Source organism: Akebia trifoliata, chromosome 14 (assembly GCF_017979445.1).
Source record: "Akebia trifoliata isolate Shusen 1 chromosome 14, ASM1797944v1, whole genome shotgun sequence".
Lineage (NCBI taxonomy): Eukaryota > Viridiplantae > Streptophyta > Magnoliopsida > Ranunculales > Lardizabalaceae > Akebia > Akebia trifoliata.
The window spans coordinates 26731424-26798873 of NC_141388.1; the positions used below are offsets into that span (position 1 = coordinate 26731424).

At 34.7% G+C, this 67450-nt stretch overlaps 2 protein-coding genes across 4 annotated transcripts; both read right to left on the reverse strand.

Annotated features, from left to right (window-relative positions):
- Positions 1-2455: 2455 nt before the first annotated feature.
- On the reverse strand, positions 2456-6096 carry LOC147386635 (large ribosomal subunit protein uL16-like). Its single transcript, XM_086423514.1, has 4 exons — positions 5937-6096; positions 4467-4968; positions 3488-3569; positions 2456-2791 (listed from the first exon to the last, which is right to left on the reverse strand). Exons 1-4 carry the CDS (start codon positions 5944-5946, stop codon positions 2723-2725), a joined length of 663 nt encoding a protein of 220 aa, XP_086279640.1. The 5' UTR covers positions 5947-6096; the 3' UTR covers positions 2456-2722.
- Positions 6097-36956: 30860 nt separating this feature from the next.
- Positions 36957-60537, reverse strand: LOC147386636 (Leucine-rich repeat protein kinase family protein). Of its 3 annotated transcripts, none has more exons than XM_086422226.1 (21): positions 60394-60537; positions 59923-60074; positions 58727-58877; positions 58194-58265; positions 57948-58019; positions 57561-57704; positions 57391-57462; positions 57183-57254; positions 51188-51259; positions 50843-50911; positions 50341-50409; positions 50088-50159; positions 49916-50002; positions 49736-49804; positions 48507-49015; positions 47219-47377; positions 45442-45725; positions 43465-43516; positions 42955-43205; positions 38064-38198; positions 36957-37402 (listed from the first exon to the last, which is right to left on the reverse strand). In XM_086422226.1, exons 2-21 carry the CDS (start codon positions 60020-60022, stop codon positions 37058-37060), a joined length of 2856 nt encoding a protein of 951 aa, XP_086278352.1. In that variant the 5' UTR covers positions 60023-60074; positions 60394-60537; the 3' UTR covers positions 36957-37057. The 3 variants fall into 3 exon arrangements, with proteins under 3 accessions (XP_086278352.1, XP_086278351.1, XP_086278350.1); XM_086422225.1 differs by having other exon boundaries at positions 60378-60513; XM_086422224.1 differs by lacking the exon at positions 60394-60537 and adding an exon at positions 60205-60370.
- Positions 60538-67450: the final 6913 nt, after the last annotated feature.

A 67450-nucleotide genomic window follows, 5' to 3' on the forward strand; every position in this document is an offset into this window, starting at 1 on the left:
TCTAAGATTTTTGAGAAGTGTTTTTTTGTTATTTTGAGACAATTTTTGGGCTTATATTAATCTTACTAAGATCTAGGTTTTTAGAGTTGCTTATGGGGTGGATGCAAGGTGCTAGCTGCTAACCTATTGCTTGCTTTCTTCTTATCTTGGTATTCTCTTTTGGGTAAGTTATCTATCCAAAAAACTAGAGAGAATGATAATGGATTTTTTGTGGAATAGTCAGGACGACTCTTTTGGATACCATCTTGTTCGGGAAATTTCTTAAGAGGTCCAGGAGGAACCTAGTAGCCTTTGGAGGAGTGCAATTCTATAACACTTTTAACAAGCCTCGTCTTGAGGCACGCTTTGTGGCATAAGCCACCTTTAATAACACTGGTTAGGATGGGGACCTCCACTATTTATTTCGATCTCAACAAAATTGTTTGTCTCAAAGTGGATTTGGGCAATATTGTTAAGTTGTAGGAAGACATTTGGAATGCGAGGTTACCCTTAAGAAGGTGCGTCCAACTATTTTCTGCCTTTCTAATAAGAAATGTTCTTCAGTTTAGTGTTGCTTGATGGAAAAAAATTTCTTCTTTTGATTTTGACCTTTATCCATTGAACCTTGCTTTTGAAAGAAGAAAATTGTTGTATTGTGTTATACATATCCATGTTATGTGGATGTGTTATATATATATGATGTAATGTAGATGTTGGATTGTGTATTATGCAAGTATTTTGTTTATCAGGAAAATTTTATATATCCATTTTTAAGAGGAGATGCTGTCAAAATTTCTATAGAATTATAAATATTTTAAAATTAATACAATTATTTTTTTTAATTTTTTATATAATTTTATTATATTTATATATATATCTAGTGTAATTATATATTTATAGGGGTATTTTGATAATTTTTAATGTATTCTGGGTGCACTATCAACCTTAAGGGTATTCTGGTCATTTTACCCTAATACAGCAGATTCTTGAAGCTGTATTAAACAGTAATTACCAGATTTTGACAGCAGATTCTGACAACACAACACTTTTAAAAAGCTCTATCAAGCAAGCTTTTCAGTGTTTCAGATTCTGACAGCAGATTCTAACAGCAGATTCTGACAGCAGAAGCTGACAGCAGATTCTGGCAGCTGAATCAATCAGGCCCTAAGGAACCGAACCTGTACTGCAATTTACTTTATTTTCTTACATCCTCCCCATATCACCTAAAATTTCAAATTGATAGCTTGCCCTTAGACCTTGGTCTTTTTAATAGACTGATGAAACATAACCGAATACCTTCAACTTTAACTTAGAAAACTTTTTCGTATTTGCTTCCCCAAAATCTACAATCTTCAAGTCATTTTTACCTAACTCACCGCTTCAACCTTTAAATGCCCTCATCTCTGTCTACCCTACAAATCAGGTAAGTGATGAACCAACCGAATTCGAACTGAGCAATCCCACAAGTCATGCTTGCGAGAGAGTTACTTGTTAAAGCTTCACATAGACAACACCTCCCCCCCCCCTTCCATATTTGGTGGGTATGTTGCAAAGAGTGGGATTCTTATCCTTGTTAAGTCTTGACATGAAATGGAGATGCAGCAGACACTGTAAGATATTTATTATTTTCCTAACAGAGCACAAAAAAACCACACCACGCAGCCCCAAAGAAATATTGGTTGCAAGAAATGAAACACTGGTTTTTTTGTTCACAAACGCCCATATTGGTAATTTAAAACAAGAATAATGCTCAAGTGACCTCAAGCTTGTACATCATATTGCACTTTCCTGATGTGAAAGTGTGTAGGAATCATAGATGCTCTCCATCAAGATACAAGTGAAAAAGCATATATGGTTCCTAAAGTGCGATATGAGGTTCAATCTTGACATCACTCCAGCACAACTCTTAAAACAATTCTATTCAACACCAATATACGTACCCCAACCAGCTACTCTAGTTCTTGCTCACATGCCTCATAATCAGTAGGTCTTGAAATTGACCCTCATTTGAGAATCTTGTACTGTTTGGATTGAGCGAAAGGGGGGAGAAGAGAAGAGAAGAGAAGGGAAACTCTATTTCACTCCACCGTGTTTGGATTGACAGGAGAGAACTTGGGACAACTTAGAAATTTGATAAATATCTTAAAAGAGATCTACGGACAGAGTTGGAATTATAAAATATTTTAAAAGTATTTCAATCCATTCCTCTCCACTTTTTCCACTCTTGGAGAGAGAAAACTCACTTTTCTTTTTCTCTCTTCTCTTCAATTCTTTTCTCTTCACTCCCCACTTAACAATCCAAACAATAGAAATGGAGAGACTCATTTATTTTCCCTTCTCTTCTCCTCTCCATTTCTCTAAATCGAAACACATCATTAAACTTGACAGGAACTGCAGCTTTAAGGGGGGGAAGCCATTGATATACAGGAAATTTCCCCATTGCAGCAGAGTTTTGTATGATTGCAACTCAACAATCTTCAAGATAAACCTTCTGTCAGGAAAGTAAGTCATAACAAGACATTCAACACAATATCCAAAATGTAAAGTAGCTCAATACAAAGGCATGGTTTAATAACATTCTAATAGAATAGACTAGCAAACAAAGGGGAGTTGAATCCTGCATCAAGGTATCAATTAGATATATAGTAGCATGCAATATCCAACTACAGTAAATACTCAAAGTTTCTTGTGAAAGGTAACCTATGTGCTGTCCCCCTTTCTTACTAACTAACACAAGGTGGTTCTAAGAAGTTGCTTCCAGAAATGCTCTTCCAGACTGGCGATTTGCCAAAGGTCCATGGCAACCAAGAAGCTGCACATTCCAAATCAAACCTCATAAGCTTCTATCATTTTATTTTTAAGCAACATTATAATAGAGAGCCGCTATTGGTACAGAACTTTTACTTATTACAACCCAATTTCTTAAATTATTTATCAAACCCATTTAAAGATTTAAAACACATCATTCAAATATTACAAAAGTTCGGCTCGAATTAGTATCTCAACATTACAAAACATTGAAACATTTGTTCAAACAGTAACAGTAGTTGTTTACAATTATGATTAGTCTCATATAAAATCCTAAGCTCAAAAAATATAAATCTAGCAAAAACACAAAAAGAGAGCTTTCTATTGATGCCCCAACTTTTACTTATTCTCAACCATTCATTTATTTTTAATTAGGATGTAATAAGCAAAAGTTGGGGTGCCAATAGTAGCTCTCTTATAATATCAGATCAGTGTACACATGTTAGTGAGGTCATCATCATCACCCATGCCTAATCCCAAATGTTTGGGATCAGCAACATTAATCCAATTATTACCCCAAAATACCCATAGAGAGAAACAATAGTGGACTCACCACCTTCTAGGACAAAGTAGATTCATGTAAGGTGTTCTTCAAATTTGTGCTTAGTGTTAACTATTAAGACGGAGACACTTAACTGGTTGTGTAGAGGATGAAAACTAGAAGAAAACTAAACAGAAAGCAAGAAAGCATAATACGAACCTTAGCATTGACACCATCGGGTAAAATCCGATTCTCTGCCTTCCATCTTATATAATCAGTGCGACTGAACTTGGTAAATCCCCTGAAATGGGCACATTTACAAGGAATCAAGGATCAGTGATTGAAATATGCAATTTTACTCCTTCATCAGTCCCAGGTAATTTAAAGTTAAAAAAATACACTAATTTCAATTAAACTTAATTTCCCTTTAAAAAAAAAGAAAAAGGAAATGGTAATCTAAAACATTGATAGTGTATAATAAATGGATGAGTAGTGTCAACAAACTTCTTTTAAGATTATCATAAGTACATTTTTTTTTACGGCTTTATTTATTGGAATTTGGAATGGGGACCACAACAGGCCATAAAGACAAACCACAAAATATGTGATAATGCAGCTCTTGGCACTATCTCTGTGCACAATACCAAATCAGATAGTTACAGATATCCAATTGGGTGAGTATTAACCAAATCTTTTTTTTCTTTTTGATTGGTAAGCCTGTCTGTAATGAGATCAGCAACTTAACGATGGCAAGAATTGAACCTGAGTCTATGGTATCATCACCCATAAACTTTACCAACTAAGCTAGCTGACACCTAAAAATTTTGGTGCTGACACCTAGTAAGCCTGTTTTTAATGAGATCAATAACTCAGTGAGGACGGGAATTAAACTGAAGCCGATGATATCATCACCCACAGACTTTACCAACTAAGCAAGCCGACACCTTGTTTAACCAAATCTTGATTCTCATACTTCATATGTTCATGTGTACCTGTAACGGCCTCCTAGTAAGACACACTAATTATAATAATCGACAAGAATGGAATTCTAAAATTCTAGATCATCTTTTATCTTTTTCTTTTTCTTTTAAAAAAAAAAATTCCAGAAATTTCTAGAGTCAGAGCTGTAGAAATTTCATTTTAAGGAACTATTTTTGAGGCAAAACATTCCCATGAAAATTTTTCTATGCTTCCATACCATTTCCTGCTGACAATAATCTTTTGGCGACCAGGGAACTTGAACTTGGCACGACGGAGGGCCTCCTGTGCATGAATGCTGTTGTTATCTTTGCAACGTACCGACAGAAGAACTTGACCAATGCTCACCCTCGCACAAGTACCCTGAGGTTTCCCGAATGCACCCCTCATTCCAGTTTGAAGCCTATCAGCTCCAGCACATGAAAGCATCTTATTGATACGAAGAACATGGAATGGGTGAACCCTAACTCTCAAATGGAATGCATCCTTCCCAGCAGACTTGGTCATGTACTTGTTGCAAGCAATCCGAGCAGCCTCAAGAGCTTCGCTCGAGACATTCTCCTTCTCCCAACTCACTAAGTGAACACAAAAGGGGAACTCATCGACTCCTCTCTTCTTCATCCCCACATCATAGATCCTAATCTTTGGATCAGGGACACCACGGCAATATCGTGATTTTGGGTATGGTTTGTTCTTAATCTGACGATAGCATCTTGCAGGTCCTAAAAATGTTAAGATCATCAATTGCATCAAATTACAAATATGTTATTGGATGAAGAAACCATAACAGGTTTTTTGAGAAAAATTCATATATTGTCACAAAATTACATCATTATATAGCCTTCAATACAATAGAGGAAAACCCAATAAAAAAATTAGCTTTTTAGTTTTTACCTACATTTCAATCCTATCTTGTTTCAATCCACAAGAGGAATATCTAAATTTCAAGAAGATTACAAAACGGATTGTGTATTTCATGTACAAATGTTGCAAACTTAAATAGAACAGGTGTGATCTTAATAAAAGATCCAATAAAAATAGAAATGTTCCAAAGTTTAATAGAACAGGTGTGATCTTAATAAAAGATCCAATAAAAATAGAAATGTTGCAAAGTTTAATATAAGAGATGTGATCTTAATAAAAGATCCAATAAAAAAAAGTTAAGATAGTTGGTTTCATTTGAAGGTTGAAAGTCTTACAATACGGAAATTGTATTATATAAAAAATTACATGTATTTGGGTAGAAAAGCTGTAGAACTGAATTAATCTCCAACAAACCCGAGTGTCATATTTATTTAAAAAAATCAAAATAAGGTTTCTTTCTAACAGGTTCATCTTTACAGAAACATTACTCAACAGTTATTACAAGATGGATCAATATCACATTATTAAACTAGAAAATTACAATTAAAATTACAGAAAGACTTTCATCAAATATACATCTCTCCTCCAAAACAGGTAATCTAAGATCCAAATACATATCAAGTTATCTCTTGAATCAGATCGAAAATTTCCAAGACTAACATCAAATCTCAGATCCGACGACTAAGTATTTAGGAACAAAATATACACCGATTTGCTAACAAAAAGCACCAAAATGAAGGTATATAAGTATCGATCGATTCAACACACACTAAACGTGAAAACTAAAAACAAAATAAATAGAAACAAAGGACCGAGAGCTGCTTACTTCTCCCCATTTGGTTGGTTAGGGTTTCAGACGAAGAGGATCGGCTAAAACGACAGTTTGGAGAAGCTCTTGCTATGATATAGACTACCTAAAATAGTATTAAAAAACCCTAAGGGCAGTGGGCAACGAGTTGATTTCCACATACCCCTCGAAACGTTTTAGTTAATATTTAAAATGCCTCTTATATTTTCTTTAAATTATGACATGCTTCGGTCATTTATTATAAACTTATAGAAAATGACCTAAATACCTTCATTTTCAACCTCTAGACAAAACAATCGCATAGGCGCCTTGGCCATCCCTCTTTTTTATTGCTTAAACATTTGTTTCTCAATTATTTTGTTCTATTGTGTGTTAGATCTTCAATGTGAGATTTGTGAATTTATTAAACATTGTCAAACCTCTTAAGTTGTCAGTGTAACAAAAGTAGTTCACATTTATGTGATTTTCATCATTTTATTACCTTTGTAGATAATTTTCTAGTGTTACTTAGGTTTACTTACTCAAAGGGAAAAGTAATATTTATTTTGTATTTAAATTCTTTCACAAAATAATTGAAACACAATTTGTGAAAAAATTAAAGTCTTTAGATCTAATAATGATGGAGAATACATCTAATGGTAAGGCTTCACTTTTTTATTGAGCATGCTATCATTTACCAAACCACATGTGTAAGTACTCCTCAGCAAAATAATGTGACTAAGTGAAAAAATTATCATTTATTAGAAGTTACCCGAGTTCTCTTATTTATTATGAATGTACCAAAAGTATTTTGGTCAGATGCTCTTTTAACTGTTACCTTTCTTATTAATCACATGCCTTTGCGTGTTTTGGGATTTAAAATTCTCATTGAGGTTTTGTCTTCACCAGATAATGTGTTTCTCATTCCTCCCAAAGTCTTTGGGTGTGTGTGTTTTGATCGTGTATCTCGATTCAACCACACCAAACTTAACCCTAAAGCCATCAAATGTGTCTTTCTTGAGTATCCTCCTAGTCAAAAGGGTTATAAATATTATCATCATCCCCTCTCGTAAATATTTTGTATCTATGGATGTAACATTTTTTGAGTCTACGTCCTTTTATTTCACTTGAAATACATCTTTCCAAGGGAAGAAAAATGAAAATAGAGATATGTTTTTTTCCCAAAAGTTGTTGTGTTATCTTCTTTCTCTTCCTCTCATAATGTTGATAGTGGTCATAACAGTGGTGATGATAGCCAGAGGGAAGGTTCCTATTATGTAATAGAAAAAATTACACGTCAGTAATAATAATGGTCAAGGGAAGATTCCTATTATGTAAGAGGAGAAATAATTACATGTGTATTCCAGACGTGACAAAGTCACTAATGAGAGTCCTAATGGGCTCGTCCAAGAATCCTCCCCAAATTCATTCGTCAAAGGTAATATTCCTACTCTTAAAATTTATAGTTCTAATATTTTCATTATAATTAGAAAAGATGTTCAATTATGTACTCGACATCCTATCTCCAACTTTGTTTCATATGATGTTTTGTTTTCCCTCTATCATGCTTTTACTATTGATTTGTCCTCAATATTTGTTCCTCGTAATGTTGTTGACATCCTGTCTCAACTAAGTTGGTAAAAAAAAAAAAATTGAAGAAAAAAATTTGTGACGACCCGACAAAGTCACCATGAAACTCGAGGAAAATCTTGAGAAGACACGTGAAATCAATTATTTGTAATATATTAAATTAATGAGGTTAATAAAACATGAAAATGATTGACAGTTAACTCGACTATATATCTTTGGAAGTTCACAAAAAATCAAGACGATTGGAGGTACATCGTAAGAATAAGAGACATTGAGAAATACAATTTTGAAGAATTAATAACATCACTGGATAAGTCTCAACAAGTTATTTATGATTGACTATCCGCATATCGAAATTAGATGATAAGAGAGCTTGAAAATGAATCCTGAAATTGAAGGAGGAGATCAATAAGGTCAAACGATTTTTGACCGAAGTCAAAATTCAGAAGTTTAAATGAGTTTTAACCTAGGATGGACCCCACTACTCAAGTTAAATCAAGATAATTCAGTTAGAACCAGGGTTTGTAACAAACCATGGTTAAATTGCTTAACTCCATTACCTTTGACTCTAGTTGATAAATGTTAGAAAATGTCTAATTAAATATTAATTTATATGGCAATTATCATGATTTTCAACCTAAAGTATTGTTTTTAATGAATAAATCTCCTAAAATAGGTTTCAATTTATTTTAATGACACCACAAAATTGCACAATACCCAAATCCCTAACCCAAACTCAAAATTCAAACCCAAACCTAAACCAAGTCAAGAATTCAATCACTACAAATGATTTTCAGAATAATTAAGTCATGTTGCATATTTTAACTTGACTTTTGAAGATTTAATTTCCTGTAATATATGTGTTTCAAATATTCGAGGAGACCAAATAAAATATGGGGACCTAAGAAGTAGATAGAGTCAAGATCTGAAGTCAACCATGAAATACTAGAGTCAAATGTGCAAAGTTGACCATGTGCCCACTTTACGATGTGCGATGAAGATAGTAAGGAACACGATGTAATTTCGCGTACGTTTCTAATCATGCAAAATCGTGGCAAAACAAAATCCTAACACTATCCAGTTTACCAAGAAGAATTTGAGCTTATAAATAGAGACTAATCTTTATTCTTGATATCTCTTTCTCTTTCAATCTCTCTAAAAATCTCTTCTACTTCTTTTTGATCGTTTCTAGGTTTTAGATTATTTTTCTGCAATTGAAAAATAATTTGTTCAAGTTTTATTTAGAGATCAATAAAGTTAAATATATCTTTATTTTTGTTGATTTCTAGAATAGGTCTTGGCTAATCTCTCAATCTATTTTTCTAAGCCAAGGTAATTATTTAATTTCAATTTATTTTTCTAAGTTCTTGATATTTTAATCATTTAAAATACATATATCTTCAAAAATCTTGTTTCTTAAGTATTCCTTAGATTCTTTATCCTCCAAATCAGATTTCTAATTAACTAGATAATTATTATTAAATCCATCCAAATCAAGAACCGTCGTTGGCTTCTTGATTTGAGTTATAAAAAGAACTTAAGAATAAATTGATTTAAAATAACAAATCTTTGGTAGATTTAGTTTCCTTAGATGCTTTTGAGTTCAAAAGTTTTCATAATTTTCAATTTAATCTAATTTTAATCATGTTTTCAATTCAACAACCCTTTTCCAAAAAAATTAGATAGAATATTAAATATTTTTCTAGGCTAATGATTTATTGTGAATCTTTCTTCCTAAGGTTATTTACACTATCAAGTTAAGGTATTTAATTTTATTTGTGCGATAACCCTAACGAGCTACAAACGACTTTACAAGATCATACAAATAAATCGTATCGTTGCCGGGGAGTACTAATCTTATGGAGAGTTTTATGCAGGAGATTTTTCCATTGGTTTATAGTGTAATGGTATGAAGTACCCACACCATGGTAAACAAAACCTTTTGCTCTTTGTCTTTGTACCAGAAACCAATAATTGTTCTTGGTATTGCAGCAAACAAATAAAAAAAGCCTAACAAAAGAATTACTTCAACAAAAACGTAAAATACTAATCTTGCGGTTTTGTTCAAAACTGTGACATTCAATCTCCTCAACCACAATAAGCTCATCCTAAGAAAAGAATTCCAACAAGGGTAGAAGGTTTTGCTCTATAACACCAGGTTACATCTTATTCTTGAGAAATGGAAACTAGATGGCCAGGCCCATACATAGTCCATTATGTGCATCAACATGATGCAATAAAAGTCCAAAACCCTAAGGACAAGTCAATTTTCAAAGTCAATGGACAAAGATTGAGACCATATCTAGAATAGTCCATTCTAAAGGGTGATGAAATACAAATTGAAGGTCTAGTTTATTAGGATTAAAATTGTCGTCGATATGGCTGAAGATGTTAAACTTAGCACTTTTAGGGGGAAACCCATAGGATTTTTTTGTTTTAATTTTAGGTTAGAGTATTTTTAGTTAATCAAGGGGTTTTATAGAAAATCATTTTCTTAAAGACCACTTTTGTTTTCTATTTTCTATCATGAAAATTTTATTTTCTTAGAAAACCAAAGGGTTTAAAATTTCTCAAAACCCCTTAACCCACACTTCACATCATCTTCTTTATTTTCAAACTCTATTTCCCTCCATCCACGCCTCTATTATCGGCTTTGCTTTTCTATAATCTTCCTGCCAAAATTAATAGAACCAAAACAAACACGATCATTGTCCGATCAACCTCCCCAACTCCCTAATCTTATCGTGATGCGGTAATCTCAAGCCCTTTATAGTCTAGATCTTCCAGATTTTTTTCATTTTTCCCTCCTCCTTGATTTAGAAACAATGTCGTTTACAACCCAAACTATTGTCCCTGAAATAAACTTTTGCATTGGATCTAGGGACATGGTTTGACGAAAAACTTTGTCCTCGAGGGTGGCACACACTGTTTTACACCGACCAAGAGAAGTACGTCAATTCTTTTATTTGGAAATTCTACTCCTCTATTGTCTTTGTCAATCCCAAAATTTCTTCCCTTACCCTAAATTCCTGAACATTTGAGTTCACCATTGATGCGTAATTAGTATCTCAAAACACTGATTTATCGACACTTTTCCTAAGCATTTATCTCAATTTACTTTTACTTTTCTAGATTAGATAAATAATCATGTTAAGCCTCGAAATATTATGTTGCATGTTCTTTCATGCTAATTAGTCTTAATTACTTAAAAATTAATGCATTTGTCTAATTATATGTCATTTGGTTTGTCTCCTTCACATTTGACTCAAGATCAAGGTCTAAGGACCATTTTAACTGTAGACACCCCAATTTGAACGAGTTCCATACTCGAAAGGGCCTAAAAATATCGATTTTCCAACTAAAATTGGCCAACGGGCCTAAAATGCCCAATTCACCAAAACATGGCATTTTGATCAATCCAAGGCCCCTAAGACCCTCTAAGGGTTTAATGAACCCACCCATAAGACTTGGGATACCCACCACCTTGCCTACCTTTCACCACTCCATACTTGAAATCGAATTACCCTAAGCCCACGAATCCTCCACTCACAAAAATACATTCCTCACCCCATTCAATTTAACATAAAAATCCCACATCACTTAAACCCTAAAAATACACCAACCATTAAATCCCATCCTAAAATGAACCTTAACCTATTCCAATAACCTAAAGCTTTCACAAAACCCCAAGCCCAACACACTAAAGCCCACAAGCCATTATCCATATCAAATCCACATTCATAATCCATAACCCATAACCCACAAACCACTACCCACATCAACCAATCACCATTTGATCATTAAAGGTGACACTTGTCATCACCCCAACTCACCTCCCTCATCCAACTATCTACTCCCATCACATTTCTTTAACAATCTATCTACTCACATCACCTCTATCTAAAAATCATCTCAACCCATACACTTCCCTAACCTACCATATTATCATTTCTCTAAACAAAACATCTATCCCCATCTCAACCCATACCCTTCTCTAACCTACACCCATCATTACTTACAAATTTATTTTTACAAACCAAACTCATACCCCTCATCTTCAATCTAATACTCATTCTCTCCAATCAACTCATCTAATCACCTCACCTCCCCCTCATTTTTTACACATGTCATCATCCCCTTAACTTTCTCAAAATCCAATCAACCAATTCCTTACATAATCCATTCTCCTAATCTAAACACCTCACCTCTTCAGCTTACTTAATACTCAACCCACAAACCACTCCATTACACTCTCATTCTCTCCACCACACATCACTCATCTCACCTCACCAAACACTCCACCCAAATGGATTGGGTAGGATCTAAATCATTTGAATCAAAAATCACCCATTTGCCCTTATTACACAACTACCTTCATTCCAACTCTAAATTTCATACCCCCACCTTCAAAACCCATGTCATTCTTGACTTTTCCATTGCATCACTCCATTATATCCCTAAAGTAACCTCCCAATACTTATAAATACCTCCCTCCCCTTCCAAAATGGGTACCCAAGTCTTACACACAAAAAATCATACACTGAACTCAACTCTCTACTCATCTCTTCTATACTCCCTCAATTTACATAAAAGGGAGTTACATTATCATAAATTACTAAGGACTTAAGAAGACATAGAAGAAGAAGAAGAAGGAATGAAGGAAATAAAGAAAAGCTAAGGCTTTAAGGTGGGTCAAAAGGAATACACCCCCTTCTCTCTCTACCCTCTCTATATCCCTCTTCTACTATCCCCTTCCTCTCTTTAATTTTTTGCTAAAAAACTTCTAAGATGTAATGCTCCCCCTCCCCTGTCTCTGATAAATCGGACCTCAGTTTGATTGAAAGCATAGGGGTTGTAACTACTTTCAAAATCAAATCTAATTAATCTTTCAAATTGTTTTGAGGCACTCAACATTCGAGTTCTTCTCGGCTCATGAGAATGGATCCGTAACCAAAGCTAACACTTTTCAAAATGTGTTATTCCCAAGGCTAAGGATTTATAAGGGTCATCTCCTTCAATAGGATGATCTTATAATCAAGTCAAAAATAAAGTCCTACTTATGGTACAAGTTATCGACACGTGACACTTTATTTTATTTTGCATTTTCATCCAAAAATAACCAAGTTGTGTTGAGATTACCACCATTTGGTGGGGAAAAAAGGATGCCTAACACCTTTCCTTTTCTCCAATTGAATCACTTACCCCAATCTTAAGGTTGATTGGTATCTTATCCAAATGAGAGTCACTAAACATCAAAAATGACAATTTCTTAAAAATGTGCATCAGGTGACTATTCACACCCTCTTACATAATGAATGGTAACGACTCCAAACCTTATTAGAAGTGGTATTTGTAATCGAGAATCACGCATCTACACTAACCTTCATCAAGAATTATCTAGAACTTTTGAGTTTTTACCATCTTATTCATTGATGATCAAGATTGGTTAGGCCCAACAAAAGGATAAAGACCATCAAGACCAAGGTTAGAATGAGGAATACATTCTTTTCATAAAGGTTTTAATGAAATTATTGAAAATTTAAAAAATTATGACTAATTTATCCCCAAGAATCCTATAAATAGGAAACATTTTAAGGTAAAGGGAAGAACTCATTTGATGATAAAAAATTATGCCTAAATCCCTTCCTAGTCTCTCAAGTCTCCTTATTCTCTCAAACCCTCTCCAAAATCCATAGAAGAACAAACCAAAAAGAAGAAGAAGAACGAAGGAAAAAATAAGACCATGGTGGGGCTAAACCCTCCAACCCCCCTTCTAATATCCCTATTCTCACTTTCCCCTTTATCTTTACTTTCAAGCACTTTTCTTATTTAGCTTACTTAATTGTTTCTTAATATAATTCTTTAAATTTCTAGTTTATAGGCTTGGGGAGAGAAAATAATCTCCCTTAGAGGTAATATCTCCTAATAAGTCTTCAATAAGTTATTGGAGAGCATTAGATTAGGTTGCTTTATATTATTTATTTTCATACAATTTAAATTCATAGTGCAGATGCTTTACTTGTAAGTTTCATAGAATAATAATTCTTTATTTTTTATCTTCTTTGATGGCAATAGAGTTAAAGAGTAAATCTTCTTAGGAGGTAATCTTCTCTTAAGAAGGTCATCTCATGCATACACCTTGCACACACTTACTTCAATTTTTAGAACCAACAAAATAAGTCAAAAATGGACAAAAATTTCATGCATAGTATTTGATTCCAATATGGTTTTGTTTAATCTATGAATATCACTAAAGGACCAAACTAACAAATATAATCTCCCAAAATAGCACATAAGCTAGTTTTGAAGCTTTGAGACCCTAAATAATAAAATCCATGTGGATTTCCATCAAAGTCCCAAGCTTACAAAAAAATTCAGCAAACACTTATTTCTAGTAGTGGCTTGCTCATTGTCTTAAATTACTCACTTTTCAAAATAAAACTATAGTTCTTTTGTTTCTTAACTTATCTCTATAACTCCCTCTTTTTTCAAAAATAAAAAAAAATGATTTTCTAATCTCAACTTTGGTCAATCAATGGTAACCATCTTAGGATGGGAAGGACAAGGTGCCTAACACTTTCCTTGTCCCTCAACCAAACCTCCTTAACTTAGTTATTTAGGTAGAAATTTTTCTCATTTCCTTTGGATGTGTGAATCACTACAAGGCAAGAAAATTAAAATTTCAAAATCTTTTTATGATGCTGAAAGCGCCTCGACCCAATTTCCACTAAATAGCAGATAGGGGTCTGATCCATAAATCGGGGATTTTTAAATAATAAGGAGTTGCTACCTAATTTAGGTCTAGGAACCATAGATAACTCCAAAATAGATCAAGTTGGTCCGTGAGTAAGAGAAATAGGTAAGGGGAAGATTACGGGTTGCAGAAGGTGTTAGGCATCGGACCCGTCTAATCGATTTGATCGATTTCTAATATGATCCAAACTATCCTACGATCAACAAGTAAAAAACTAAAGTCAAACTAGAGTCCCCTCATCATCAATTCATATCAAAGGTACTAGACAAATCTTACGATTAAAATTTTTCTCAAATAATTTTAGAACGGTCACCGAATCAATGAAAAATTCAAGTTTACATGAATCTCTAAATTCATGTAAACTATGATTTTTTAAAACTGATCTTTTTCATATGAATTCTTCGAATATCGCATAGTGAAATTCCATGATTGATAAGGCTTACGTGGCACCAAAAATTAGTGAATCGATTCGGTCACATTTTGAAAAATATGAGATCGATTTTTAATTACACGTGCACAAAAATCAGTGAGTCGATTCACATGTCCATTTCATAGAAATTTTCTATTTTAAACATCTAATGTATACAAAATCAGTGAGTTGACTCACATGTCCATTTCATAGAAAATTTCAATTTTTAACTTCCAATGTACACAAAATCAGTGAATTGACTCACGTGCCCATTTCATAGAAAATTTTGATTTTAAATTTCTAATGTATACAAAATCAGTTAGTTGACTCACATACCCATTTCTCATAGAAAATTTTAACTTTTAACTTCCAATGTACACAAAATCTGTGAGTTGACTCATGTGTCTATTTCATAAAAAAATTTGATTTTAAACTTCCAATGTATACAAAATCAGTGAGTTGACTCACGTGCCCATTTCATAAAAAAAAATTTATTTTAAACTTTCAATGCATACAAAATCAGTGAGTTGACTCAACAATTTTAATCAATGAAACTTAATTTTTTAAATCGTCACGTGCATCAAAATCAGTGAATTAACTCACGCATTTTTAATCAACAAAATTTAATTAATATTAACAATTAATGAGTTGAACACAAAATGAGTGAGTCAATCTGATAATGTTAACGATCAATGGGTTGATCTACTAATATCACTAAATTAACGAGTCAATCCGATAATATTAACAATCAATAAGTCGACTCTCTAATTTTGTATAAAAATTAACTTGATCGATTTATGAACATTAAAAATCAATGAATCGATCCACTAATACTTCGAAAACTCAAATATTGTTATTAGTGCCACGTATACCAAAAATCGACGAATCCATTCGGATGCATAAAAAAATGAAATCAATAAATAAAATAAAAAATTTACCTTCACCGAATAATTTTGGATGCTTGAAAAAAGACCTCGAAATAATGTGTGGGTAGTTGTTATGCCAACTACTACGGCTAATGATTGTAATGAATTGATTGTTATGGTGTAGATCCTTTAAGGTCCACTCGAGCTTGCAAGAACACAAAATAGAGAAGATGGTATGGTTGCTACGATAAAGGTGTTAACGTGATGAAGGTGGTGGTTACTACGATGAGGTTTAATGGTGTGCTGAAGTGATGATGACATGGTTGATACGATGAAGTTTAATAGTTGAAGATGAGTAAAATATTGGTTTTAATGGCGAAGAAAGGGACACAAAATGGATTGTTGTTGGCTGGGACGAAATTGGAAGAAGATGTGGTTGTTCAAAATGTTAATGGAGAAGAGGTTGATGCAGGGACATGAAGAAGGTGGGTTGTGTGTGTGTGCTTTAATCGAGATGGGTGTGGAAAGGCATGTTGTTTGGAGAGTTGCAGAGAGAGCTGAGGACAATAGAGAAGAAGATGTGGGAAGGTGGGCTGTTTGGAGAGTTGCAGAGAGGGCTGAGGACGATGGAGAAGAAGATGTGGGAAGGTGAGTTGTTTGGAGAGTTGCAAAAAGGTTGAGGACGATGAGAGAAGATGTGAGGAGGTGGGCTGTTTGGTCTTTAATAGAGAGAGACTGATCCCTAGCAAGGATGGTTGCTGGGGTTTTATGGAGAGAAGGTGAGTAGTGTAGTTGCTATAAAAAGTGGGGGGTAGTTGCTATCCAACGTGAACATGGGAGAGTGAGTGAGGGCAACGTGAGCTACTATTTTTTTGCCTTGAGAGAACGTGTGCAGTCTTAACATGGAGGAGAAGATTTCCTTTAAAATAAATTTTCCTTTTCTTTTTTTCGTTATCTTTCTTTTCTACACGTTTTATTTTTTCCTTTTTCTTCTCCTCTCTCTCATGTTTCTATTAAGAGAATAGAGGGGAATGATCTCATGATCCTCACCTTGTTAATGGTTTCTCATTGATGATTGGATTTTTAATTTTAAATCAATTGGTCGGTTGGAATTTGATTTGAATTGGACTTTAATTTCGCTTTGATTGGTCGATTTGATTTATTGGTTGATTGATTTTAAAATTTTAATTTGATTTTGCATTTTAATTGGTTGAGTAATTTTTTAAATGGAAATTAAATTTGATTTGGATTAAATTCGATTGTTTGGTTCAATTTTCAATTTGATCAGTTAATTATTTTAACTTGAGTTTGATTAATTTTACTTATTTCATTTTAATTTGATTTCGAATTTGATTTGATTGGCTTTCAATTTGAATTTTTAATTTGAATTTTGAATTTCAATTTGATTTTAAATTTTGAATTTCAATTGTTTGATTAAAATTTAATTTTAATTTGGTTTGATCGATTGAATTTTAATTTGATTTTGATTTTATTATTAATTTTAAATTTTGAATTTTAATTGGATCTTGATTTTTAATTTGACTTTAATTTTTCTTAGATTTTCAATTTGATTTTGATTTTATTTTATTTTTTATCTTGTTTCCCTAAGAATCAAGTTTCTAAGTCAAGGTTAGACATTGAGGGGCATTTTGGTCATTTTTGTGATTTCTCATAAATTTCTCTGTTTTCGTCGATTTGGATCCCGTTAGACTCAAAATCATATTCCGAGTGCGATGAAGTTATTTTCAAGATTTTTCGGAGGTCCAAAATTCATGAGGGGTATTTTCATCATTTTGTCGATTTTTGCGGATTTTTACGAATTTTAGTTTGATATTTCTTTTAGTCCCAATGTGATTATTTTTAAATTTCGAGGTCGTATTTTCCTAGCGTAGAGAGGTCTCTAAATTATCAAACTGTATAGTGAACCTAAAGCGTACGTGCTTGTTAAATTGGGTGTAGATTTAGCGATCCTATGCGTGCGTAAACTTTTATGTCGAGTTGTGACGAGTAAAGGGATGAAAAGACCAGAAACAGAAGGAATCAAGAACAATACTCGCAAGCCTTCGAGTTATTTGCGCTCATTATTAGGAATCTACAACAACCAAGTGACGAATTATTGAATTAGACAGATGCAAAAATGGGGTGTCTACAAATGCTCATTCACACTTTAATTGAATGGTGGTGACTCCTAAACCTGTGTAGATGAACTCAAACCTCCAAAGGTTTCGAAACTCACATATCTACATGATTGATGTTTTATGGTATTGAAAGCATGACTCTCAATTATAGTGTCTAGGTGTGTGTATACTTGTTTGATCTGACAATTAGTCACCCTAGTTCCTATGATTCCCTAATGATGAGCAGAGAAGAATTAAGAGATAAAAAAAGCTTGACTGAAGCCTCACCAAATCACTCTCGGATTCTTCCAATCTCATCATCGCAAATTCTTCACTATTTCTTTCATTTCCCAATATGCTCTACATAGAATTTACACACGCCTAGGTTCATTGCCACATTTTGACTACTTTAAAGACCATGTTATGCTAGAAAATTCGACTATGTGAAATATAGGTAATTAATCTTGTACCAAATGAAGCCTCTAGTCAAATTTCAAAAAACGAATAAAATACCCTTAACGTCTCAAAACACTCTACTATCCCAAACATATAAAATGACAAATCCAGATTAGACATAACATTTCGCCTACGCAAAATACCCTTAATGTCTCAAAACCCTCTACTATCCCAAACATATAAAATGACAAATCCAAATCAGACATAACATTTTGCCAAAATTCGCCTACGCAAAACAACTTTCATAGAAAAAAATAATATTTTTCTTTTAACAAATTTAAAAAATATATGAAATTTTAGACAAATAATTTGTTTTAATGAGTTTTAAAGCTTATAACCAATTTCTAAGCCTTAAACAATTTCAAACCAAATTAATTCTTAAAATCTTAATAATCTTAAAACTTAAAAAAATAAACATAAAAGTTAAAAAAAATATACAAAAATTAACTAAAAATATTTGGGAGGGGGGACCCAACATGGGTTGGCCCAATCCAATATGGGTAGGGTTCCACCAAATCCATGAAATTTTCTAGATGAAATACAAATGGGAAAAAAATTGAATAAATCAAATGAAATCCTAACAAATCTTGCCAGAAACTAACAAAATGGAAACCGTCTTATATGTGTCCCGCATGATTGAGTCCCACAAAATCAATTAATGAAATTTGATTAAGAAAATTTAACAAATAAAGTCCAAAGTTAGAAGAAAAAAAAAAAATTTATAAAAATTGAACGATTGATTCTTTCACGGCTGAATGTAGCAAAAACCTTCTAAACATATTCTACATAACCTTTTAAAATACAAACTGACAAAAAAAGACAAACAAAAAAAAAACATTTTAAGCCCCCATACCACACACATTAGAAAAAAAGAGGAAAATTTATAGGAGAACCTCAATTGATCTCTCCCATTAGAAACCATCCAATTTTAAGTATTTAAAAAAAAAAAAAAAAAAAAAACCCTCTCTCCTCTCTCTCAAGTTTCGTTTCTTGGATGTAGAGCTAGATTGGGTTATATGGAAATGAGTTGAGCCTGGTTAAGAAATCTCAACCTAAATTGAATTCAAGTTGAGCTTGGGGTAAGGCTCCAGGCAAGCCGAACCCAATGCTATATATTTAGTCATTGATGAATTTGATTTAATATGGGTTATTTAAATATTATTTAAATGATGCGTTTAAAGGTTGTATGCAAATTTATTTACTAGTGATTTTATTTTTTATATTGTATTTCTTTTTTAAGATATAAAATAAAATTTATAAGTTGATAAAAATGAAATGAAATTTTCTAAATGAGCCCAACCCACCCAAAATTACCTAATTTGGACTAACCCGAGATCAACCCGATTTTACAAGCTCGATCTCGGGTTTAGCTAGGGTTAATGAGCTCTAACCCGATGGTTAGGTTGAGGTTTCTACAACTTGGGTTGAGCCTAGGTTGACCCTCCAACCCACCTAGGTTGCAGCCCTACTTGGCAAGACGACTCTTGCCCCACTCTAGCCTACTGTAGGGGTGGAGCTAATAAGGAGCTGGTATGAGCAATTGCCACCATGGAACTTTGAGACACCCTTATATTTTCAACTAATTACATGCCCCCTTTCCCCCGGCGCCTTTCAATTTTTTGTTGATGACATTGCCTCTTGACCGGGCCTTCTCATATTCTAATTGGAAATGACCAAAGTATCATTGTCTTCAACTTCTAACCAAAAACCTCTGAATTTCTCACTAAAATCATTCATCTTCAAGTTCTTCAACTATACAATTAACCATAGTTTGCCCCCACTACAAGAAAATCCTGGCTTCACCCCTGTTGATTTGTGTAAAATTTTTGAGACTTTACACACCCCTAAAGGTATACATCAATAAGGGATTAAACATAGCAGTTTGATCAAGCACACTTGGATCATATTTCTATGCTCCTCTTCCTTTTATTTTTTTATTGATTCCTCCTTTTTTTAGTATTTTATTGGAAAGCATTTGAGGGTTCTTTGTCTAAGGTGTTTTGAGTAGTGAAAATTAGTTTCATGCTTTGTTGCAAAAACCCCCGTATGGCACTAACGAATTTAACATGTTACTTATTTTCTTTTAGAACAAATAAATGAAAAACCTTCAAATTTTGTAGTCATCATTAAGGATGCAATGAGAGTGTTCAAGCCGCACACACTCAATGTGAACTAACTTTGTTCATTATATGTTGTAGGTTGACTAAAATTGAGTTGAGAATATAGACCACTCAAGTTCTAAATCAATTCTCCCTAGTTAAGTGTGTAATAATTTTGATTAGGCATCTCTTCAAGTAGTATATGGATCGCACAAAACCTGGGTGGCCATAGAGTATGTGATCCATTTGGATTTAATCCTCTCAGGAGTTTAAGATTACATAACCTATGGACCCTTTGATGATCTCATTTTTTTATGAGCATATAATCGGGGTGGCTTAGCTTGTGACCAACTTGACTTTGATGCATGTCTGATATTTCAATCTGAACCAAGGTCAGCATAGTCCCATAGAAAGTGTTTGTGAGTCAGAAAACATCATTGTTAGCATTGCTTTGAGACGTACTCGTAGATTTGCATTAAATACAAGGATTTGATCACATGATCGAACCTTGTTTTTGTCTTATAATACCATGTTTATCCGACCTTTACTTTGACTTGCTCATCCTCGTCTCATTCAATTTCCTGACTATCCAGCCCGAGTGATCAGACTTCTCGACCGTCTGTGCAGCTCTCTGAATCGCAATGCCTAAGGTTAAAGTCGGAGTTGCCAGTCCAGGCAAAGCACGCGTCCTTATCTCAAGGCATGACAGAAGTGGACTCTACAATTGCCCACTTTTTGATAGCTCGATATACCGAGGTGACAAAAATATAGATCTTTGTCCTACCATCTATTTTATTGTGATTTGAATCTAATCCTTGAGTTTCCGTGACTTCTTAGCATTGCACTCATGCGTCTTAGTCTACCTTAACCTTTGCTTGTTATTGTAGGTTTTGTGATATTGCCTTTGTCATTCCCTTTTCCATCGCATCAGTATCTATTTTGAAATTAGCGCCATACATGCATCCAATATTTATTGGCCTCGAAATGTGTGCGTCACCTTTCACCCTTTTGTGTTTTAGAAGCGTCTCAGTTGTGCGCAATTATTGCTATCCTGTCTTTAATAATTTAAGGCTTATTTTTACTGTGAAGACGAAGAGTTTCTCATGATTCAAGATCCTTCTATCCTCTATAAAGCATCATCTTTGTCTTTGTTCTATTTTGTGTTCCTTCTAGTTTGTTGTTCTATTTTGTTGATGTTCATCCATGTTGGTACCTCATCTTTTTCTCATCCCCGTACTCTTGTTTCGTAGAAAATTTCATCCCTCTTAGGTTCGTCTTATTTATTTTTCTATGCTTTTCAAAGTTCATTTCTCCCTCCCTTGGCCTGAATTTCATTTCCACAAAAATGGCCCCAAAGAAGCACCAACCCCTAGTTAGACCTTTGATGAAAAATTTCAGGGTAGAGTACAACAATCTTACCAATATTGGGACATAATATTGTGTGGAGCCTCTGACTAACCGTCGTTTCAGGGATGGCACTACCATAGTGTTTCGGGGTCAATTTAGGGCTAGTCTATCAATGCCCCTTTCTCCTTTAATCCGAGAGGTTCTAAATTTTTACAAACGAGCTCTGGTTAGATGAGTGGAAATTGTTATCGTCCGATCAGGTTATCGAGCGGATGAACACCCATCTTGGGAAAGGTCACCAACTTGGCCTTCTATATATTCAAGCTCAATTCGAGCATAAATGGTGTCCTGAAAGGTTGGGATTTTTCTTCGTTTTTAAGAGGAAGGGGAGAGATCTCTTCATTCGGCTCCCAAATTCTGACAAGGAATGTTTTTTATACTCACTTGCCCTCACGGGATGATAAGAACATGCCCCCGAGTATGTTTTTCCTACCCTGAAGTTTAACTCTTTTAATCTCAAAGGTAGCTTTCCTGGTTCAAGGGGTCTTTTTTCCTTCGCTGGTTTTGCTCTGAGGTTTCTGACCTTCCTCTACTTGTTTTGCAGATGTCACCAAAGACAAAGATCCTCCTGAGTCGATGATCATCTAGTACCTTCTTCATGACCAAGTTGAATGTCGCAGAGTCACCAAGCCTTTTAATGACGATCCTATGGACGGGTTCGAGAGAAGGAGATACCACTCTCTGTGAGCATCAAATGTTGACCACCTCTAACGATCATCCTCTTGCGAATCCTCATTCTTCTTCTCTGACTCTATTAATATGCTTCTGAAATGGGCTCTATGTAGCTAAAACATTCGTTTGTCAAGGACCAGGGGAAAGGTCTATCCGTTTCTTCTTTTGCCAAAGTCCTACTCTAGAGGAAGAAGAAGTTGAAGAAGTTTATTGAATCAAATTCCGAACAAGAGAGGCAAATTTCTCCCGCCTTCCTTCCACCACACCCTCCACAAGAATTTCTTCGTTTGTTTGAACTCATCCTCAGACTGCCCCTAAGCAATCTCTTCCAACTTGTTGGGTGATACGCCTTGAACTTGGGAATCGGTATGTCAACGAGGGTGATTATGTTCTTCAAGACAACTGAGTGGCCAATGCTCTCTTTGAGACCTTGCACCTTCCCAAGGATAAGTGTGCAATCATATTTACCTTATCTAAGAGGCTTGAGGCCATGTAGGAGAATGGTCTCCGAGCTATGGTGACAATACGTAGACATTTTCTTTTAAGTTTTATTTTCTTTTTCTTTGTTTGTACCTACCTGCTATCTGCCATGTACGTTTGTTTGCCCTCAGCTTCAACATGTCCTGGTAGGGATTTCTCAGAATCGATCTTAGCTTGGTCGGGAAAAGGCGAAGATTGAAGAGGACTCTGAGAAGAAAGACGTTGCACTCACCGCATTGGAGCAGTAGCTCAAGGCTACTGAAGGGCATTTTAAGGCCTCTGAGGTTGCAAGGTAGACGGAAATCGAGAGTTCCAAGGCTTTAAAGGGAAAGATTGTTGGTTTTGAGACAAAACTTGCTAGAGCTAACGTGGAAAAGAAAAGAATCTTGGTGGAGCAACTCAAAGAGGTCAAGGCTGAGATTGTCGAAACATTGGCAGAGTGGAAACAGTCTAATAAGAGGCCAAAAGAGTGGATTGCCCAGCTTGAGTCTCTCCAAGACTCTTCTCGAACTCCTGCTCCTTCTACTACCGATGTGGATGTTGTTGTTAATCTTCCAATTCCTGACTCCCCCTTCACTGATTTGGACATTGTAGCTGACCTTCCTTCAACCGTCAATCTTCTAACCGATGTTTCTACAACTCCCAATCTATCGGTTGATGTTCTTTCTCTTTCATGATGTCGTAATCTCTCCCTTTTACTTTGTGGTGCCCAAAGGTGCTTTGAAAAACAACAACAATAACAATTTTTTTAAAGACTGAGATGGCCTGTGGGCAGTTTTCGGACGTGATGGTTGGGAAAAAACAATATTCCTATCCCTAGGTATGGCCAGGGTGGAAGGAAAACAATCTTTTCTTATTTTATTTTAGTTTTCCTTACCTTCGGAATTTCAGCCAAAGTAGGGTCGCCTATGTTTGTGTATGCATCAATTTTATCTATTTGCTGCCTTTGTTTTGCTTTGCCTATGTTTTTTTTTTTTTTGGGCAGGTACTTTGGAGCTTGATGGCCTTTTCTACAAATCATGACACAGCCCTTCGGTGATTCGTTTTTTTTTGTAAAAGAGGTTATCCGGTAGTATGATTTTTGTTGCTGTATTTTGTGAAGGAATTTTGAATATTCGGATACTTATGTAATGTCTAAATTTTTAAAGAGATGGACTTTTTATTTTTCCAAGTGTTATCTTCCTTTATTTTGATCCCTATACTTCTCAGTGAGTGCTTTGGAATTTTTTTGAGTACCTAACTTGAATTTTTTTATATTCTTAGTTTTTTTATGAGGACTTTGAGTAGTGATTTACTACATGGTCGGAATCTTTGGTGTATTACGACGTTACTTGTTTTACGATATGTGGGTGTATCTTCAAATGGATTTGTAGCACTTCATTTGTCACTTCTACTTCCCCCAAAGTCATATGAGTGAAAAAGAAGATAAAAAATTATTCTCCGTATGTTGTTACATATCTGATTCGCCTTTCCAGAGTCACACGAGCTTTCTTAAAAATGGCCTTGATTGTTGTTATACATTTGACTTGCCTTTTAGAGTCACACGAGTATTTTTTTAGAAATGACCTTGGTGTGTTATACATCTGATTTGCTTTTCTAAAATCACACGTGGTTTTAGAAACGCCATCGGTGTGTTGTTATACATCTAATTTGTCTTTCTAGGGTCACACGAGTATTTTTAGAAATGACCTCGGTGTGTTGTTCTACATCTAATTTGTCTTTCTAGAGTCACACGAGTGTGTTTAGAAATGATCTCAATGTGTTGTTATACATCTGATTTGTTTTTCCAGAGTCACACGAGTATTTTTAGAAATGACCTCGACGTGTTGTTATACTTCTAGTTTTGAGTAAAAAAGGAGGATGGCTTTGCAATTATTGGTGTGTGGTAAGTGTGAAAGCATTCATCCGGGGTTTATCTATGAAGATATATTTTTCGTTCTACTGATCATAGTACATGTGTGAGTTTACATAGGAAAATTAACACAAAGATGCTTTAATTGTTGGTAGGAATTCCTTCTTGGTCTGGCTTGTGGACATGGCTCGACATGACTGATCGTACTCATTATCAAGTTGCTTGATCAAAGTCTTGTTAACACCTCTTGATAGGGGTGCAACTTGGTTCGGTTTAAAGCAAAATCAAAACCGAACCAACCAAGGTCGGTTCCATTATATGAGAATCGAACCAATTTGATCTTAATCAAACCAACCCAAACCGACCTTAATTCGGTTTGGTTTGGTTCGGTTCCATGGGTTGAAAATATATTTTACACAAATTTATCAATAAAATGATGGAAACACATACCTTCTTTGCAATTGCAAATGGAGAGACCAGTTGCAGTGGAGAATGTTCAGATGGCCATCTCCATTGTTACGTACCTCCTAACCAATGTGACTAAGAGAGAGACAACCCGTCAATCGTCGAAGTTGAGATGCAGCCCGCAGCTGCTAGCCACTAACCGCATGCCCGTAGTCGCAAAAGAGAGAGAGAGTCAAAGAGACCCCGGCCGCCAGAGTTGAGAGCAACCCGTAGCCTCAGCTGCAAGAAACGACAGAGAGAAAGTGTAGAGTTAGGATTTGCTTTTATAATAAATAAAACTTATATTTTATTTAAAAATAATGGTTGGTTCGGTATTCGGTTTGGTTCAATTTTTTATCAAGTCTGAACCGAACTGAACCCATTGGTTTTTCATATTTTAAACCCGAAACTGAACTGTATTTAATCTAAACTGAACCAAACCAATCCAAAATACACGGTTTGGTTCGGTTCTCGGTTTGAACCGAATTAACTAGCACCCCCTACTTGATATTACTTCATATGTGATTTGAGGCATCATACTAATGAAAATCTTTCACACTAAGCCAGTTACCTCGGCCCTATGCCTTTCTTCAATTTTTCGAGCTTTCCTTTACTATGGTGAACTTCTTCTTATGCTGAAGTATTTTAAATTGAGGATAAGACCGGTCTGCCTAGAAGTTCCTAATTGTGATGAGAGTTTTTTCTGCGATTTCTTGTAGGGATGCCCGCCAACCTCAATGCTACTATCCTGGTAATTCGTCTATGCGATCCATTGTGGGGGTACGTTTTACTAGCCATAACGTTACTTCCTGCGATTGATCCCGCATTGCCTTTATTGAAGCTCCGATGTCCGGACTTTCTTCTTGTCATTGTCATAGTTGGTCGTCGATTCAAACCCTTGTGAGAGCCTTTGGGTGGGCATCTTTCCACTATAGGCCAATCATTCGACCCTTTCACTCCATCAAACTATGTTGTGATTCTTTGAGTCCGAACGCCTTGGGTGAGGGTTGCTCGTTTGGTCATGAGATTTATTCCAAAAGTAGTTCACAAATTCCCATAGACAGTGCCAAAAGTGTGAAGTGTTTTTTAAACCCCATTCCTTGATATGTGTAGAGTCCTTGATTAGGCTTTGTAAATCTTGATCCACCTACTCTTCTACTTTTATGGGTGTTTCTTCAATGGTATGCCTTGGCTCTTGTTGGTGTAGTCAACTATGAGCTTCTGAAGGTTCGAATGGAGAAAGCTAGGCCCCCGGCGTGGTGTTTGCCAGAGATCCTTTGAAGATCAAGTCAGAAATAACAATGAAAATCAAATAACGGTTCAAAGTATGAAAAGATGGAGAAAATGATGAATAATGAATCTCAAAGAGGTGATTGGGATTATACTTGTTTTCTGTATCAAAGAAAATCTCAACCTTTTTGCTCACTTTGAGTAGGGTTTTATACACTCGAGTTTGGATAGATGTCACCACATGATTTGCCCAGATGTATAAGTCGAGTAGGTCATGAGCTGGTTGCGTTCTTGGGTTCTACTCCTAATGCTAGTACTTGAATTTGATTTGAGGTGTCTTAGTGCATTGATTACTGAACTAATTTGAACTTGCCACTTGAGAGTTGGTGAGTCATACAACATCGTCGTCAGCGTTACTTTGATATGTACTCATGGATTATACATTAAATACAAGGATTTGGTCGCATGATCGGCCCCATTCTTGTCTTATAGTACAATGTTTATCTGACCTTTACTTTAACTTGTTCTTCCCCATCTCATTCAATTTCCTTACTATCCAGAACTAATGAGTTGTTCCAATCTGGGTGATCTCACTTCTCGACCGTCTATGTTACTATTTGAATCAAAGTGCCTAAGGTTAAAGTCAGAGTCGCGTGTCCGGGCATGGTACGTGTCCTTATCTCAAGGCGTGACGGAAATGGATTTCACATTGGGGATGGTTAGAACTTGGATTTTCTAATTGGTCACACTACTGTGGGGAAGAATTTAATAAACCAAGTTAACTCGGCTTAACACCTTCCTGACGATTCGAAAGCTTTAAGTCTAACAATGTTTGGGACCTAGGTGAGATACTTTGTAATTTTCAAATCCAATATTTTTTATTGCATCTTGATAGGTTGAGGATTGGTTGGGATCATGGAAGGTAGATTGATGAGGTTTGGTTAACTTTCTAGAAATTGCTCCTCATGCTTTGGGAGTAGAATTCTTGAGATTGATTTTATCCAAGTGCAAAGTGTAGATACGTGGATTTCGTAATTACAACGGCCACATCTACTAAGTATTGGAGTCGCCACCATTCATGTTGTAAGTGGGTGTGAATGGTCACCCGATATACATTTTTCAAAAAATGACATTTTTGGCATTTTAGTGACTCACGATGGATAAGGAATAATCAAACCTTGAGATTCAGGTAAACGGCTCGGTTGGAGAAAATGGAAGGTGTTAGGCACCCTTTTCTCCCCGCCAAGTAGCAGTAACCTCAAAGAACTCGGTCATTTGATAATAATAAAAAAAAGGAAAATAAAGTGCCACGTGAGTGCATTTGTACCCTAAATAGGGATTTGCTTTCAGTTCGATCATAGGATTATATCATTGAAGGAGAAGATCCTAATAAATCCATAGCCTTGAGGCCATTCATCCTAAATCATCTAAAATAAATGAAGAGGAAAGGGAATGATAGAAGAGGGAGGAGGAGAGGGTAGAGAGAAGAGGGGGGGTATGGAGTCTTGAACCCACCTTGAAGCTTCTCTTCTCTTCTTTCTTTCTTCTTCTATGTCTTCTTGAATCCTTAGTAGATTATGAGAGAGTGTGTATATATTTTTTAGAAGATTATTGTGAAAGTAGAATAGTAGAGGAGAGGTGGGTAGAAATTTGAGTTCTTTTTTTATGTGAGACTTGGTAACCATTTTTGGAAGGAGGGGAGGGGTATTTATAGATGCTTGGAGGATGTTTAGGGGTATAATAGGGTAAAGAGTTGAGAGAATAGAGAATGACATGGGTTTTAGAAGTAAAGGGTATGAAATTTGGAATGTAAGTGAGGGTAGTTGTGTAATAAGGGAAATGGGTTGTATTTTAATCCAAATGGTTTGGATCTTACCCAAATCCATTTGGGTAGAATGTTTGGTGAGGTAAGATGAATGATGGTTGATGTGGGAATGGGGGTGTAAGAGGGTTGTTTAAAGAAGGAGTGTTAGGTTGGTTGAAGAGGTGAGGTGTGTAGATTTAGGAGAATAGGTTATGTAAGAGGTTGGTAGATTGGTTTTTGAAATGATTAAAGGGATGAAGACATGTGGCAATCATGATGAAATGGTGAGGTGATGAGATTGGTTGATTGATTGATGGTGGTTGTTTGATTAGAGAGAAGGGTATGGGTTAGTTAGTTGATGATGAGGGGGGTATGGGTTGAGGTGATTTTATTGGAGTGTTTTAAGGAAGGTGATGGATAGAGATATGGGTTGTGATGTGGGTGGTTGATGGTGTTAGAGAATGATGAAAGGTTAGGATGTGTAGGGTATGAGTTGTGATGTGGGTGGTTGATGATGTTAGAGAATGATGATAGGTTAAGTTAGGGTAGGATATGGGTTGAGGTGATTTTGGAGAGAAGTGATGTGGGTTAGAGGGATTGTTTAGAGAATGATAATCGAGATAGGTGATTAGATGAGGGAGGTGGAAGGGGATAATGACATATGTCATCTTTTGATGTTGAGAGGGTGACTAGTTGATGTGGGTAGTGGTTAATGGGTTAGGATTGTAGGTTGGATAATGAATTGGGTATGGATAAAGTCTTGTGGGCTTTTAGTGTTGGGCTTGGGTTGTAGGTTATTTTGGATTGGGTAGGGCTTGTTTTGGATTGGATTTTGATGGTGGGTAGGTTTTAGGATTTAGGTGACATGGGGTTAATTTTAGGTTAGGGTGTAAGGTGGGAAATTGGTTTTTGGATAATTAAGGGTTTATGGGCTTAGAATGGGCTTAAAATGTTGGTGGGTTTTAAGGCGGAGCGGTGGAGAGTAGATGAAGGGTAGGTATCCCAAGTCTCACATTTTTAATTTTTTAATTTTTTTTGCATTTTTTGAAATAATTGATTTGATAAAAAATGTCACGTGTTGGCAAATCGGACTTTTTGGGTCCGTTGGGGAATTTCATCGAGCTTGTGGTATTTTTTTGGATGCAAGCGTGAAGCGGTGAAGTTTGGGAGAGCGTAGGATGGGTCGGATCCCTTTGATGGGTCCCTTAAACCATTGGATGGTCTTAGGGGCCTCGGTTCAGTCAAAATGCCATTTTTAATGTTTTGGGCTTTAGAGGCCCGTTGGCCTATCTTGTTGGAAAGTTGGTATTTTGAATGGAACGGGGTAGATGGGAGTATGTCGAGTCCTTTTGGTGGGCTCACAACCCAGTTGGGAGGTTTTAGGCACTTCGATTTGACAAAAATGTCAGATTTTAATGCTTCGGGCCTTCGAGGCCCGTTGGCCCAGTTTATTGGAAAATTGCTGTTTTTGGGCCCTTTTCGAGTATGGACCCATTCAAATTGGGGTGTCTATACAAAGTGTAAAGAGAAATCTCAATAGCATGTGGTGAGGATGTTTGATAAATTGGGTAATTGTCAAATCAATTTTATCTTCTATAGATATGTTAATCTATGGATATTACATTAATACGACATATTTATCATCACTTCCAAATTTTTGAATTAGTGTAATAATCAAGTTTGTGAAGATAGTTTTTGCATTTAGAGAATAACCTTACGGTTATATTAGTTTTGTTTGGCCTTTGCGATGAATTTTTCCACATAAGCCATCTTAAGATTGGGCCTTGAATCAGGATTTTTTTATATCATAAATTTTTAACACTTCACTCTTTAGTTTTTTTTTTATTAATTATGTGAGGAAGGTGTGACAAAATTTGTATTGAGAAAGTCAAGTTCTCAATGCCAAAATCCACAAAGAATTCGTTTCTGTTACAGACACACCAATATTAAGGCTTATGGTGTGTTTTTTATGTTTGCATACCACGTTTTTTTAATTCTGAATATCTTTTTAAAACCTTTTAGTATTGGTGTATTTTTTACAAGGTGTGTGGTATTTCTCCTTACTATACACCACATCAACAATGCAACAAAATAATTTGTTTTTCACAAAAGATTCAAAGACACAATTTATGTGATGAATTTTGGGGACTTAGGCATAAAATAAGGATGATGTAATATCCCTCAAAAAGGACTCTAAATCGTATTTTGACCTTAGTGTTAAGTGCATAAAAGTGTGTATTTTCCCATTATTTTATAAAGCACTTAACCATATTTTCTAACCAAGAATTACGATTTCTTCATAAAATCATGAATAATAGTTAATTCATCATAAGTTACATTTTACTGATTAAATTGCATGTATTTTCATGAATTTTGAGAGTTTAATTATATGTCAATTTCTTACAAGCAAAACATATGGGAATTGAATAATCAAATAATAGAAAAACTACCAAAGTCAAAAGTGAAAGGCTATGGTCAAAGTCAAAATAAAGTCCAAGAGATTCAATAGTTTTAAATTAACATAATCAAGTTCTCAATCTATCACGTCATATTGTTTTACCCCATAACTTTTGACTCACTTATCTAAATAAAACAAGATTTTAGGATTAGAAAATTGATTCAAAGGACAACAAATTCGTATTTCTCGATGCAAAACTCATTTGAATTTTTAATTGTTCAAAAACATGTAACAAGTCAAAGACTCCAAGTCTATCATGTTTCACCATTTTGAGCATAATTTTGAATTGGTTATCAAAATGGAATAAGGTCAATAGGGTTAGAATTCTAATTGAGAAATGAATATATTTCTATTTCTCGTAGAAGAACCAAATCAAATGAAAAAAGAACAAAAATGTGTTGCCAAAGCAACTCTAGTTTTTCTTTATAAAAAGAAAAATATTAATTCTCTAGTTTTTGGGTTCTCTTTTCTCTCTTTTTGATCCTTTTCTCTTCTCCTCTCATAATATTTTCTTCTTTTCTTTTAGATTTAGGTTTTAATTATTATTTTCTACAAATTGAAAGATAAGTATTTATTTAAGATTTATTTTAAAGATCAATAAAAAAAAAATTTATTTTTCAACTTTTTTTTCTTGATTTTCTAGAATGAATCTTAGCTAATCTTCTAATCTAAGGAGATTGATGAAGCCAAGATGATTAACAAATTTTTTTAAGTTATTGAATATTTTTCAAATTTCTTAATAGGTTTTTCTTCAACAAATCTTATTTTTAAAATGTTATTATCTATTTTTCGTTATCCCTCATCTCAGGCATGATCTATTATTATTGAGGAGAACCCATTATATCGGATGCTCATTGTGATGTAAGATCATTGGAAAATAAAACTTTTGAAAAAAAAAATCTTAGCCAATTCTTAGATTTATTATAAAAAAAATGGGAGTTTTTATTGTTAAACTTTCTGATTCAAGATCCTTTGTCAATTTCTTGATTCGAATTATCCAAAAAGAACTTGAAAATAAATTGGTTTAAATTAATTATCGTAGGTGGATTCAGTCTATTTAAATGTTTTTCAATTCAAAATTTTTTAGTTCATTTAATTAGTTTTTAGTTTAGTCTCCAAAATCATATCATTTTTCCTTTGAATTTCTAAAATCTACCATATTAGTCCCTCAATCTTCAGTGGAACAATCATATTTGTCAATCTAAAGTAGGTTTTTAATTTTAATTTTAATTTTATATTTTTTCTTGTCCTTTTTAGGGATATCTTTACACAACGAACACTCGTTGACCTTAGGGATGATCTTGGATCAAAGTAGAGAACAACTTGTTAGTTGGGTGGTTTTGATGCCTAACACTTTTCGCAACCCGTAACTCGACCCCTTACCCATTGTCTGTTACTCGTAGATCGACCCAAATCCGATTTGGACTATCTTTGGTTCTTAGACTTATAACTAAGTGGCGGCTCTCCATAATTCCCCAAAATTCTCAAATAATACTTCAAAAAGTGTCCAAGCACTTTCAATGTAAATACCCAGTAGAAGTTAGATATGCCTTAGCTTATGTTGCGCAAGTCATGACGAGAGAAATGTTTTGGCTTATACCATGTAAGTCACAAATTGAGATAAAATACTTCGGCTTTATGCCATGAAACATATGAATTGTGAGATGTTCTTTGATCCGAAGATTGTGTAAGATACGAACGAGTGTAAAAGAATGTTTTATTATATAAAAATATTTTGGCTAATTGTCGTGGAAGATACGAAAGGAAAATGAAAGATGGTGTATTTATTTTGAAAGATAGGCTGGGTCTTAAGCTCGCATACTTCTTGTTATTTTCATTTTATGTTTTGAAAAGGAGAAAAGTGATATATATTATTTTAATGATTTATTAAAGACTTGTGAGTTCTTACAAAGAATAATTTGAAGTGCTACTTCCAAATAAACATATTATTTAGGATAGTAGTTTTGATATTTGATTTCCTTTTATAGTATGGGATGCATAAGAATATAAAATCACACTAAGAATCTATAAAAAAAAAACATTATAGCTTTAATAGAAAACAAGATATAGAGATAACTATAAAGTTTACTGAGAATCGCATACACGCCTAATTGACATAGATGCAGATGACTGGTTAATAATTATTGATAGTTAGTCTAAGGAGGAATTATAAAACTTAAATGGCCCGTTATTAAAGCATTAGTCAATGACCAACTTGATATGGAAAATCAGTCATCCAAATATGGCATAGACTAACCATAGAATTAAAAATTAATTACACTGATAAAGTATTAGATCAATCGTACATTGATTGAGATGTTCTCATTAGTCTTGACATTCAATTCTCAATTATGGTACTCTTTCATTATATGTTATATTATCAATTGTATTTTGACTGAGATGTTATATTAGTCATCACCCTCAATTCGTTATTATTGTATTCATTCATCGTGTGTTATATTATAAATTGATGATGCATTTTCTTTATTTTAGGTCGATGTCAACAATTTTTTCTATTTTTATGGTTATTTCAGATCTTTCAAATTTATATATTATTTTAATAAACCTGCATTATTTTTATATAAATTTGTATGAATAATCAGCACATTAGGACTATGATTTACGAATGTGTGTTTCCTGTTTGATAACTCCTGTTACTCACCCTACCAATCATATCAGTTTCAGTGATTGATGATCAGCTTTAGAATGTTGCAATTTCGATAACAATATAGGTATGTGTGTTGTGAGTGTCAATAAATAAAATAGATTTGATTTATTTTTAAAGAATATGCTAGTATATATTTGGTTGTATATGCCAATTTTTCTGATTACATACATAAGTAAAGGGACTTGTGAGATATAACTCTTTTTTTTTTTTTTATGTATCGTATTTAGTTATGCTCCCCTTGCCGTATAATGTATCGATGTTAGAAATTGTAATATTATGTGTATGTTACTGTATGAGAAATATCTCACCTCAAATTCTAACATTTAATCACAGGGATGTGTGTTAGGTTTTAGGAGCATGATAGACATTTCTTGTAGACACCCTAATTTGAACGAGCCCCCACTCGAAAGGACTCAAAATATAAATTTTTCAAGTAAAATCCATCAACGGGCCTAAAAAGCCCAAATCCTCGAAATTTGATACTTTGATCAAATCAAAGGTCCCAAAGACCCCTAAGGTTCTATGGACCCCACAATAAGGCCTTACAAGCCCCTCACCTTCTCCATCTCTCACCATTCTAATCCCGAACTCGAAAACATCCTAAGCTGACCTAAGGCCCACCAATGTTCAACCCCTTAAATCTAAGTCTCATTTTAGCTTCACTCTAAGACAAACCTAACCCTAGCCAAGGTCTTAACTTAACCTAACTCGAATCCCATCGAACCCAACTCTAGCCCAAACCCTAGACTCAGGCCAATCCTAAGACCTCAACCCTCATCAAGACAAAAATCCAAACCTAAAATCCATACCCCTACCCATGTGGACCCATAATCAATCAATGTCCATGCAACCCTTGATCATCAAAGGGGACATTTGTCACCACCACCCTTCACCTCTCAAATTCTTCTAACCAACCCACACCCATGTCATAACCTAACCCCATCAGTCCATAAAAAACAATCAACCCACACCCCTTCTCAATCAACTCACCTAACACACACTCACACCCTTGGGACACTCGTCACCACCTCCTCCACAGTTCCAAGATCTAACCACCTCATTCCTTACACAAGTCATTCTCTTAACCAAACACCACACTCTTTAACCTCACTTAATACTTATCCATATGGATTGAAGAATCCAACCCATTTGGGTCAAAAGTCACCCATTCCCATCATCTTACATAAATACCCCTCTCCAACCTTCAAATAACACCCTTCTCATACTTACCCCTCATGTTATTACCTTCTAATCTTTCCCTTTTAACATTTTTAACCCTAAAAGCAACCCAAAAATCTTATAAATACCCTATTTGCCTTTCAAAAAGAATTCATGCTTTGAAGCCCTTAAAAACTTAAAAACTCTCAACTTTTCTCTACTCAACTCTCCTCTTCCACTACCTCCTCTCCTCTAAAAGAAAACTCACATAATTTTACTAAAGACCTAAGAAGAAGAAAGAAAAAAATAAGAAGGCCCAAGCCTTAAGGTGGGTTTGATAAAGTTACCACACTCCTATCTCTCCCCTCTCCATCTCCCTCCTCTATTTTCCCTTCCATTATTATTTTATTTTTATTTTTTAGAAAGCATCTAAGATGTAGTGCTCCAACTCTCTACCTTTGATAGATCAGACTTCGATTCTATCGAAAGTATAGGAGTTGTAACTTATAACCATGTTAGAAAAGAAAATTAGTTTAAACTCCTAAACAAAATACGTTTTAAGGCAATCGGTATATGGACCCTTCTCAACCCATTAGAATCGGTCCATAGCCATTAGCCAATACTTTCCAAAATTAGGTTCTTAAGGCATGGTCTTGATGAGGATCATCTACTTCAATGAGATGATCCTTATGATCCGAGCCGATAGCAAATCCCTTATGTGTAAGGGTATAAGTCATTGATCACTCGATTCTTCTTTTTTTATTTATTTTGCTTTACTTGAAAATGACCACATTATTAAGGTTACCACCTTTTGGTGGAGAGAGGGGTGCCTAACACCTTCCCCGCTCTCTAACCAAACCTTTACCTAGATCTTAGGTGGATCGATATCCTAATCCATATGAGAGTCACGAAGATGTCAAAATGACTTTTTGAAAAAAAAATACAACTTGGGTTATCATTCACACCCTTTTATAATTCTCGTAGAGGTGATCTTCAGATTCGAAAATTACGTATCTACAACCATCCAAAATGAAGATCTTTAAACCTAGGAAAAATGTATGAAGCAACTCAACTTAATGGCATAAGCTTTGGCGATCCAAGAAGCAATTTTTCTTGTAGTTCTTATGGGTTGGTCAAATGTGATTTTCCTAAACGACTCATTGAAAGTTATCAATGCTATTAAAAATCCTTTATCAACTAATTCTTGGGAAAGCCATGTACTAATTGCAAATATAAACTCTTACCTTATCCAACATGATGGTTTCAGTTTTCAATTATTAGGAGAAATCTAAATAATCAAAATTCCCCCCCCCCCCCCCCCCCCCCCCCCCTAAAAAAAATCATGTAAAGGAATTTCAATTTTAGTTTTCGATAAAATCTTTCCACACCCCCACGACAGAAAAAGAAGGAAAAAATAAATACCCAAGTGATCAAGATATACCCTCTCGACTTTTTGGTAAATATTTTAGATACCATGTGTTTCAAACTGACATACCCCACGACCAAGTTTAATATAACAGATTAATGAAAAATGACTTACATACCTTCATCTTTTAACATAGGGTATGTTTGATTGCACATGTAAAATAGGGTGGAAAATTAATTTTCATGAAAAATAACATTTTTCATTTGTTTGATTACATTTTTTCATGAAAAAATCATTTTCCATCCTAATCAAAAGATCCACCAAAATATAGATTTCACTTTCCCACCCAAAATATCTTCTTCTTCATCCTCCCTCACCTCCGCTACCACCACCCTCACCCCATCCTTCCTTCTTCTCATCATCTTCTTCCCCACTTACCCCCACTGATGTCGACGCCACTGCCACCACCACGACGTCCTCCTAACCCCCACCCTTCCCTCTTCCTTCTTCCTTCTTCCTTCTCATCTTCCTCTTCTTTTTCCCTCTTATTTTTTTCAAAATAGCATTAACTAATGGATTTAACTTTTCCATCCTTTCCATTTTTCCAAGGATTTTGATTTTCTATGCAATCAAACATACCCTTATAGGAAAAATCCTTTAAATTTTTCTTCTCAAAATCAATCATCTATAACCTCTTGCGTAAATAAAAAAAAAATCTACTTTCATAGAAAATAATGAAATTTTAGGTAGAAAATTAAAGATTTTAAATCTAGAATTGAAGGTGAGGTAGGAATGATGGATTGAAGAATAGATATAAAAAAAATTATGTACCATAGAAGGTGAAGAGCTTGCCAAGGTTACAGATTTTTTAGTGAAAAATTGAGGGATTTTGGCTTAGAGGTTGAAGATCAGGGCATTTAGGTCTTTTTCTCTTTTATAAATCTGTAAGAGAAGACTCGTGGGGTGGAGGTGGGGGAGCATGTCATTAGTTTGAAAGCATCGAGGGATTTCTCAACTATTCACCAAAAAGAGGGGGGTATGTCTCCATCTCAGAAATCCATATTACTGTGTGATTTTCATGCAATATTAGAAATAAATATAACAATATATTCTCAGATCATACAGCTAAACCTATGGTTACAAATAAATACAGCACAAAAAAAGTGCCACATGGCAGTATTTTGCATCATAAATATGCGAGACAGGAATTAAGAGCAACACCAAAGGCGGAACGAAACTATAATGATGCTTATACATGTAGGAATATGAGGGAGAAGAAAATCCAGTTCTTTTTCCAGTACAAGAAAATATTATACAAGAGCTTTCTCAGTCATCTAGGTGTAATTGTGGGCATTACTCCGCTCACAAGGTCACTGCCAGAGACATCTAACGACATGTATGAGTTCTTTGTCGCAGAGGATGACGATGGTGGGCTCACTTCCCGCTTAGGATCAGAGACCATTGATTCTGATGGGGCTGTGTCAGATTCTGGCATCATAAGCCAGAGATTCTCTAGTTCCCTGACCACATCTGCCATTGAAGGTCGAGAATCTGTCTCATCTTGACAACACTTGAGGGCCAATGTCATAAACTTCTCTACACATTCCGAAGGATAAGATCCCATGCGTCCATCTATGATTGAGAAGATCATACCAGATTGATACCTCTGATTCACCTAGGATTGAGCAATACAAATATTCTTTAACCAAAAAATTGTCATATATGGTGTGTCTAGGAATCACATACGATGTAGGAATAAGCTTTTACAGTTTTCCATTTTTTATTTTTTATTTTCTGTCTTTTTTCCTGTGTAGAAGCTCGAAGCATGGATTCAAAACTCGGTTTGAATCATTCTTTTTTTAAAATGGTCAAATGTAGTGAACAGTCCACGAACAAATGTATGGATCTGATGGTTGAAATCAGTCAATTATCTAGACTCTTGACCAAGAATATCTTGGGTGGGTGTTCATAAAATCATGGATTTGACCCTGAATCTGCGACAAGCATCCTTAAAATTGTGATTTTTCTTTGTATAATGATTTTCTGACTCCCCTCTTGGACATATGCCCCCATCACAGAACCATAGATCATTTGCATCGGGATACGCATAATCATAAATATTTTCTTGTGTATCTCGAGGCAAATGATATTCGGTTCTGTGATGGAGGTGTATGTCAGAGGGGCATCATATTATCATGACTCTTTTTCTATTGATAGGTAAAAGATTTTATAGCTCAAAAAGGGAAAGGAAAAGGTTTAAAATTGTGATTCTGTCTACAGTACTCATTTTGAAAAATTCTAGATTCAAACTTCAAAAGTAAGTGGTGAGTAAATACCTCTCGAACAATGTTTTTACCATGTGAGATTGGTTGCATCCCAGTTAAGAGCTCTAGAAACACAACTCCAAGACTATAAACATCACTCTTGTCTGTCAACTTGTGTGTTAAGAAGTATTCCGGATCGAGGTAGCCCTGCAAAGAAATTTCATTCCATGTTGCCATCACGTATTTAAACAGAACATAGGCACTCGACCGGCATTTCTTTCAAAAAGTTTATTCTATAATTTAACTGTTTCAAGTTTCCAGATACATTATCCAGGTTGTTTTTTAAGTTCCACATACGAGTTGGTCAGTATATCTATATTTTGACAAATAGAGGTTTTCTCAATAACTACATAAAACTTCGTATTTTAAATAATTAAAGATTGTATCTGTAGATAATATAAAACGTAGTCTTTTAAGAAAAGAGAAGGAAAAAAACAAAGATTAGTTGAGAGTCATGAAAAGTGACTCCAACCCTAGACGTCGGCATCAATATGCATGCGGGAAAGTATTACAAACGATAAATGACAAAAATACCCATATCAATAATAAGTACTTATAACTACACTAAACACTCCCCCCCCCCCCCCCCCCTTCAAGCTGGAGAATATATATCATGTAGTAATCTCAGCTTGTTATAAATATAATCTACCATATTACAACTCAATGACTTGGTAAACGAATTAGCCAACTGATCTTTGGACTTCACAGAAGGAGTAGCAATCCTACTTTTCTCTCTTCTTCTCAAACACTACGTTTACATGGTATCAAAGTGCATCGTGAAATTTGGATTTGAGATTCTAACCTCTTTCTCTTTCACGTTTTACTTTTGATTTAGGGGTAAAATATGATTCTTCTTGACATGATTTGAGGCTAAGAAATCATTGGTGTTTAAATCCTCCTGTGAAGGTATGTTTGTTGTTGTGATTGTGTTTATACCCTCATGTGATTGAATCTAAGATGGATTTTCATGGTTTATGTTGTCTCGCCCTATTCTAGCCAGTGAGATTTCAACGGGACTGTGTTTCGTTGCTTCTCTCAAGTTTTTTGTGGGGCGATTTCTGCAGAGGGCACTTCTTTCCAGTTCTCTCAAATTTTTATGAGTATTTATCTAGTCATGAGAGGGGCAATTTTTCCATGAGAGGCTTTTAACCTATATTTTGGTTGCTACTTCTATTTCGCTTTTATTGGAAAGAGTATAGAGCAATCCTAGTGTGGTCCAGTATCTGATTCATGGAGCAGAAAACAAACATGAAATCTTCTACAGACCTTATAGAGTTTAGATGACTTCTGATAACTTAATGGAAGCATTTATATGCAGGGATCTAAAGTAATGGGATGTATTTTGAAAGTAAAGAGAAGATGCATTCACCTAATCAAGGATAAGCCTACTTCTAATGACCCTAACATGATTGAGGCATGAGGTTGCTTAGATAGTGACATGGATGTGGAGCAATATGGAGCAACAATAAATGCTATATTTATATTTTTGGACTCAACCAAGGAGATATGGGAGGAAGTGAAATAGTATTCACTTTGAAACAAATAATGTTACTCAGATTTATGAGCTTGCACAAGAGTGAAAAACTTAATAAATAGCAACACATCACTAGTAATATTCAGAAAACGCAGAAATAAAGGGAAGATATGGATGTGATTGTGACTTTCCTCCCTCAGGCCAGAGTATGAGACATTCAGGTCTCTAATTTTGGAAAGTTGGGACCTACTTACTGATGTTTTTCTCTCTCATATATATATACGGGAAGCGTTCGTAGGCACTAAAGAGAGCCAAACATTTTTCAAAATAGGGATTAGAAGAGATCATCCTCACAAAAATCAGCTCATTCCGAAACTTCTAACCCTAGTTTACAAGTTGAAGAATCGTGGACCATCCGATTTTTGTAAACCACTTTTAGTGGGGTTAGAAGTTTCGGAATGGGTTGATTTTTGGTGAGGATGATCTACTCATCATAGAGATTATCCTCACAAAAACTCAGCTCATTCCGAAACTTCTAACTCATACATTGAAAAAATGTTTGGCTCTCTTTAAGGCCTCCAAACACCACCCGATGTGTGTGTGTGTGTGTTTTCATATCTTGGGTATCCGGGCCTCTTGAGCACCTAACTAATCCCACAGAGCACGCATATCACCCCTTCCACAAGTATAAGGTGTACTGTGATAAATCCCAAGGGGGGAATCAATCTCAAGACCTCCGCTTCTTGAAGCATGGTGCTAGCCATCCACCTTATTAGATAATGGCAGTAGTGGGAGTCTCAGATCAACCTTAGGGACTGCAGAGAGCGTGGTTATGCGAGTCATAGTCGTGGTAAAGATTCAGGAGAGGCTGAGTGGAGGCCTTGGAACTCGTAAGCATACCCATTGTGGCCTTCATGGTCATACAACATATTATTGTGAAATTTACATGACAGACCAACAGCCTATCAAGTTTCACCGTCAATACAAAATGAACCATGTTAGCCTCCCAATGTTGTCATATGCAGCTGCACATGCAATTTCAAAAGCAAATGCCATGTAGGCAGAAGCGAATTTTTTTTCCGTTGGCTACTTATATGATTTCATATGGTAGAGTGTGAGTGCATATTATCCAATGGGCAGAAATATGACTGTTGAACACCAATTATTATTATTATTTTATTTTAGGGGGGGGGGGGGGGGGGGGGGGGGGGAGTGAGAGTTCTTCTCTCCAGGGGTGAGTATGAAAAACTCATAGCCATGTCTCAACCCCAGTCATCCTCCTCTATTACTAATTTAGCCTAGACTAGTATAGCATCGACTTGTTTACTTTTCACATATAGTCCCTAGACCATTGATTCTGATGCATCAGACCACATGATAGGTATTTTTAATTTATTGTCTTCTCTTATCTCCTCTACTTGTCGAAGTGTTAGACTTGTTGATGGTTCTTATTCGAAAGTTGTTGGGTCGGTAAATCTCAACGTCATCCCAATATCTGTCATATGTTTTCTATGTTCTTAAATTTCCTCTTAATTCTTTATCTGTGATTTCCAAGATCTAAAGACGAGGAAGTCGATTGGTGGTGGGCATAAAGTAGATGGTCTATATTAACATGACAGTGCTCCTGTTTGTACGACTCTTCAATTGTAATGACAAGAAACAATTATTTTGAACAAATTCTACAACAAATTGGTCTTTTGGGGTAAACGGTTGTCAACAAATTACACTTCGAGGTATTGGCAAATATCGAAAATTTGATAAGATAGATTTTTGACACTTTGACCCCACCAGTAGACTCAAAAGCATTGAGAATCCTAGTTTTAATTGTAAGCATGAGTAAATCCGAATGTGATTGGATAAGATATCAAAACCTAGTTTTCTAGAAATCTTTTCAAAAAAATCGAACTGTATTATTAGGTAGAGCTCGAAAAATTATTCAGAATAGAAGTTTGAATGAAATAGATTGGAATATGCAAGTAGCATTGTCATCATATATTGGAAAATCAGGTAAGAATTTCGAAATTCTGACATACACGAAATGACTTGGTCTCGTGCAACAAACATAATGGAAAGGAAAAAATTATCAAAAAAATATATTAATTAATAAATTTAAAATAATAAAACAAATTAAGTTTTGAAAATATGAGTTAATTTATAGTTATTTATAAAATGGGGGGTCAAAGTTGAATTAGTGATTTAGTCGGGGGGGTTGTTTAAAAAAATATATCATATTTGGTTGGGGGAGGGGGGGGCACGTGTCCCTAAAAAGAGGGTTTGAGACTCATTTTGCCCCATCCCAACCAACATATATAGGAGAAAAGAAAAGAACGAAGAAGTAAGGAAAGAAAGAACAAAAAAAAGGAAGAATGAAGAAAAGAACAAGGAAATAAGGTCCTTATTTTTTTGTATAATAATTTTAGAAATTTGTTAAAAAAAATTAGTTATTTTCTAGTAAATTATTCAGAATTATATATATATAATAAAACACAACTAAGTTGGAATAGTTGTAGCTGAAACAAATGTCCCATCATCTACAATTTTGTGGATTAAACCTCCCATCAAGCTATAGTGTCATGGGACCCACTTTATTTCCTTTATTCTTCACCTCCTCTAATTTTACAATATTTTCTATTCTACCCATTTAATCCACTTTATTATTTTTCATCTTTCACTTTTTAATCTCATTTTTTTATAATGCCCCTCCAACTCTATTTTTTTTTCACTTTTACCCCCCCTTAACCCGAAAGATGATGCCCTCCCTCTAACTTTACTATATTTTCTCTTTTACCCCTTTAATCCACTTTATTGTTTTTGGTCTCTTACCCCTTTAATCTCAATTTTTTTAATAATACCCTTTCCATCAAGCTATAGTTTCTTGGGACCCACTTTATTTCATTTATTCTTCACCTACCCTAACTTTACTATATTACCTCTTTTACCCATTTAATCCATTTTTATTATTTTTCATCTTTTACCCATTTGATCTCAAATTTTTTATAATAACACTCCTCCAACTTTATTTTTTTCGCTTTTACCTCCTTAATCAGAGAAGATGACCGTGCCATAGGCAAGGTTGAACTCTAATATATATATAAAGGAGAGAGGAGGTCTATCTACTTAGTTAGACTCTCTCTCTCTCTCTCTCTCTCTCTCTCTCTCTCTCTCTCTCTCCGTCATTTTCTTCTCTTTATCTTCTTCTCTTCTAAAACCCTAATTCTTCAATCTAACAAAAACAATTCTAATTTATTATGTTTGGCTGATAATCGAGTTGACCATCCTTTTATGTAGTGAACTTATTCTTCATTAGGTTGGAAGAATGGTTTAAATTACAGTTGTACATAATAATGGTATAAATGTTATTAGCATAAAATGAAGTGAAAAGTGGAACCAGCAAATGAGAGGCAATGTTAAATCTGATAATGTGCTTACAGGGGTGCCTTTTACAACTGTGGAGACATGACCAGGAACTATCCCTTCGATATCTGGAACTGGGGCAAGTCGTGATAGTCCAAAATCAGCAACCTTGGCAGTAAATCTAGAATCCAACAATATGTTGCTGGCTTTGATATCTCGGTGGAATATCGGAGGATCAGCTTCATTATGGAGGTAGAGGATACCCTTAGCTGAACCCAAGGCAATTTGCAACCTCATAGAAAAACTCAGAGGTTCTTTTGATTTAACTGTGGTAACATAAACACCATTGATTCAGAACTCTATCGAAAAAATAAATAAAATGCAAAAAGGTATATGAAATTGTACAGCCCCAAAATACTCCCAACTATAAAAAACTGACTGCACAAAATACTCAACTAGAGTAATCAAAATTAATTTTTCAGCTAACCAATAATTCATAGAAACTGATAACAGAAATTAAGTTGAAAGAACAGAAAGGGAAAAAAGTAAAAAAATCAAAATCAAAGGAAGAACAAAAAAGCTTACTGGAAAGGTGATGCCTCAGTGTTTCATTTGGCATGAATTCATAAACTAACATCTGCATGGGCACCAATAACAAGGAAAGCATATTATCCTCTTTCAAATGAGAAACCTCCATAATTATATAAAGGTAGAAGAGTACATTTACAACGTAATTTTTGGTATAGAATCCCACTTATTTTCTTGGAGAAAAATATTCATCTGAAGTTGTGAATTCAGCTCCAAACGAAGGAAGAATCAAAAGCATGCTGTTTTTACTGGAAACTAAAGCTCTCTCATTTGTTTAAAAACTAATGATGGATTTATATTTTTGACTTACCATAGAAACCTTTTGTACCTTATGTATAATAAAATAGGAAGTAGCAGTTTCATGACCTATAATGGTAATGACTCCTAATCCCAGAAGGTGAGACTGTAAACTTTAGTCTATTGAATTGTACAAGTTCCCATACATGCACAGAATAAGAAATAAAGATGGAACAATAATACCAATAGAAAGGTCATTACAATTTACAAACAAATTTCCTGACGAAATAAAAGATAAAAAGCAGTTACAAAGATTCCTAGGAAGCTTAAATTATATTTTGCATTATTTTTGTCCTGAGTTTCAATCTTCTTACTGTTTATATTTTAAGGGTTGGATGGGTTGACACCAAGGTATTAAATTTCGATTCGGTGGCTATTTCGGTAACCCCAAAAACAAAAATATTTCGATCAGTGTAGAAATGAATATAACTTTCATGGAAATGATGAAAATATTGAGTTTTTATTGAAATTATAGGAGACAAAACAATCATTAAAATGCACTCATAAATCATAAAATAAAATTAAAAAACAATTACAACCAGATGAAGTGTAGAAATGAAGATAAACAATGTTCCGATACATGTATGAGCAAGTATTTGAGAGCTAGAAAGTGAAAAACAACAATATCTCACATGGAAACGAAAAATATAATAGCAAATTAACTACATGCATGTTAATATGCAAAACATTTGCATGATGAACAAACCATTAACAACTATTTTCACACATTATTATATTTTTATTTTTTAAATATGTATGAATAAATTGTTAATATATCCAATTAATTATAACATAATATTGGATGTGCGTGCTCAGATGAGAAGGACTTCAGGCAGCACTTGTTGTCGTCGATACGGAAGGGTCCCCCTTTCTACAAACAACTTATAAGTTTTGATATTTTCATAAATTTTATCAATATTTTAAAAATAAATCAAAGAATATTTCAATCGAAATTTATTTTTTATTGAAATGTTTTCATGAAAATATTGCATTTTTATACATAAAATTTGATTATTTCTATCAAAATTCACAATTCACCAAAATATTTTGAGAAAATTCCAACAAAATATTTACAAAAAGTTGGTTAAATTTCATGTTGGATCTTGTGGAAATGGAAACATTTTGGTTCATTTCATGGAAATATGTCGATATTTAAAACTATGGTTGACATTTTTTTTTTCAAACACTAAACAACACATTCATGAGGCCCCCATGGAAACAAAAGAGACACATGCATGCATGAATACATAAGCATACGAGTACATGCATATGCTTCATGTAATAGAATAATATATAAATACCCTGCATTCGATCTAATAGAACATACACAATAGCACAAGGAAAAAGTGTAACTTCAGTACAATATTCTCCAATCTTATATCGTTCGGTTTTCTTTCATCCTTTTTTTGGGGATAAGTTTTATCTATCATAATTTAGAACGTCTTCAAATAAAGCAAATATTAGAATCCTTCACATGAATGACCTTTATGATTTTTAAAATCCTTTAAGACTACAAACTAGTATCCATACTTAACATGCATTTGTTACTTGTTAAACAAAACCAAGTCAATTCCGAAGTTGTCATGCTAAGGGTGTGAGTGAATAGGATAACTAAATCTTCTACGTAGAATATTAAACCATTTACAGGTTCAAGAATGCAAGATACTGACAAAGTACCTGTTCACCTTCTTCATCAACATAGCCAATCAAAGAGACCAGGTTACGATGATGTAACCTTGATAATAGTTCTATTTCTGTTAAGAACTCTTTTTCTCCCTGTAACGATCCCTCAAGTGCACGCTTTACAGCCACAACGGTTCCATCAGCCAAAACACCTCTATACACCTTCCCATAGCCTCCTTGCCCAACCTGTGTGGAGTCGTTGAAATTGTTCGTGGCCATTGCCACTTCTCCAAAAGTGAAACATTTAACACCATCAATTTTGATTGGTGTTTTTGACACTGCAAAAAAAGTACATTAAGCACATATGAATTACAACAGTTGGTACAATAACTTTTCCTAATACATTGGTCACAGACTTCAAGTTGGAAAATATTTTTACTTTGACACTACAAAAATCCATGGTTAGCTATGCATGAATTGGGATTCACATCTGACATTTTTAGCCATATCCGAAATTTTTATGGTAATAGTACTTCAGAACAACAGCAGAATATTTTTTTTCATCAGAGAGAAAATAACCAAAAATTTACAATAGTACAAAAATATGAACATTAATAAGTTGTTTTTTATAGGTAAAGGAATCTATTAAAAAGGAGGTCGAGGAGACCAACCACAAATACAAATAAAACGAAAGCAGCACACAACATTAATAAGTTGTTAGCTCTATAGCCACGTTCCTGTACCCTGTGATTTAGGGGTCAAGCAAGTCCAAAGCCTGTATCCACAACTAGACTGATAAGAACTAATCTAGTGGAGGACTAGTATACCATATCTGTTTGTATAGTTGTAGTATCATACACGATTTAAAGTTCAAAAAACCTGTCAACCAAAGTTTTTAACACAGAACAGTTACACTAAAGCTTTGCAGGCACCATCTCTTCCAAAGCAGCAGTAGAGTTGCATTGGAAACTTATAACAAATTTAATAATGCTAGACACTTGAGATCATTATATTCTAACACTAATAAGTGAGGAAAGTCATTTAAGTAGCAAAAGTCTTTAGGCATATAAAACTAAAGACGTAAGGGGTAAGCCTTATAAGCATTCATTCTAATTGAATAAACAATTAAAATAGAAAAAATTCTAATAAAAGAGAAAAGTTAGGAAAAACCTATAAAAAATATGACAATCCACAATTCCAAAGTTTAATATCCAAAACTCATAAAATGAAATTAAATTGCACAAATCCATAATTTAACTCTTTCCAACTTTCTAAATTTTAATCTTCCCCCCCCCCCCCCACACACACACACACGCAAGCACAAAAAGAAAACAGACAAAAAAACAAAACAATACACTCTTGAGTGTAGCAACCACTCTAACTAAATAAACATAACACCACTCTAAAACTAAAAGAGGAAGAAGAGGAGGAACTTCTGCATGAGAGAAAAATAGAAATAGGTCTGAAATAAAAACTAGTAGAAGAAGAGCTAGAGATTGTATGTAAATTGAACTCTATAACAAAGAAAACTTAATTATTATGAAGACTATTATGTAATTAGACATAAAAAATAGAGGGGGGAAAATACAATAATCCCCATAAGGCTTATGCCTTGATCAAAAATGTCAAAAAGGTGTGTGTCCTCAAAGGCATAAGCTTTTCAACACCTCTTTCAGTAACACATAAGCTTTTGAAGAAAAGAGCCATTCCTTGAAGTCTCAAAGTTCTTTATGAGAGCCTTGCCCTGGGCAAGCCTCAAGACATAGGTCTCCTACACCTTTGAAAACATAGTTTGAGAAGACCTTGTGGATCTTACATTAGTAGTACTTACATAGACGTTTTCTTGAAACTGCACGATGTTCTTTCACACATAGTCTGATTATGAGAATTGTAACAAGAGCAGATAATATAACTGCACCAGCGATGGAACCTAACACAATGCCAATCAAGGTGCCCTTGCTTATCCCTGGTTTCGTGAGATCCGGCACCACTGCATCAGAAATAATAATCACAAACCAGATGCCTATTTATATTGCGAAATTGTTTATAACAGATCAACATTAGGAACAAAATATATAGAATTGTTACGTAAAGATCAAACTAAGGTATCCATAACGGCCTAACCACAGAGTTTGTAAGCATACAGAAAGGGAAGGAAAGACCACCATCTTTGACAAATGACTAACAAGTAGGGGTGCAACTTGGTCCGGTTCAAAGCAAGAAGTGAACCAAACCGATAGCTTTGGGTTTGTTTGGTTCAGTTTAGAACAAGTTGCGGTTCAGTTCTGGGTTAAGAAAATGGAGAATCGATCAATTCGGTCCGGTTCTCGTTTCAAGGCTTGTATAGAACCGAACCCTTGTATAATAAATAAATATATATTAATTTTTTATGAATTATTATAGGAGTTAGGACATAGATTAATGACTTTTTATCGATAAATTAATGGCATTTCTCTATGGATAGATTAATGACTATCCGTTAATCTAGTTAGGACATAAATTTCATGGTTATTATTTATTTATTTATTTTTCAATAAAAATATGTTGTTTTCAAGCACATTTATAGGATATTGGCAACCCGTAGAACTGAACAGAACCCAACCGACCTTATTTCGGTTTGGTTTGGATTGGTTTGGTTCTACAGGTATTTCTGTTCAGATCTGGTTCTTAATTAGTGGAACCGACCTATCTCGGTTCAGTTCCAATTTGACCCCAAACCCAATCAAGTTGCACCCCTACCAACAAGAAGTCAACAGATTTGATCGCCAACTGATCATTTCAAGGACCCCCTACATGGGAGCATCAAATGGTGGGTCCCACCTGCTTGCATGTGGGCAGTATTTATGCCTTTCCCTTGGTAGAGTAACCCACCCCTAAAGTCTGCTCAAACAATACCGTATAAAATTTTTAGAATCTAGCCAAAGGCACTGCATATTTACGATCAGCCCTCACCAAAGAAAATACAGAATTCAAAATTTAAACGAGACGGGCTTAGACCCATACCTCAGTTGGTTTGATGCATTGCAAAACAATTTTGAGGTCATGGGTTCAAGTCTAGCTCACCCATATATTTAAAAAAAAATAAAAAAACTTAAACGAGACTTTCATGACATACATACGTTGTTTATAAGGTCCCAAGAGAGTGAAGTTGAGAAGTTCATATGGCCCGAAAATGCTGCTGTCAGGAATTGTCCAACCGGTGAACATGTCTCTGATTCTTCGAATCTCACTTTCATTAAAGGTATTGGAGTGATTATTGAACTTGGGAAACAACTTCAAATACATCTTCAGCCGTGGACCTTTTTCCCAGAAAATTGAATCAATAGATAGTTGATAAAGATCTATCTTAAGACCAGAGGTTAAGTACAGCTCAAACTCGTTTTCATATGAAAGAAAATCTGAGAACCCAGGACTTTTCAAACGATATCCAACCATAAGAGGTGCTGCACAGAAGCAAGGCTCCGGAGATTCTGGGACGTATTCATAAAATTCAGGGCATCTTATGCTGCCACAATCAGCTGGGAAGCTTGTCGTCCTCTCTGTTTCATTCTCTCCTCCAGTCTGAGATTCACAGAACTGAACTATTTTGACTTGGTTGGAAAATGAGCATAAAGGATTTCCTTGAAGCCTGAACAAAAAATAAAACTAGTGACAAAGAAGACACTAACAAGATTACAATCGCAAAGTGCAGTTGATTCAAGTTAATCCTTAACTAAAATAAAATAAGTGAATTCTAAAGCAAACAGAACAATTTCAATAAAGATTCCTTCACGATAATTTGTTAACACGTTAATGTAACGAATACACAGTGGGAATAAGCATCTAGGGGTATTTTTTGTTTTTAAAAAATGATTTTTTTAGGACATCTTCAGTACAAAAATCGATTCCCAGGTGTATTTAATGCACTTTAACGTGTGCCCTTGGGGACATGTTAACAAAAGAGAGTTGATATTGGCACCCCAACATTTACTTATTACACCCCAATTAAAAATAAAGAAAATAAGTAAATGGTTGACAATAAGTAAAAGTTGGGGTGCCAATAGAAGCTCTCTCATTTTTTATTTTTTTGCTAGATTTCTTATTTTTGTTTAAAATTTTTTATGTGCCTAATCATAATTGTAAAGTAAACAGCTACCGCAATTGTTTGAACGTGTGTTATAATGTTTTGTAATGTTGATATAATGATTTCAGCCAAACCTTTGTAATGTTTGAATGGTGTATTTTAATCTTTAATTGTGTGTGACAAATAATTTAAGAAATTGGGGTGTAATAAGTAAAAAACTGGGGTGTCAATAGCAGCTCTCTAACAAAACCCTTTGTAATTTACAGTGCATACGCAGAAGCACACCTGATGGTGATATTTGCAGCAGGGTTAAGACTGCCTGAAATATTTGAAAGTTTATTGTTCTGGAAATCCCTGCAATGCATAGAAGAAAGTTCAAAAAGACAATAATATGAAATTGAAGGACGAATTAAAAAAAGAAAGCAGCAAAAAAAAAATTCAGGTGGAAATAGTGTTAAGTCTTACAAGATAAGTTGTTCAGTACTGTTTAAAGTTCTATTTTCCCAAATAGTAGATGGAAGAAAACCACTAAACGAATTGTTCTCCAGTGACCTGCAATGGAATTAAGCTATCATCATAATTAAATCCATGGGAACCACTATTAATTACATTGAATCGAGAGATGAAGTATACTCACAATCTTTGGAGACGGGGAAGACCTGAAAAGTTGGAAGGAATAGGTCCACTAAGATTGTTGTACGATAGATCACTGCAAATTTTTTTCAACATAATTTCTTCATTATATATAAATTAAGGAGATCAGCAGCATCATGGTTCAATGGAGATTTCAAGAAACCTTAAGATACTAAATGGCAAGATAGGTTTTTCATGAAGTATTTAATGAATTAAAAAAAAATAGATCAAGCACATGGAGAGAGAAATGTACATACATAGTAGTGATATCATCGGAAAGCTTATCTGATGGTATTAATCCACTAAGTTGGTTCCGGCTGAGATCTCTGAAATGTTAATGTCACGACCATCATAGCCATACCCCCGTCAGTAACTTTAGCATGAAACTTTGTGAAGTAAAAAAACGACCAGAGTGGCTGCTTATGAATGTAAATATCTTTACTATTATAATGAGAGAAGGTGGAGTAGAAGGGGTTTGACACCAAAAATTGGATTCCAAAAATGCCCCCACTTTAACATTTAAACTTAATACAATCAGAGTCATTTTAATCAAAAACCAAAAATGGCAATTGCACGTCGCTAAAATCATGTTGGTTGCTAATCAAAATTACAAAAATATCCTTACTACCACGTATCTTCAAACTCACCCTTTAATAAATATTTTAAATCACAAGTAAACCCTTTAAATATATGTTCATTGGCACATGCCACCTTCTTGTTAGCAATTTAAGAAACTATCAGCATTACTCACAAACTTACAAGTAGCCAAGGTTCGGTATCCTGCTTAGGTCGGGAACTGGTCCTTTCAAACCGCAGTTCCTGAGACTCCTGACAAGCCAGATAAAACAGAACTTAAACCACTTATTACAAGAAGAAATTTGGAAACTTGTACTGGGCTGGCCACCTCAATCACCATCTTTCTTTCCCATTTAATAGATGAACCTTACATCTTTCAAAAAGAAAAACTCAAGGAAGACCCTATTTGAATTAACGATTAAGAAGAATTCATGGGCATGACTTATTCTCTATTCTTTCCAAATAAGGTTTGAGAACCTCTCCAATATGAAATTTTTAACTAGAAACAATGTATTAAAATGCACTTACAATTTCAACAGGTGTGACATGTCGCCATAAGAAGCTGGAATAGTCCCATCAAAGTGATTGTTATCAAGTTGACTGCAAGACAAAAATCAAAAAGTTTACCCATGTACAATGGTAGTAATACTAAGCTAGAAAGTGGGCAACTGAGCAGAGAGAAGATTCAAAAAATTGTGAAACTTCCAAAGGAGAGATTAAATCATTGTTTTTACCTTAACATGATACCACACACAGAACCAACAACAGCATATAACATGTAAGGAAGACATTAGTTCGGCGGATAAAGGTAAAATTCTATTTATTTCGAAGTCAATTTTACAAAACTGAGGTAGATGGCAGTCTCTAACAGTCCACATTAATTAATTAAACATAAAACTAGTGAAATTAATGACAGAATTTGTTGTATTATTTTATGGAAAAAATGATGTAGAGAAACCGATGTTGGAAGAAAAAGTCATTCAAAGCGTCACCGACCTATTAAGAGAAAATCACAACTTCTGACAGTGATTTTACTGAAGGGAAATCTGATCCATTGTATGAATATGAACCAATCAAGATTAACAAGTCTACAAATATATTACTTCTAACAGACTGGTAAACAATAATCAATTACCTAGAAAAGAAATAGATTTATCCAAAAAAAACCAATCAATAAACAGCCCAATGTTAGGAAAGAGTCAGAGTTTGAGCCCATGCTCACACCCAGATCCTTGGGGCCATATATATATAGGGTGGCGTTCAGAGGCCATAAAGAGTGCCAAACATATTTTCAATATATGGGTTAGAAATTTTTTAATGGGCTGATCTTTTCTGAGGATGATCTCTATAATGAGGAGATCATCTTCACCAAAAATCAGCCCATTCCAAAACTTCTAACCCCCATCAAAAGTGGTTTACAAAAATCAGACGGTCCACGATTCTTCAACTTGTAAACTAGGGCTAGAAGTTTCGGAATGAGCTGATTTTTCGAGAGGATGATCTCTTCACCATAGAGGTCATCCTCACAAAAAAAAATCAGCCGATTCTGAAACTCCTAACCCCTATTTTGAAACTTGTTTGGCTCTCTTTAGGACCTCCGAACATATATGGGTGGGATCACCATCCAACGTCTTTTGGTGAGGAGATCATCCTCACCAAAGAATAGCCCATTCCGAAACTTCTAACCCCATCAAAAGTGGTTTACAAAAAATGGACGGTCCACGATTCTTCAACTTATAAAGGGGGGTTAGAAGTTTCAGAATGGACTAATCTTTTGGCGAGGATGATCTCTAAAAATCAGCCCATTCCGAAACTTCTAACCCCAGTTTACAAAACACATTGGATAAAACGTTGGGTGGTATATATATATATAGTGTTCGAAAACCAATGTTGGGAGACAAAATTTGTCCTATATGTTGGGCTGATTTTTTGTGAGGATGATCTCCTCACCATAAAGATCATCCTCACAAAAAATCAGCTCATTCTGAAACTTCTAACCCATGTAGGACAAAGGCGTTGCCTCCATGTTGGCTCCCTAATGTTGGCTGTCAAACAGGACCCTAAATATATATAAATATATATATTATATATATATATATATATATATACCTAATGTTGGCTGCCAAACAGGACCCTAAATATATATAAATATATATATATATATATATATCATTCTTTTAAGCTTTAATGCATTATTCAACCAGCTGAAGAGGCCAAAAGATTAAATGGGCAATCTTTAAATGAGCAAAATGGACCCAAAGTGTACTAGACTGAACTTAATCAATTTGGGTCCTCTGCTGCTACTTTTAGCCCTTTTTTCCACATTAGGTTCAAAATATTTGCCGAGCCCAACTGTGAGGGAGCCACACGGTGAGTCCAGGCCCATATTCTTGGGCCAACTCCTTGAAGTTCAAACTCCCTAACGATCAAATCCGTTGGCCAAGAATCTATACCCATGTTTTCCACTTGAGTGGTAACTTCAACTCATCTCATTGTGCCCAAATCCAAGCTGGTTTCAATTCTTGAGCCAAAACATATGCTTAGACCCCGATATCTAGGTTCAAATTAGCACCAAATATCCTTAGGTTCTAGATTGCAAAACCAACACCTGATTCATATACTCAAGTCTGACATGAATCATGGCCAAAATCTGATACAAATCAGGGTGAAAATTTGACCTCGAATCAGATCCAAAATCTGTATAAAATCACATGGATTTATATGACAAGAATGGACATAGATCACTTTCACAAGCCACCTTTTGCTTATACTTGAAATGTTACCTAAGCTATGCAACCTCCTTGGACCTGATCATGAGCCTAATAGAAGAATAATAGAAGAGAAACCATCCAGTCTCAATGAGAGATCTTGGCATGAATTTATAATAATCAAAGAGTCAAAAAGACAAAAAAGCCCTTGCAATAAGAAATATGAAAATAAAAGCTATTACTAAACAATTAGGACTAAAATAACTATATTATTTCCAATACCCCCCTCAAGTTGGAGCAAATATATCTAATAAACTCAGCTTAACAAAATGAGAATTGGTGATAGAAGGACCAACAGACTTCATAAGCATGTTGACAAGTTGATCTGAAGAAGGTACGAAGACTGTCTAAAGATCACCAGATCTAACTTTCTCCATGAGAAAGTGAACATCAACCTCAATATGCTTAGTTCTTTCGTGGAGAAACTGAGTCAGAAGCAAGCATGATAAAAACAAAGTAGAAGAACCGAAAATAAGAAATCGCAATTCTGTCAACAAAGATCGAAGCCAAATTAGTTCACATGTGCCAAGGGCCATAACACGATATTCAGCTTCAGCAGAAGAGCGAGAAACCACATTTTGTTTCTTACTTTTTCACGAGATAAGATTATCACCATGAAATATACAAAATTTAAAGGTAGATCTCCTATCTATAAGAGAATCAATATAATCAGCATCTGTAAAACAAGACCAATGTGGTTGAGCAATAGATGAGTAAAAAGCACAAGATCGAGACACGACTTCAAGTAGCGAAGAATACGATAAACGGCATCAAGATGAGAAATACGCAGAGTATGCATGAACTAACTGACCACACTAACCGTAAAGGACAAGTCCGGTTTAGTATTAGTTAGATAAATCAGACAACATACAAATCTCTGATAAGAAGAAGGATCTGACAAAAGATTACCAAAGTCAGCATGAAGACGATGGTTCTAATCCATATGGGAAGAAGTAGGACAACAATCAGGCATCCCAGTATCCTGAAAAAGATCCAATGTGTATTTACACTAACAACAAGTTCCAATGCATGTTCACAAATCCTAAAAAATAATGAGACTACCTAGATCATTCCCCAACACTTAGATGATTGATAAGTTGACCCATATTGATTAGGAAAACTCTTTCCTCGACCCGTTATGGCAAAAAGGGTATTTTGGTCATTTCACCCACTTATGCCATGACCACCCCTTAGTGGTAGTTTGAGGATGTTCTACATAGTAAGATCTATTAGATCCCCAAATGACGTGTCAATCGTAGTTACCGTTTGAAAGGTATGATCGAAATACCCTCAATGGCATTTTGGTAATTTTCACGGCTCCACCAGTGGAACTCACGGTGGCTCACGATGCCACCGGCAGCAAGTGTCAAACGGTCATATTTTTTACCATTAAGCTCCGAAAATCACCCAAAATGCTATAAAACTCATTTTTGAGTTCTTTTGTGGGTTAGATTGATCCCTAAAGAACTTGTGCTCCCCCCTCTCCTATCTAAAGAGCATTCTCTACACATTGGAATGTCCAAACCTTAGTTGAAACCTCATTCAACCTAAGCTCCTCCTTTGATTTGATCCCTTCTTCACATTCTTTCAACCCTTGCACACATTGGCACATCTATTGGAGCAAAGAGTTGATGTTGAAGGAAGGAATGAAGCACGAAGAGCCAAAGAACTTGAAGACATGATTGGAACATCAGACCGTCGAGAAGCTCTTGTGGACTCAAGGACTCGAAAACCTCAAAACTTGATTGGCAAATCTCTTGTATTGAGTGAGTCCTTGTTATTTTGTTTTTATTTTTAAAAACATAGGTATAATGTTACTTGGTTCAACCTTCAAAAACCAAACTCTTGTTAGAATCGAGGATTCTTCACTAGATTAGAGGTTCATGAATTTTCAAGGAACAAAATTCACACATTTCGAGAGGATATGTTTCTCTCGATCTTAAGGTTTTAGAATTTAACCTAGATATAAAAATTATATGCAAAAGGTTCGAGGTGAACCATAAACCTCATTGATAGTGAACACCAAGACCCTTGAGAAAGTGACTTTGGGAGTGAATGTAAGCACATTGCCAAACCACTATAAAATGCTTGTCTCATGTTTGTGGAAATACCATGAATGTATGCTATGAATGAACACTATGCTATGTATGTCATACCATGAATGTTTAGATTCTAAGTGAACTTCAATTGCATTCCAAACTAGAGATTAGCCGTGAGTATGAATGTAGGCATATTACCGATCCATTAAATGTCTTATGTCTCATGCATATTTTCATAATTCTACAATTCACACTTGAATGTTTAAAATGTCATAAAATGCCATGAATGCCGAATAGGTAAATCTTATATGAATGGACCATTGAATGACATGACAAAATGAACGTTTAAATTCCAAGTGTACTTTCATTAAATCTAAATTAGAGATATGAGTGCAAAATCAAGACTAAGTGAATAACTTAGACCACATAGTCAAAGTAATCAATCTAAGCGAAAGAAATTTTAATTATCCTATTCACACCCATCCCCCCCCCCCTTCTAGGACTAGACACGGTACGAAACCCAAAATTTTCAGCTTGCCTTATCAGGCGCACGACTTCTCAAATGCTTATTAGCTTCCTGGCACGTTCTCGATCATAGTCGTTTGCCTTCTTCTTAGACGATTATTACTTTTATAGTGGACTCTCAGCCACAATCATTTGTCTTTACAAGCTCGTGTTTCTTGGACGTTTATTGGTCTCTTAGCATGCTCTCAGCAACAACCGCTTACCTTCTCAATTACTCATTTCCTGAAACTCTTATGGGCTTAGGGGTGGACTCTCAACCACAATTGCTTATTTTCTCAAGAGTGTGTCTTCTCAAAATCTTATTGGTTCCATGGCGTTCTCTCCACCACAGTCACTTTCCTTCTCAAGAACTCACCTTTTCAAACTCTTATAGGTTTCACGGCACGCTCTCAACTAGAGTTGTTTTCCTTCTCCAATGCTTGTCTTTTCAAGCATTTATTGGCTCTCCAACACATTATTCTCCATAGTCACTTATTCACACGATTGTTTTTGCATTTATCCATGTGATTTACCAAAGATTGTCCGATGTGGTGATCATCATAACCTCTATATCATGCAAGGGGCTAAATAATCTATATCGTGCAGGGGGCTAAATGTCGATGGAGCAAAATTAATCGGTCCACACGTGGACTAACCATGAGTGAGGTGGAAAGTGCAGTCTACATGGGGGGAATGAAGAAGACGCAAGTTTGGAGGCAAAAATATTATTTGATCCGCACAACCACCTATTTGGTGCCTTTTATCTAAGAAATACATTAAATTGCGGATCATTGGATGAGAGAGGAGCATTTCAATCATTTCACACGTGTTCGGCCTATAAAATATGCTATATTAGAACAAAAAAGGAAGGGACTCATCTTGTAATCCTAATCTACAAAATTTCCCTAACTTGGAGCACCCTCTCTCATTCTCCTCTCATTAAACTCATCCTCCTCCCATTGAACTCATCTTCCTCATGTATCTTCTTCCCCTTTGACTTAAGCAACGACCTCAAATGGCTGTCTTCTCGGTTTAGGCAAGGTGTCGGATCCACCTCACCCAACCTTTTTTTATTTCACCACTTGTAGCCTTGTCCACATTCATAGTTATTTTAAAGGCAAATGAAATATCAGTAAAATCCATAATATTGAAAAAAAAATCAAACAAATGAGATTTGTGTTCCACAGAAATTACTGAAAGTAGAGACCTTACAGTATAAGCAAACTAGGCAGTTCGGAGAACTCTGGCGGAAGATACCCTGATAAGTTGTTGTTGTCAAGCAGGCTGCAGAAATTCATTTTGTCAATACAAAATAGCTAGGTCACAATGAAACTGAGATGAATCAAGGATCACCACTGAAATAGTGTGAAATGATGAACTTAACAAACATGCAAGTACAAAGAGACAATCATTAACTTACAAGTGAACTAGCTGGGGTAATGTGGAAAGCTCAGGTGGAATATGTCCACTAATTGAGTTATTGTTCATGTGGCTGCACCAGAAATTAAAGTAAAAGAAACAGATTAGTAAGATGCAACATGGTTCAAGTTATTGCCAACTCAAAGCAGAATACAAAAGAATTCTACTCACAAGTGCTTTGTTTTGTTCAAGTTTGCAAATGATTTAGGTAATGGTCCTGATATATGATTCTGGTCTATTTGTATTCTGTCCAAGTTAGGAAGATAACCTAACTCATCGGGTAAAGGACCAGTTAATTCATTTCCATTCAAAAGCCTGCAAATATAGGAAGCACATTAAACTTCAACCAAGTAAATGAAAATGTTATAGTCGGCACAGAAAAGAAAAATGAAACCAAGCTCAGATAGAATTGAAATGAGAAACCAAGCAAATAGGGCACAATTTTTTTTTCCTGTAACTGCAAATCCAAAGCGGCAATAAGGAAATATGTGTGTTCCAGTATGGAAATAAGAAACAAAACACATAGACCGCACTTTTTTAGCCAAGACCGCAACTTACAGGAGCTTCAAAGATTTAATATTGCCTATCTCCTTCGGTATACTCCCACTTATTTGGTTCCACATGAAATCCCTTCCAAAACAAAAATAAAGGCAAATGTATCAGCTTCAATGAGAACTTTTTTATGCAAGTGTTTAGTGAAAAGTAGCGTAGTAGTGAAGATGACAACCTAATTAAAAAAGGCCCAAATATTCAAGTTCTTCATTAAAATATATTCACATCATAAAGAATATGTTTTGAACTCACAATATTATCATGTATGATAATCGACCAAGCTGAGGTGATAAAGTTCCAGAGAGATTCATACTTAGCAATTGCCTGCACAACGAAATATCATTTAGAAGCTGAATTATTAAGATGTGCTTAATACCTCTATATATTAAACTTAGCAAAAAAAAGACTTATACATTAAAAAAAATAATTGTTCACATTAAACTTTGAATCAATTGTAGTCCACTGTAGAAAGGATTTTCCCCATTCTGAAAAATGCAGAGGTAAAGTTTTTCATATAATTGAGAATAAGATATGGTGTTCAAATAATGCACCAAATTTTGGTTTCATGCACATTTTGGCCCAGTTACTACAAAATCAATATAGCTGTTTAAAGAAATAATTTCTGTACAAAGCAAGCCTTACTTATATCATGAGACCAACCAATAAAAATTCAACTGCAAAAACTGGAAAAAAGAGAATACAAGAATATCCTTGGGAGAACAAACTAATTCTATTCATGCTTTCTAATTTGCATGAATTAGAAAAAGTAAAGGGGAACGACATACAGTTCTGAGACATGTAGGTAGCCATCATTCTCTGGCATATTGAAGCACAAAACTCCTGTCCAATTCGATGTACATGGATCTTCCTTATTCCAATTCCACAGATTGTTCATAGGATCATTCAGACTTCTCTTGATGGCCCGTAGTGCATTGACTGTAGATGATGCAAATGGTAACTATATTATAATGACAATAACAAGTTTCAGATAAATTAGAACAGTTTACACTAAACAAAAAATAACTTTTTTGATCGAACATCTCTGGAAAATAAGCAATCTTATCTCACTAAATCAAAGAATCAACAAGGTTTAACAAATGATAATAATAAATACAAAATGATGATCACTGTCATGTTCTGCAACTAATTCAACAGAGGTAAATAATAATGGAAACATAGGCCAAATGACGGGGCCAGTACAATGTAAACCAGAGGTAAGGTCCATAGCTTATATGGTTGATACAAAAATAATCAACAGCAACTACTTTCAAATGATTATAATTGTGTTCTTTCCACATACACCCCAACAAATGGAAATGTGTTGATTCAATCCTAACTTACTCACGAAAAACGAAAGATTGACCCAAACATGGTAGTGCTAGCATGCCCTCCCCCCCACACATACACACACATAAAAAAAAGTAATAAAAGATTTCCATTACAATCAAGTGGTTGGTGAAATTTGTTCATCTGAACTACCTTTTTTTTTGTATTGAAGTGTTTCCCCCACACCCTTTTGGGATGGGAGTAGTCTCTACGGTCACATGCACTGACCCCACCGAATTTTCCCAATGTTCAACAAGCTAAGTCAAGAGGCCACCAAGTTTCAAACACACGACCAGAGGGAGCAAACTCTTGTCGATAGTTTCATCATCTGACCTTTGAACCAGCTAACAATCAACCCAGCTCTAATTTACAACATAGAATTCGTTCCACCAATTTCCTTAAAGATATTACATAAGAGAACAATGGACTCCATCCAACTAAGAGAAATCACGCAGAAAATTCAGTTTGTACAAAGTTTTCACAGACAAAAATTCAGTGAAGGGACCTTGTGATAAATAATTTCTCAAGCTCAATACATGTCCTGACTAAAACATCATATAAAAATGTCTAGATCTCCTAATTCGAAGTTCCAACAAAATATTACATAAAATCTTTCAAAAAAGCTTAGACATCGAGCAATCAAGAAAACACTGACCTTCAGTAGGATCAGTAATCTGTGCTTCAACATAAAGCGGAGAGCAACACAACCAAACCGCTAGAACGGCTCCAATCATCAAAACCCTCAATTCAGACATCTTGAAACCCAATAAACCACCAGAATTCTAAAACAATTTCTGATACACAATTCTGTAGTTCGAAACAAATTCACATTAGAAATGTTTATTCTGATACAACAAAATATTAGAAACCAAATGAATCAACAATCAAGTTTTGGACATCAAGAGCACTGATTTTAGACATATTGAGAAATTATTACTCTAAGAAATCGAAATGTCAATTATGACTGAGTCACAGCGTGCGTTCGTAAGCCCTAAACGCGTTTCAATTCGATGATCCATTTTTCCACCAAAACTTGAGATAGAAACCCTTAAAAAATATAGTAGATATTGAAACTTCTATGAGAATGAGATGTTTTCCAGAGGAGCTTACGGGTGACTTCTCTTACCAGGTCACCGTGAACAGTGACGAGCTTGAGATCGGTTGAAGCCATTTTTCTTTATTATATTTTATTTCTTTAATAATGAGCTTTGCAAGCTTGACTTTTCTGAAGGTGTTTGTTGGGAAAATTTAATTTGAAAATGAGGGACGGAGGGAGAGCTGATGAGATCATCAATTCGGATAATTATTTAATGGACCCCCTAGCTTTTTCACAGTTACTTTCATTTTCACTGCTTCCAATTAGTGTGTGATGTGATCGAAAATTCAAATTGTCTAAGACCACCCATAATTTAAATCATTGAGATCAACCTTTGATCCAACCATCGCAATCAATCTTTTACAACTGTCGAGATCGATGAGCACAGATAGTCAATCTCAATGTTTGAACGTGAATCATTGAGAATAACGATTGAAGATCTTGCTCGTGATTCCCTATTCTCATCTTTGAATTAGGATTTTTTCATCTTTGTCTTGTTGATTTCATAATGAATCATAATTTTTTTTTATGTTAATCTTGTTTTAAATTTGTTTGATAATCCCATTTTAATTAGAATCTGTAGATTCAATCTATCGAACCTTCTACTTTAGGTTCACTCTTATTCTCTTTCTAATTTTCTAGCCTTATATAGTATTCAGAGTTTGCCTCGATTTGGAACTACTCTCATGACCTTCACTGAAATAATGTTTTACTCCTGGATGTTCAATCAACTGTTGCGCCTCAACGCGTTTCAAGGAGAACTAGGTAGCTCTGGGTTCAAGTGGCTTTTCACCCCTAACCACAAACTCATTTGTTGGTTCTTCAACATCAGTCGGTTTGGACTTTCACTTAGTTTCACCCAAGTTTCATCCTAGTCATGGATAGATCACTCAAGTTCGAGTCCATAAGTAGTGACAATTGCCCTATGAAAACTCAATTTCCTCCATGGATTAAGTCTCTCAATCATATTATGCTAGGACTGCAACCTAGGCAAGTTAGAAGGTAAATTCAGACTTAACCCAAGTAGCAAAACTCTCAACCCAAGCTCTACTCAATCTAACCATTGGGTCTAAGCTCACCAACCCAAGTTGAACTTGAACTTGATATTATAAAATTGGGTTGAGTACAGGTTAGCCCAAGTTAAAATACTTTGGGGTGATTTGGTCAGGTTGGGCTTGTTGAATAACCATAATTTCATTTTGATTAGTAAATAAATTTAATATTTAAAAAAAGAAGATATACAAAAGTAAAAAAAAAAAACAAAATTACTCGTAAATAAAATCAAATGCAACCTTTAAATCCATCATTAAGAGAATATTTAGATAAATCATAATAAATCAAAATTCACATTAATATTAACTAATTGTCCACAAGTCATAATAATAAAATAAAATAATATTAAAAACTAAAATCTATCATTAATATAAAAATATTTATATATTATTAAATGACATCTAGTACGGATTGAGACGAGTTGCTCATACACTCAACCCAAGCTCAACCCTAATTCAAATTGGGTTGAGATATTCTAACTCAAACTCAACTCATTTTTCACATAACTCAATCCAAGCTCACCCAATTATCGAATTGAGTTCGGGCAGTCCACCCAGGTTGCAATCTTTTACTAAACTGAGTACTTACATGTCTCACTTGAGTTAAAGTGTGGAATGAGTATCCTGACTGAACCTCTCTCTCATGGAATGAACCTCTTTCTCATGGAATGATTCCTTCAACTTGAACATTGAGATGCATTTCCCTTCCCATTCATCCTTGCCTTTGCATTAGTGGCCACGTGGAGTCATATCCTTGATCCATGTCATCAAATATAATTATGTCCTCACAATTGATTTTAATAACTTGACTCATCAATTCTCAACAATTTGAATTGGACGTTTTCTCAGGATGAGGGGACATTAATATTTTACAAGAGAACTTCTATTGCCACACCAGCTTTTACTAGGAGTGCTGCAAGAAGTGTGTTAATTCTTTAGTGATTTATAATTGGGTGTTCCTAACAAACGTTGCTGTGGCAATAATTTTTATTATTTTTTTATACAAAGTGGGTTGTTAAGATGGCGTCCCAAAGCTCGGAGTCCAAAATTTGGAGGAACCCTCCTCCTATTTATGTACACATTGCAGTAATGTTCTTGAATTTTTATCTTTTTAGAATGCCCCTCTATGTTTTTATGAATAGTTGAGATACCCTCCTTGTGTGCTCAAACTAATGACAGACTACCCTTGACTTCAGTCGTCTCTTATAGATCAAAGAAAAAATTGATCTAAATACTCTCATCATCATTATCATCACCATGATTAGATCTGGAAAAAAATTCAAAGATTTTCGTGTTGAATTTTTATTAATCTAGTGAGAAGAACAAGGTCAAAGGGCTTGTTACAAATTTGAAAACATGAAGAGTATCTCAAACATTCACAGGAATCCGAGGTGCCACACGTCATCATAGGAGAAGGGTAATTTTAAAATTTCTCAAAACTTAGGGGTGCATTTAGGTAAATATCCTTAGCGCAGGGTTTATAAGATAATTTTTCCTAATCAATTTGGTTGTTTTGCAAAGCTGCGAAGAAGAGCTTTCATCGCTTGGATATCGTTTTCCGGATGTGACACTACAAACAACGCCACTGGATCGGTGTGCACCTAATTTGAGCGACGGAGAATTTTATGTTGATTGGACGTCATAGCGCTGACAATTGTACTTGATCCCTGATTTTATAAGCGGATCTGATTGTGACCATTAATTAATAATTAATAAAAAAAGATTTTCTATTGTCACGCCAGCTTTTATTTATAGTACCCCAAACTGTGTCACAATTTAACATGTTTGTTTAGGTGAATCTCCTTTTCCTTTGTTGAAATGATGAAATTTCGAATTCAATACATTGATCATTTTAATTCTCAAAACGTGTATTTGTCATTTTTATAACATACGAATTATTGAGTTCGTCACTTTTAATATCTATGAATTTGTAGACATATCAACGAATTCATTAATTATAAAAGTGTCGAATTCACTCAAAATGCATGTTTTGGGAATTAAAAAGAAAGTGTATCAAAATCGAAATTTAGACAAAAGTTGTACATGTTTTGAGAAAAATCCCTTTGTTAATTAAATGAATTGAGGTGCTCTGAGAAAAGTTGGTGGGGGCAATAAAATATCTTTTAAAGAAAATGAGATCATCTAAATGTTGCACTATCATAAACCTTGAAGACCGAGCATGTGCTGAATGTGGTCCATTAAACCCATTAATACAATGGGGGCTCCTTTGGACAATCACTTCACAAAGATCAAGTTTTTAGAAAAGAATAAATAATAAATTCTAATATATACATATATATATATAATAAAATACAACTGAATTACGACAATTTTGTATTTTTTTTTAGGTGGGACAAATGTCCTATTAACCTACACATTTTTTTGTCTTTACCCCTCACTCTATCTAATTTTTTATATCTCCTCTTTAACCCATTTGATTGTTTTTTTTTTACCACCTTTATTTTTTTAATAATAAGATAGGGCCCATGTGTGTGTGTGTGTGTGTGTGTGTGTGGATAAACCTCCCATCAAACTTTAGGTTTGTGAGATTCATTTTGTTTCCTTTACTCTTCATTTCTTCTAACTTTACTACATTTTTTTTTATCCCATTTTAACATATTTTATTATTTTTCATATGTTATCTTTTTAATCCTTCCATCAAGTTATAGTTTTGTAAGATCTACTTTATTTTCTTTACATTTCACCATTTATAACTTTCCTATATATTTTTTTTAACCATTTAACCCACTTTATTATTTTCATCATTTACTCTTTTAATCTTAATTTTTTACGCTTTCACCTTAACCCAAGAAAGGATGTCCCTACCGTAGGCAAGGGTGAATTATAGTATATAATAAAACACAATTGTAGGGCCCACATAAATATAGTTGTGTTGGGCATAAACGTCTCATCCACTATAGTTTTGTATGAGATAAACATCTCATCAAGTTATAATTTTATGGGGTCCACTTTATTTTTTTTTACACTTCACCTCCTCTAACTTTACTATATTTTCTCTTTCTACATCTTAAACTCCTTTATTGTTTTCATCTTTTACCTCCTTAACCTTGAAATATTTTAATAATACCCATCCAACTTAATTTTTTTTCATTTTTACCCCCCCTAACTCTTGTGCCACCTCCTCGGGGGTTAAAGATGTAAAAAAAGAAAAATAATAAAATTGGATGGGTATTATTAAAAAAAATTCTCTAGAATTAAAGGGGTAAAAAAATCTTTGCATATCATGGGTATCCCCACCCTTTGAGTGAGTCCCACACGGCCACACACACCGCTCTCTCAGAAAGTCCTACGTGTAATTGGTTAAGTCGAAGGATCAACTAGACGTTGGAGAGTGGCCCTAAAGAATTGATTGCTTTGTGGGGTTTCAAACACTTTACTTACCTTTCCTAAAGAGCTTATCAAAGCCCAACTTGCCACTGAGCCAACCCCTTGGTGTTACAATTTCACTTTATAAAAAAGATTTCAAGAGTAAAAAAACACCATTTTCTTCTTTAAAAAAAAAAAAAAACTATTTTATTATACATAAATTTTCAATGATTATTATGATAGAATTTGAATATTTGTAATGACAACAAACATGAAAGGTAGAGTAAGAAGTTTACCTTGCGAATGTAGAACTTCTAAACACGAGAATTTTCAAAAAAGATGTTTGCTTCAAACGAAGGTCTCTTAAGCCAAGAGGGTAATCTTTTGCCCAAGTAGGGTAAGGTGATCAATACCCTAAAACCCTGATTTTAATCCATTTTTTCGGGACACTTATCATAGTCTTGACCTTAATTTTACCTTAATTAGCGAATAATCTGGCTTATGTCTCATATCATCACTCTACATGTTTTATCATGTTAAATAGGCATAATTGTATATATAATTAAATAAATTAGAAAAATCTGATGAACGTGTGTTCGATTGTACAAGTTTAAAATCATGAGGTTATAAATAAACATAATAAAATAATTCAAGCACACCAGAGCAATCAAGAGTAGATATTAGAGCTGTGGACCAAAGCTCAGACATTTTTGTCTCAACTTCACTGCGTCATGGTAGTCCCCAATCACGTCACAGTTTAAGGGTGATCAAAAAGGACGAAATTGCACGTTCATGCTCCATATGTAAGGATGATCTGATTGTTGATGATCACGCGTATCAGATCCTTCCAGAAATTGATAATTATCTATAAATAAGACCTTAGGTCCATTTTAATTTGTTTATCTTTTGGTTTCTTAATCTTTAGTTCTTTAGGCCTTCTTCCGCAATTAGATTATGTTTATTTTCTATAATTTTTTAGAAATTGCGAGTGAGAGAAAGAGTGTATAACAATTGATTCATCTATGAAAGGATTTCTTCTCTTTTTTACTCATTCTACTTATTTTGCAATAATCTTAGGCTAATTCTCCCTTCACTGGAGAGGTGGAGAAGCTTATAGCAAGTTTTAATTATGTCATTTAATTACTTTCTTCTTGTTTGATTGTTTAATGTTTAATGGGCAATCTTCAAGGTTTATTCAACTCCTATGAATCAAATTCTTAAATGAACACCTTACACCATTTATGTTTAATCTAGATAGGTCATACTTAGATAAGATTCAAGATGATTTATGCTTAACTTTGATATTGGGTGGTAGGGATTCACACCTTTTGAGTGAAGGAATCCTAATTTTAATATCCCTTTATTGGTTTTTAAAGTTAAATCTTCCAACCGAAGAGACATGAGCTTTCTCTTAGGTCAAATTTTTAAAAGAGGTTTGTAATTAGATAGTTCATAATTGTTTCTACTCTAGGTGGATTCATGTCTCCAATAGGTTTTTTCAACTTATTTCAATCTTATTTTCTAACATTTTCTAATTTCTATTTTTGATCTTCAAACAACAACAAACTATTTTAATTTGGGTTCTATTTTTTTTTTCTAATTTGAATTAAAGTTTTATCCTTATTCTTTTGGTTCGACCCCTACTTGCTCTTTGGGAAAGGTAAATTTTATTTGTTCGAAAGGAGTCTAACGACATCAACATTTCACATTAGCATCAATAGTATCCACACAAGTTGACAAACAAATTGACGTTGTTGTTGGGGATAAGTATACAATTTCAATTCGGAAAAGGAAGTGTCGATCCAATTTCTTTTACAATTTCTATTATGTTTCTATCATGTTGATTTTTTTAGAATAACATTTTTACCTTTTTGTTTACAATCAGTAAGTTATCCTAGGCTTGTTTGTTGAAACAGAGAGGTCAACTTATTTTGTCAACCGTGCCATGGTTGAGCTTTATTGCGCTACAGTGAAATAGTGCAGTTGAGAGCTCTGGATATTTTTGGAAAATAGATGATTGTCATTACAAGTTTAGTTTGTTCTATTTTTCTAATAATTGTTATAGTTTTGGCTGCTCTATTTTGTCTTATAGGATTTTAAAATATAATAAAGGAGTTTGAAGTTTGATCCAAAAAGAATCTCAAGAACATTTTATTTTTTATTTAGTTAGGTTTCCCTTCTGTTTAGAACATTTGTAAGGACTATTTTGTGTACTTGCTAATTTCATTAAACATCCAAGAAGGTTCACATTGTACTAGTTTAAGGATATAGGACAGTTGGATTATACCGTCTCGGCTCTTTTGGTTCGTATACCAAAATCGGAGTTGGTGGCCCAAGTCGACTCAACCCGTCATCCTACATCTTAAATGGGAGATATTATTTTTCTCACCCACGAAACTCATGCTAGTGAAAGTGTCATCGATCCGCGGGGTGCGCGGATCCGCTTTTGACCTTTGAGGTTTGGGAGTCGCCACCTAGTTATTACGGTCTAGGAACCGAATACTGATTCTAAAAAGGTAAATACTACTAATCTACGAAAGAAAAATACGGGTCCGAGGATCACGTTACAGGGTTGGAAGGTGTTAGGCACCAACCCCATCCGACAAAAATCGGTCTTTACTAATTCTCAAATAAAATTACATTGCTAACAAAACCTAAATAATAAAAAAAATAGTTACCTTTTCCGAACGCAACGGTTTTGTTCCCTC

Coding starts and splice junctions, on each gene's coding strand:
- LOC147386635 (XM_086423514.1), bottom strand. Junction 3,570..4,466: donor ATTATTGTCAGCAGGAAATG/GTATGGAAGCAT, acceptor TGCCCATTTCAG/GGGATTTACCAAGTTCAGTC. Junction 2,792..3,487: donor CCGATGGTGTCAATGCTAAG/GTTCGTATTATG, acceptor TGGAATGTGCAG/CTTCTTGGTTGCCATGGACC.
- LOC147386636 (XM_086422226.1), bottom strand. CDS start 60,022: ATGTCTGAATTGAGGGTTTTGATGATTGGAGCCGTTCTAGCGGTTTGG. Junction 50,410..50,842: donor ATACCGAACCTTGGCTACTT/GTAAGTTTGTGA, acceptor TTAACATTTCAG/AGATCTCAGCCGGAACCAAC. Junction 37,403..38,063: donor GTAAAAACATTGTTCGAGAG/GTATTTACTCAC, acceptor GCTCAATCCTAG/GTGAATCAGAGGTATCAATC.